The sequence below is a fragment of the Thalia democratica genome, chromosome 4 (genome assembly GCF_965202585.1).
Source record: "Thalia democratica chromosome 4, ktThaDemo2.hap1.1, whole genome shotgun sequence".
In the NCBI taxonomy this organism is placed as follows: domain Eukaryota; kingdom Metazoa; phylum Chordata; class Thaliacea; order Salpida; family Salpidae; genus Thalia; species Thalia democratica.
The window spans coordinates 22920414-22992502 of NC_139168.1; the positions used below are offsets into that span (position 1 = coordinate 22920414).

The window sequence follows — 72089 nt, forward strand, 5'->3', positions numbered from 1 at the left end:
GGATTGATTAGGAATTAGAAAGATGATTGATCTAGCATCTAAATATAGATGCCCATTTCGTTTCTGCTCAACATAAGACTTTTTAGTGAGTCTATGAATATAGAGTGAATCAAACAAATGAAATTTTTTCAAAATACAGGTAAAGACTTTTCTTTAAAGTTGTGAACAAAAAGATAAAAATACACATGATTTTCATAATAAACTAGAAGACTGTTGATTAAAGACAATTTTTCAACAAACAGGTAAACACCTTTCTGTGGAGTTGTGAACAAAAACGAAAAAAAAAACATGATTATCACAATAAACTAGAAGTCTTTTGATTTAAGACAGTTTTTCAACATACAGGTAAACACTTTTCTGTGGAGTTGTGACAAAAAAAAAAAAAAAACATGATTATCACAATAGAGTAGAAGTCTGTTGATTTAAGACAATTTTTCAACATACAGGTAAAAACTTTTCTGTGGAGTTGTGAACAAAAAGATAATTAATACCCTTGATTATCATAATGAAGTTGAAGACTTTTGATTTAAATAACTTTGACAACATGCAGATGATGTAGATTTGTTTTGTTTTATTTTTATTCAAACATAAACAGTTCAAGTTTTAAATTTTATTGATTTTTTTCATACTATGTCATTGGTTTGGAATTGTATGTGCTTGTACTTTAAGTACCTTTTATTACTTGAAGAAACATATAAAAGGTAAACTCTAAAAATACATATGTAAAGAAAGTTAAAGTAAAAATTTGATGACCTACCACTTCCAAGAAAACTGTTCTAAAATGAATTGCAATTTTTTAGAAATTTCTGCAAACAGATTTTTTGTATAATTACGTAATAAATAAAAACTTTGTGCAAAAAATACACTTGGTGACATTCACGAGGCCTCTCTTCTCTCGCTTTGACAGTTTTAAGCTAATTTTAAACTTTTAGCTCTAACTTTTTCAAAGCTTGTTTTTTTCAAAAATAAATTTTACCATCATGTCGAGCACCGAATTCTGCTTCAAAAAACACCAAACACTTTATAAAAAGGATAAAAAATAAGCATAACAGAGCTTTAAAACTTCAAATCTTTAAATGTACACTATTTTGTAGCTTTAAATACCTTTGCAAACTTGTATCTGTTTGCATGATCTGAGTTTTAAACAATTAGCAGGCATTAGTACTCCAAATATGTTCAAAACAAATATCTCTGCTATATTTTAAATTTAACTTTAAACTTTTGTTACAGCTAAAGGTTTATATTTGTAACTGTTCATTAACTGCTTTAAAAAATCTGTATAAGTGAATATAAATATTTCAATTTAAACTTTGGTTTAATATAATAATCATAAACTTGAGATTAATAGTTTAGTTTATGTAACTTGCTGTACAAACTTATTGATTTGTTTATTTATTTTCAAAATAATGCTTCACTATAATTTCAATGAGATAATTAGTAATAAACACCTTAACAAACATTTAAAAAGACATTAGCTTAACTTTACACACTATGTTTAAAACATAACAAAAAACTAATGAATCTATTAAGGAACGTTAAATACATTAAAAAAATTTAAGAACAAATTATATTGATATATTCTACAAACAAAAGTAGCTTTTATCTAAAAACCATACCAAATGGAGTCATGATAATTATAATTGGTTTTGTATGACCTAGTTTGACACTTACATTTCATACTTCAAAGTTAATACTAATGCAGTTGAGTAACAAATTTTTGTTTTAAACATTGATTTATTAAACCATAAGTTTTTCAATACTTTCATTTTGTTTTACTTATGTATGTTTTATCTTTTTATACTTAGGTTTATTTTTGTTAACCTCCACTAATTTAAATATTCAACTCTATAAGCATTTTTACTTTTAGTCAAATTTTTTTATAATAAAAACAGCAAGTTTACCTTAGTGATATAAACAAGCTAAAGTAGTTTTTATCTGAAAACTAGACAGAACTGTAAATATGAAAATTTATGCAAATTTTCAAGCAACAAAATTCAATGAAAATGAACAAGTAAGTTTTATTTTGAAATTTTATTTATCTTTTTTTTAAACCTTGTTTTTTTTCAAAAATAAACTTTACCATCATGTCGAGCAACGAATTCTGCTTAAAAAAAATAACTAATGTTGCCAAAACAAAATTGTTCTATGTAATATTAAACGATTATTGTTTACGTTTTAGAAATCGTTCGATAATAAATATAAGCTTTAAAAATGTGTATTATCAGTAAAAGTAATGATAGATAAGTGTTTTATTTTAAATGCTTTTACTTGTGCAAATAACACGAATACCTTGTGTAATAATTAAAAACTTTCAAATATTTTTTCACATTTCCTTCAACAGTTACTTAAAAAGTTAACGGACTACATTTAATACATTTTATAAAAAAAAACTACCATTTATTGTCTTCAACTGAAACTATTTAACATGTTTGCCCACTATGAAAGAACCCGATTTAAAAAAAGTTAAGAGTTTTCAAACATAAAAAAGTATAGGTTTTAATAATTAGTTTATAAATCTATAAGTTTAAGACTATCTGCTCAAAAAAATTAACTAAAGGTAACTAAAAGCAAATTTTTCTAATTATTAAATAACGTTAGATAATAAATTTAGGTTTTAAAATTTTGCATCACCATAAAACACAATAATTGATATAAGTTTTATTATTATAAGCTAACGATAACAAGTATCAACAACTAATAGAGTAAATATTTTTTGTAATACTGGTTTTTAATCTAAATAGTATAAGATATTGAGAAGGTAATTCTATCATTTTTAATCAGCAGCACCTAATAAAAAGTTTAAACATTTATGAGTTTAATTTGTATTAAGTCAAGAATTTTTTTTTAATATAGATACAGTTAAGTTTTACGTCACTATAATTAGTAAAGCTTGTTATAGAATATAAAATGTCTAAATTAACTTATTTATTATATTATACAGCTTATAAGACAAGTCATGACTTTATAATTGAAGCTAATTTTAGAACTTAAAAAAATTGTGTAAGCTTTTAATTTAAATGCTTTGTCAACACTAAATAAGTAAAAACGTTTAAAAATGTTTGTTCTTTTATTAATTTCCGTCGTTTTAGTATTGAGATTTAAAAGTTATAAAACCATTTAGTTATGAAAATGTAGAACACGATTTTTTTTACGAATTTAACTATGCTTTTAATGTAATTCTTTATTTTATATAACAAGTTTTATATAATTTTATATAATTTTTATATAATTTTTTTAGATTTAATTTAATACAGCTGCAATATTAACTCATGTAATTGTTATTTATAAATTTATTAGCATAAAATAGTTTGTAGCTGCCAAGATTCAATTTACAAACTTGTTCCAAATACTCACTGCTCTTAGTAGCAGCTTCTTTTTAGTATCAATTTTTTTATTTAAAGAAAAAAAAACTCATAGGTCATTATAGCATCATGAAAAAAATATTTTCAAGTAGAAACAATATTAATTTAAGACAATCTTAATTTATCATTTAAGCTACTAAAAATATTTATAAAACAAGTAAACTGTTAAAATAAAATACTATATATTTCATACAGAAAGTTCACAGTTATATATTAATCTGTTTATAACTATAAAAACTATAAAAAAGACTACATTGAAATACTTAATAATTTTAACTCTGTACAATAAGGATTGTTTGAATATATTTTGCTGTTTTTATTTTGTCACAACATTGTAGCAAATATGTCTTATGTTGTTTAAATACTTTTAAAGTAAGTTATCCCTAGTTACATTTTATGTACCTTAACTTGATATTTTAAACACTATAGTCAAGTATTCTGAATTACAGGTTTGATTTAAGTAAGTTCTTCAAGATTCTTTTTTTAGACTTTAGTTTTAGTTTTCCATGATACCTATTAATCTTTTTATGATAATGTAAACAATAATCATTCTTATCTTTTCAAAATAGCTTCTTTAAATTTATAAAATTCGTACTAAGTCTTTAATTTTACTTGAAAAGATCCATTAAAAAGAAGTTCTACGGGAATTTCAAGAAATAAAAACTTTAGTACAAAAAAATAGTGTTTATTCAAGTTTGAAGACACTAAAAGCTCTTTGAGCTTATTATAGATTTAAATACTTTAACAGACTTTTGAAATGTCCTTGAATTGTATTGTACTGTTTAGTAGTTAGCTAGATTTTCAAGATATATTGAATGTATTTGCATAAAAAAAAAAATAATTACTGCATCTATGTTGCTTATACTTATAAATTTTACAAAAGAAATCATTTAATTAATGGTTGCAGAACTATAAGGCAAATTTGATTTTAATAGTTATATGCTTTTGATGAGAAATAGTTTCAATTAAACTACACCCTTAGTTATTAAATTTTTCTTTTTGTTAGCACATCAATAATTAACTTAGTTTCAAAATAGTTGTAAGTTTTTTTTTAGTACTATGAAAAACTTTTATTTTAGTATCAAACCTGGTTTTTGTTACATACAATAAACTAAAAAAATTGTTTTCATTTATTCTATTACTAACTAAAGTTTAAAGTTTTTGAACTTAATCTGATCTACTTATGTTTAATTATCACAAATCGAGTAATATTTTAATTTATTTTAATATTTAATCAACCATACAGCTTTTTTTAACACCTCGCCTAATTAAATGCATTTGTTAATAGAGATATAAACAAATAATACATTTCTACTTATCAATAATAAATAGTAAAAAATAACTTAATTTATTTATATTTGAACCCATAAAAATCATTTGTTGTTATACTTATTAGCTCTGAATGAACCCTAAATTACTACAAGTAGTGTTACAAGCTTATTTATTTTAAATCATGTTTATTGAATTATAATTTTTTACTTTAATCTTTACTTTTCAGTAATCTATTTACGTGTTGTTAAGATACAAATGAACGGTTACGACTCCGATCACACCGATGAAACCGGCGTTGAAAGCAACCTGAGGTGCCGGGATTTCGAGCGCGGAATCAGGAGGGTCGTCAGGAGGTACTTCGGCTTCCTGCTCAGAATCGCCGACCACGTCAACCTGAACTCGATCGGGAGCTCGGAGCTGGGAGCACGGAAGTTCGAGGAGGTCCGGGAGCAGTTGTACGAGTTCGCGCTGATACACCGGGAGCGCGTGACGTTGAGAGGAGCGAAACTTGTGGCGGACGGTTCTTCTAAAAAAATAAACTTTCGCGTTCGCCACACGGGATGCGCTTCGAAGTTTCTCGGCTTTTTCGTGAGGTCGCAGAAGCGCATGCGCAGGTGGCGCCTCGATCTTGAAACTTTTACAGTTGCTTACAGGTTCGTTTCGAACAGAAATGAAACAGCAAGGCTGCTCGATAACGCGACGGTTTTGGACGCCATGATGGTAAATTTTTCGAACAAATATTTTCTCGAAAGGCTAAACGTTCAAAGGGCGGTTTCTCACAACCAGCTGGAAAAAATGGTGGGCGAAAGTGAAGTTGTTTACGCGAGAAAACGCGCGCTTTTAAAACACGTCTCGGACGTGGTGCGGAGCTACATTTTCTTCCTAGAAGAGCTACAAAGTATGCTTGAAAAGCATGAGCGACGAAAAAGAAAACAACGTCAGAAAGTTCAAAGAAGTTCAAAGGGAGCTCTTTGAGTTTCTGCTGGACGAAAAGTGTTTCGTGAGAATGAAGAGAATTTACATCAAAATACTCAACAAGGAGAAAGCAAACAAGACCAACCTGAAGTTTTGCTACTCGAAGGGCGAGCTCCTCGGCTTCGACGACTTTTTGGTTTTATCGAAAACGTGCTTGTGCTTGCGCGCGACCAACCAAAAGCACATCCTGCACTTCAGCTTCGAGTTTCCGGATGACGTCACGAACTTGCGAAACGGCAGCGAAACAAAACGCGTCGTGCGCGATCCGCAGCTGTTCGAAAACAAACGCTCCTCGCACGACCGACTGCTCGGGCGGGTCAAGCAAAGAGCGGAGGACTTTGCGGCGGGCCGGGTTTCAAAGTGGCGGCTGGGCTCGATGTGCTTCAGGTACAGCGAGCGGCGGAAACACGGGAACCTGAACCTGGAGTGCCCGATCGGCATGGAGGGTTTCAGGAGGGGGGACGCGGTGTGCCGGCTGCCTTGCGGGCACCTGTTCCTCAAAGAGGAGATCGAGAAGTGGTTCGGAGTTGGCGGGGAGGGAGGTGAGGAAAATCAGGCGGGGAGTGAGGAGAAGAGGAACAGGTGCGCGGTGTGTAGGCACGACTGCAGCTGATGCATGGTTACGTCAATATAAATAAACATTGTACAATTTTCAACTGCTGCTGCTTATCAGTGTTTATTTACCATAGGCAATTTGTTTAGGAAATTGTGTATTTGTATTATTATTATTTTGTGATCATTGCATTTGGTCTAATTACGATTTAATATTTTAGAGAGTACAAGTTTTATCAACTCAAAAACCTCTGCACAGCAAAAAGTCCGGAAAAAGATGTGTGTTTACTAGAATATTAAGATAATTTTTATTTTGTACAAAACTTTACCACTCTTATAGTTTAATTGTAGCTCACATGGTATAGTGTTTGATAAATTATTAAAAAGTATCATAAAACAAAAGAATCTGAAATTTATTTTATACATATTTTTTATTTATAATTCAAGCTAAAGTACATCCACAGTTAATTACTTTTAGCTCATTGTTTTTATTGCTTAAACAGTTGTAACTTATTAAAAATACGTAGTTTTTAGATAATTTTGTTTAAGTAAGTTGTATGTAATATAACTATAAAAAGCATCAATATGAGTAAATTAATGTAAGTTTTATGTTTATATTTATAACTTCTTCTCTATCTTAATGCTTTTAGTGGTATTTAAAAATTTGTATTTTTATTTTAAATTTAAATTATTCTAAATTGTATAAATGATACAGTTTTTATATTATTTTATTTTAGTAAGTTGTATGTAGACATCTAACAAAAGTATGATTACGAGTAAATTAATATAAGATTTTTTTAAATGTTAATATTTAATAACTTCTTCTCTATCTCAATGATTTTAGTGGCTTTTTTACATTTGACTTTTTTTTACCCAAAAACATTGAGCAGTATTATTATTATAATTTTGTGTTAAAACTCAGGCAATTATGTTTTAGTTTTTTAAATAATGCTAATATTTTTATTTAATTTATATAGTTTTTTTTATTAATTACATCTTAAAACGATTATAATTTGCTTTCGTTTGTGCTCTAATAACAGAAAATTAAATAAATCAAAGTCGATATCTGAAAAGATGTGTTCAAACACAAAGAAACTGCAATTTTTAACCTGATAAATCAACCAACAATATTGATACTCGAACATTATACTTACAAGCCTGGTTTGTTAAACGTAATTGTGATAAAAGTTCCCGTAAGCAAGATCTACATGCTATTGTCTCGGTTCGCCTTCACATTTGGTGTTCATTAGCTTTTGCATGAATTTAAGACATTTTTGTTTATTTTAAATATCTTTTGAAGAAATAATTCGTTTGCATGACCTATTATTGACAATATACATGAGCATAATTGTCGTTTTATATTGTTTCTTTTTGGTGAACCCTTTTTTTTAATTGTTGCGAAGTACTTGCATATATTCTGTTCCTGTTTACATATTAAGTACCAACTAAGCATGCTTTTATTTATATAGTAGTCAAAAAGAGTTTATAAAACCACTTCACCAACACGTTTATATTAAGACATGAACACAGACACAGTGTAGTAAATATTTCGTCTTAGGTTTCATAAATTTATGTAATATAAATAACTAAAGGGGTATTAATATTAACTCTCTAAATTAAAATAAACAACAAGTTAAAAATACTTAAATCAAATTAATGAGCTAGGTTTTGTACAAAATCATTTAGTGTTTAAACAAGAGTCTATAACTTTGGTGAAACATTGATTGATAATATTAAAGTCCAGAGAAAGCTATTAATGTTAGTGTGCTTATATATGACATATATGTCCATTTTCCATTCTATTTAAAACTTAAAAATAGTAATATAAAGCAAATAGCTTAAAAAATTAAAGTCAGTACATACATTTAAAAATGTAAAAAAGTTAATACAAATAAACTTCTGTTTGATGCTTAGTATATTATTAATAAAAAGAAACTACCAAATTTATAAATTGAAAAATAATATAGATTCTAAGTTTGCCAATAAAGCATAAAAATGAGAGATAACGGATTGAAATGTACTAATTGAAATATCAAGCAAAACTGAACAAAATTTGAATAGACAAAAATTCAGAAAACTTAAAAAAAAGTTTAGTCCAATCCGTAAAAATACTTGAGTTCTGTTTTCCACAATCCACTTTTTCTAACATCATCAGCTAAAGTCATAAACAAATTAACTTTATCGAAGATTTTTTCAATCTGAATTTCATAATTATTTAGCAGATTGTTATGATAGCTTATTTTTTCTCTTATCTCTTTTAATCTTTTTTCGTATTTGTTCATAATTTCTCTATTTCTACTAAGATACCTTTTGTATGAGTTTCCTCTTTTCGAATATACAAATTTAAACTTGTTTTTATCAAATCCAAACTGTAGCCTACCTAAACTCTTTTCAAGTTTTTTTTGTACTTTTGCACAACTTTATATTTTTCAACTGCCTTTGTCTTAAGTCTTTCCGTTTTAGTTTCATGCTTTGAAAGTATTTTGAATTTAAGAACTTGCTACATTCCGGACATTTCGGCAAGTAGGTGAGGTCCAAAGGTTCGCACCAGTCTTGATACTCGGTGATATTTTTACTGTAGAAGTTATCCGGGTCGTCTGGTCTTTGAAAGTAGAACACTTTTGTCTCGTACAAACCGTTTTCTCCCTCGCACAACTTACCACCGTTTTTTGGTCGCAAAGTTAAGAACAGTATAGAGAGCGGTTTTAATTAGATGGTTTACTAAATACTATCATTCAAGTTAAACTATTTCCCTCTACTAACGTCAATTTTAATTTTAAACAAAAACTTTAGAAAAATATACAGTTTTTATTTATTGTAAAGTTCATTTTATTTTTAAAAGTGATTTTTTTATAGTTAAACTAAAATACTTTGTTAGTAAAGTAAAGTCAAAATAAAACAAGGAAATACTTATAACCTTTATTATTATGATAATTTTATTAAAACTATAAAAATTAAAGTATAAAAATATTATAGTAGCTATAATGTTCTTTTTTTCAAAGATAACTCAACTAACAAATCGTCGTTGCAAAATCGAATCCTGAACTGCGCCACGTAAAAATCCGAAGTCCTGTTATTGTTGGCCTGCTCCATTTCTTCAACGGTCAACCAATCGCTGGGCACTGTCCGGTTCTCCGGTTTCCGCCAGCTCTCTACCGCCTCCCAGCTGCCGACCCACTTCTTGTAGTCGTCGCCGAACTCGTGGTAGTCGCGTCCTCCGGTGAAGTTCCTTTCGTCCCTGAACGTCGTCGCGTCGACCTTCCTCCGAGTTCAGCAGCAGGCAGTGGGTCGCGGGCACCCAATGGCCCCAATTTCCGTCGTAACTTTTCGGGTTTCTGCGTTCGTCGGCGCGGGACTTTTCGGCCAAGCGCATAAGTTTGTTCCTGTGCTTCCTCTAAATCGATTCTTTCTGTTACGTTTTAATTTTTTGTTTAGCTGTAGTGAAAATAAATTAACTTTTTTTTTAATGAATAAGCAATAAGTTTATTTCCATGTTATACCAACTATGTGTACATACTTTTTTTAACTTGAATATAGATAAAATTTGGAAAACTGTTAACATAAGAAACAAGGAGTAGTATCTCAAAATTAAAAAAACAAGTAATTGTAAAACAGTATTTATCAATCAGCAATTTCTTTGTTTACATGTACTAAAAACAAATTGCTTATAAATTTTGAGTTAATATAGTACTTAAAATATTCAAATAAAAAGCACGCGTTATAATTATAGGCGTAAAAACTAAATTTAACTTCTAATCAACTACAATAAATATAGTAAAACACATTGCTAGACTAATTAATTGAATAATTTTTTTACTAATTTTTTGTTGTGTTAATCAATGAACCCAAAGTAGTTTTAATAATATTATAACGTTGTTTTCAAATTAAGTTTTAATATTATCAATCTGAAACAGATACACTGTTATATACAAGTTACTTTAGTCTAATCTAAAAACTCAAAAACAGTTATTATAAAAAATACTAAACTAGTTAAAACGTTTAAGACATGTCAAAATTATAGACTTTGAAATACAACTGTAATAACTTATTTTTTTACTGTTCACCTTAACTAATTATTATATACAAACAGTACAAAAAAAAGTTACACGCTAACTATAAAACAGACTTTTAAATTTAACTAAAAGTTCAGTTTTGATAAGTTTTGTGCAACTAATATCCGCTTTCCACAAACAAATGTACAATTTTAGAAAACGAGGCACTTATCGCAAAACCGGTGAACTTGCCACGGTGTAGTTGGACCTTCCACGGTGTAGTTGGACCGGGGCGTCCTTTCACGAGGCCGTCCAGCATGAAACCTACAAACTGCTTGGGCTTCGCCTGCCGCAACCGCCTCGCCGTAGCTCGCTTCGCGCCGCTCGTTCGTTTCGAGGCCGGTCACGTGGAACTTGAAACTGACCCGTTCGAGTTTTGGCGCGGATCTGCAGCCCACTCGGCTCAGGGCGACGAGCAGCAGAAACGGTAAGGTTTTCGTCATTCTTGTTTAGGTTAGCTGCGATGACAAAAAATCAGTAAAAATTTTGCTACTACGCAGTTTTACTTTTTGAAACGTTTTGTATGTCTTTAAGAACTATATTCATTTCTGTATTTAGCTTGAAAATTTGAAATGAAGCTGAAGGAAAGTATTTTAAGTTAAGTTTAAGGTAAGGATGAAACTAAACTTTTAGCTATGACATATCAATAAGCAATTATATCTGATATACACATGAGTTTATTAGGTATTCAGTGTAAACAAAAACTTATATAAGCGTTCATAGCACATAAGGTTTTTTTGTTAGTATTTCTTTAGAAAGATAATAAAATAAATCAGTTTACAAAATTGTTGTCCAGAAAAAAAATTAATACAAATTTATTTATGTTTTGATTAGTTTATGTTATAGTTTATTTTTTGGATCAATATAATTTAGATTAGAACTTAGATTGTTGTAATTTAGATAAAAGTTATTCAGAATATAGTTAAAAATACTAAAAATCTAATCACTTTATACACTATTTAAAAGTATAACTTTACTTTAATTTTTATTTAAAAGTTTAACTTATTTTACTTTAAGTAAAACAATTTAAAAAATAAAAATTTAAATTCGTATTAAAATAATCTAAACCTATTGATTTAGGCAAACACCAAAAACTAAGAAGTCCACTTACAAACTTGTTAAAGACTTGAACTCAAAGTAAAAATAAGCTATAAGTAAACAATTGCTTGGTAAGTAAACAGATTTAAAAAAAATATTCAAACAATAAGGCGCTGTATTAAAACCTCAATTGTAAACATAAAAGTAGATAAAATAAATGAACAAACCACCTTTAAAAACTTTAAAACAATTTTTAAGAGATATTGAGTAAAATAAGAACAGTGTAGTAATTAAATATGTGCTTAATGAGTCTAATTTCTTAATTGCAAGTTTATAGCTTTATTTCTAGTTTAGTGGTAACTATTTTCAATTTTTACTTAGAATTATCTGAAGAAAAACTTTAAGTTTTTTAAAGGATTTTTTGAAGTCTTGCAAAAATTTTTTCATTTTTTACATAACTATTTATATAAAAAAAAACTATATTACTAATAAACTAGCAGTTTAAAAAGCCCATGTATTATTTCTAAAATATATATTTTCCATTGTTTTTTATCCCTTTTTTAATAACATTTATTGTGTTTTCACTGTCAGCTAAGAGAAAACTTTAAAGAGTAAACTCAAATAAGTTCAAAAATGTTAATGTTTTAAATATAACCAAATAGACTAGAATAGGTCATATATTACAAAGTTCACACACTAACAATCAAAAATATATACAACTAAACTTTTAAACAAAAAGTAAACTTAAAACAAGTTATTTATTCGACTGATGACAATTTTTTTGTTAGAATTTGAATAAAAATACAGTATAAATTTCTTAACAATTTTTATTTTTGCTGTGGTTCTTGATATAACTGCTGGGACTTGTAAAACATCTATGCTTTCAGTTTATTTTATCGCCTGAAAAAATTATTAAATTTCATCGACTTTAAGTACTTTTGTTAATCTTATAAAACAATTTAAGCCTTTTTAAGCCAATGTAAAAAAAAAACTAAAGATAAAATTGATTAGAAATGGCAATTTTATATAAACTTAAACTTATACCTTTTAACTTTCATAGCTGTACTGATTTAAAAATTGACAATAAAGTTGTAAAAGTAAAATAGTAAATATCATTGTACTCTGACGTATTAATAAAAACTATTACAACCAGTACGAGATTTTTTTGTTCAAAAACAATACTTACCTGCGTTACGATCAGTAAAAAATAATCTCAAAAATAAAAACAGAATAAACAACCGAATCTAAAAAAAAAAGATAAAACTATTTGAATAAACTCAGACTTGTAGCATTCTGTTCCACAGTGACGTTTAAGGCGTTGCCAACGCTCAAACCGCCGGAGTGTTTTTTCCCGCCAAAATAAAAAAACCCCACAGCCGCAACACCGACCAGCAGAAACGCGATGAGAATTGGCGCTACGCAGTGCTTCATCGACCACACCTTGACAATTTTTCTCCTTCTGTCACGCGACATTTCTCCCGTTGACATTTCTCCTGGTGTTTGTTGTCCTAATGACGTTTCTTCTTGCGTTTGTTGTGCTGGTAACATTTCTCCTCGTGTTTGTTGTCCTTGTGACATTTCTCCTGGTACTTGTCTTGCCGCTGTTGACTGTTGCGCCTGCGGCTAGAAATGTCGTTAGGCAAAATTTGCTAAAGGTTTTTACTAAATTGATATGCTGTATTAATATTTCACTATTTGCTCATTAATAACAATACGTGTAGTAATACAAGTGTTAAGATTAGTCTACATGCCAAATTAGTAATCTATCGAATACATATCTAGTATATCACTTTATTTGGCATTTTTTACCCTAAAACAGATATGAATCTAGTATTTTTGAAACCGACAAAAATAATTTTTTAGTTTAAAAATGCCTTTATGCAAAGAAAAATTCACACAAAATTATAACGAATCGTTTTTGAAAAAACACCAGTAAACTATCGATTAAAGAAAATTCACAGTTTCAGTGCATAGCATATTAGCAAGTATTGAAGACGATCATAGGTAGAAGTTGGCAAAGCATCTGTACTTACTAAATGGTTAATAAAGCGGAAGTGATTTATTTTTTATTAAAAAGCTTAGTTCAAGGACTTGGTCCACCACGTAGAAATATCTGACCTGATAATTACTTTTTAGCTCGAAAACATTTGCGCAAAACAACTAAGAAAAAGCTTTTTATAACAAATCTGCACTTCAAACATGCAACCAATTTCTTTTTGCTTCCCGGGTACTTAATGTTTATTTTGATGCATTTTTGCGATTAAGAACATAAAAAAATTACTATTTTTTGAAGTTATGATGCCCACTAAAATTATTTTTAATATATCCAGCCCGCAAAATGCTTATATTGCAAGTCTCTTTATCGACTAGAAAAGTTTCTAACCCCTAAGATAAATAAAAATATGTCAAACTTTGGGAAAAATACTTAATTCAAAGTGTAAGACAGTGAAACGTTTCAGAGACTTAAGCTAAGTGGACTCGGATCCGGCTGAACTCTTATTTTGTGTATTTGGTAGATCACTATTTAAAATTTTAAAACAGCTTTAATGACAACATATAATAAGTAAAATGTTTTATTTGTTAAAAAGCCTATATACAGCTTGCAAAGGAAGTTAGTGTAAGTTATAATTTTAATACTACTGAATTATGTTTAAAACATGTACACTATATGGTAACAGGTTGAAATTGCACAAAGACAAAGTTGCACGAAGACGTATGGTAATTATGATAAACATAAATATGATACCCTTACGAAAAATAAACATTTTAAAAAGTAGTTTTACAAATTGAAACTTTTGAGAGAATTTAGTTAAGTGGATTTGGATTCGGCTGAACTGTAGTTTTGTGGATTAGGTAGATCACTGGGTTAGATATAAAATAAACTTTAATAACAAAGTTTTAATAAAAGAATCTTACTTTTGTTTACTGTAAAACGACTATATAAATCTTGTAAAAGATAATTTATGTAAATGTTTATCCTAACACAACTTAATAATGTTTGAAAAAATTCAAAAACCTGTTTTTTATTTTGATCTGGAAATTGCTTGGTACCTTGAGTCTTATGAATATTTTTGAAAAATTAAAACTATCTATCAACAAAAGCATATAAGCATTTTTAAAGAAACTACTTTATTATGAATACGAACGTCCATATTTCAAGACAAACACTAACGATTAATATAAATCAGTGTTTCCCAAAGTAACTTATCTTTAAGACAATTTTGGCTACCAGGGAATAATGAGTATGGTGGCATAAAAGTAAGTTTGGCTAGACTGATAAAGGGGGGTTATTGTAGTTATAATTTATCAAACAACCAAAAAGACGCTAAAAATATTTGATCCTAAGACCTGGTGCACGAAAAAGAACCTTTCGGTTATCGAATCACACACCACTTAGCTACCGTTTAACGTCTTGTCCATAAAAGCATCTATTAATAGTGTTATTTTTTTAATTCAAACAAATTACTGGTTATGAAAATGAGCTTTGTAAACACTAGTTTAAGGTAAACTGTATCTTCTTAAAACTCTTAACTGCGATGATTAATTTACTGATGCATTTATATTTACAAGCAAAACAACCTGCGGTCGCTGCCGGTTAGCTTTATTTTTGGCGCCATTTTTATTTTCCCGCCACCCTTTGACGAACCATCGCTTGACTTCTGTTACGTACTCGTAAGTGTAAAAATCGTCGCTTCGATCGTTTGAAGGAACCTTTTTCAAACCTTTTTGGTTTTTACCCATTTTTCGTGTCGAAATTTTACATCAGTCGTTTTTTATACAGTTTTCGGTGTTATGACGTATTTGAATACTCTTTTTGGGTTTTTGTATGAATTTCTGTTGCATTTGTACTTATATACAACTTTACTTTTGTAATGATTTAGGGTAGACAGTATTTTAAAGTGCTTTTTAGATTACAAGTATAGGTATTATGTTGTTTCAAAAAAAACTTAGTTTTAGTTTAAACATAAATATTGTATTGAAGTATTTTTTCATCTAGTTTTGTTTTGTCTGCTTTTCAAAGCTTTAAAATTATTTGATGAAATCTATTGAAAACATTGAACTATTATATTTTTGAACTTTGCTATTGAAATTTATTTTATAGCTTAAGTTAGTCAATTATATGAAATAAATTTAATGATGAATAATACTATTTACTTCTTTTCTTTATTTTAAAACTACATATAGAGAGTTAATTAGACTTATAATAACAAACTCGACAATTTTTTTTAAATTCAATATTTATTGCTACACTTAAAATATTTACGATGTTTAAAGCAAAAACTAATAGTATATATTACAAAAGACATTTTCTATCAAACTAAATCATTTGAAAAACTGAAAAGTTAATCAGAAAAAAAAATTAAATTGAAAAACTAATTGCAATCTACTTACAAGTTGTAAACATTTATTTTAAACAAGCTAATTACAAATACTACATAATTTACAATTGTAGTAAAACTATTTAATGGAAAACAAGTATGTATTCAATTAAACATATACGAAATCAATGTTATAAAAGTTTGCAAAAAGGTACTTTACATAAAGTAAAAAGATTAAAACTGTTTAAAAGTTTAAAAGGCGCACAAATAAAAATATTAGTTTTTTCTCTTCACCATCATAACTGAAGTTTTGAGGGAATGCTCTCCATTGAAATGGTTCCACCTCAATCCTTTTGAATCATTCTTACTCGGGTCTTGATATTCCCCGTTTAAGTTTGAATAATGGCAACCTTTAAACCACCATCCTCCACCTCCAAAGAAGGTGGCGCAATTTCCTTTAAAATATTTTGAATAAAGGAAAGGGTTTCATTGAAATGTTTTAAAGTAGAAAATATTTAAAAAAAAAGTAAATAGTATAAAAGTTTTCTTTTAAAGTAATTGTCTTTTGTTTTTAAAAACTTTAAAACGTAAACGGTGGCACGATTTCATTTAAAAATGTTTAAGCAAATGAAGGAGTTTAGTAACATGGTTTCAATTAAAATGTTATTTAAAGTAAAAATCAGTAAATGGTTTATTAGTTAAATCAAATTGTTTATTGTTTAATCTGAAAACCCCAATAACTTTATGAGTTTAAATACAATAGAATTTGAGTATATTGAATTGTTATTTCACAACTACGCAATATAATACTTACCTGAATGCTGGTCATTGTCCTGATCTTCGGTGGAAAATCTCATTCCATTGTGGTAAGCCAGCGAATCGCCTGTTGTATAAAAATAAAATAATTTTCTTAAATAATTATTCTTATAATCATAGTTTACCAATTCAACTTTATATTGGAAAACAGCCTTACAATAAAATGTTAAAAAAAATTGTTTTTGATAATAACATTATCAAAAATATTCATCTTATAAAGAAACGTAAAAAAAAACTTTGTTGATAAACCATACTTTAAACTATAGAACAAAAATTGCTTTGAGTTGTACGAAAAATTAAAAACAAATAAAAATGTTTACCAGCAGTTCCTGAGTACTGGCCAACATATAAAGTAAATTTCTCAGATTCGCTTCCCAGGTAAAACTCACTACAAAAAATAAAAATGTTAAAACGGAATGTTATGCAATTTGTTAGAACTTAACTAATATTTTATTCCTTAGTTAATGGTATAAGTTACTAAGTTAAGTAGAATCAAACGAATAAGATGCTTTAAATTGTAAAATTCAGTACTGGTGCAATACTATGTAAGATTATTAAATATACGAGACGAAAATAAATATTTTGAAGTATATTCAAGTTATAGCAAAAATAACTTTTAGTTGTATCAATGAAGTATAACAAATAATTATTTTTAACATTTATGTTTGTAAATTTTATTTTGTGTAAACTTTCTATAAAATTTTTAGTATAATCCAGTTTTAAAAATAAGTACTAATTTATATTTATAAAGTTTAACAACCTAGTTTGTTTCAATTTATATTTTTTATCTGTGTTTAAAATTCAAAAAAATTCTAACTCATATTCGGCGTATGCAGTTTCTCCATTAAGTTTTTCAAGCTCAATTCTAAGCACGAAGTCTCTTTCTTTCAGAAGTGCGTACATGTTCTCTAACCCTTTTAATTAAATTATAATTGTATTGTACAACATTAATATTATTTAAAATATTTACTTGTATATATTGAAACTTAAATTACTTAATAGAATTTAATTTTAATCAACTACACGTTTATCATCAAATACAGTTTTGTTGCAACAATTTACAAACGAGATATATTTATATCAAAGTAAACCAATAAACAAACTGTCTAACTTTATCATGTGTAACAAACAGTTATATTGTAGTAATTTACAAACGAAATACACTCATGTTAAACAAACCGAGCCAGTAATTTCCTGTTTTCTCACCGAACCCCGTGACGTAATCCGACCAATTTCTTTTGAAGCTCGTTGACGAGTCTGTCCTTTTTTGTAAGACCTGGAAACAAGGACACATGATAAACGTTTTTTAAAATGGTGTACAACGTTATGTAACGAGTTGATACTGATTGTAAAGTGGTATACAATTTGTACAATGTAACGAATTGCTGACTGTATACAAGTGTTAAAACTGTGCTTTAACATGGCTAAACTAAAAAGGTTTAAAAGTAACGCAGTTGAGTTTAAATTTCAGTTTAGAGGAAGAAAAGTTTTCTGTTGGTTAGAATATAAACATAAAATATAAAGTTAGGAAAATAGTAGTATACTTTTAACGTTATCGTATCTTAAAGTTTAAAAACACTAACTGTCCATCCATTGTTATCATAGTCGAATTGACAAAAAGCATCTATATTGTGTGCTTCTATATCATCATTATCAGGATTTAGAGTAAAAACACCATTTTGAGCGTTAGTATACTTCTTTTTGACCTCATTACAATCACGTACAGTTAAATCTGTGATTTAAAATTTTTTGAAAACAAAATTACAAACCATATGAAATAAGTTCAAGCTCAGTTTATTAAATTGGTGAGAGATTTTTTGGTTTGATGTAAGTTGTTGTTCTTCAAAAGTTATTAAACTCAAACTATCATACATACATTTTAAATTAGATAAAAACAAGGTAACAAAAGTTAGTAAACACTACGTGTGCTTAATGAACTATAGCCCTCTAACTAAGCAACAAAGCAATTCCTTTTACTTTATTGTCAATATTGCGTAAGATAACAATCATAAAATAACTGTTGAGGTAAGTACATCACATAAAAAATTATAATAACTAAATAACAACTGCGAGCATTTTTCATACAACAAGTTTAAAGTTAACAGAATGTTTTGTAAAACATCAAGCTGGTATAGCTAAGTAACGTATAGGTTTTTTTTTTGTTTACTTGATATACTTTTTTTATTCTTTCAAACTTATGTGTTTTTTAAACTTCAAGTTTTAAAGTACATAATTAAAAAAACTACAAACGTTTGCATATATCTATAACTTTGCTTGTTGTTGAAAATGTTCCGTCTTGGCAAACTGGATTTTCTTCTACAAGGTGATAACCAGGGTCGCAAACGACAGATATTTTAGTTCCGGTTGGGATAAGACTTCCTATAATGTCACCTATACTTCCATTCTTGATTTCAAAGTCTTCCACATCACAAGGCTTTCCTAAAGATGAAAATGTTTCAATATCATTTATTTACAGCTTAAAATTTCAATTAATAAATATATATGTGTATATATATTTGTAATTTAAAAAACAAATAATTTTCGAATCGTTTACCTAGTTTTAATGTTTAACACATATATTCAGAACGAAATAAAGTACAAAGCAAAAATTTTAAAGAATCACACAAAAAACACATTGAGAAGTTTCAAACAAAATTGAATAATTTTAGTTAGCCTTTTCTATAAACAATTTATGTAGAAGTCAACTTATTTTTTGTTTTGTTTGTTTTTGGTTGTCTTTTATTGCTTTTTTTGTTATTTATTAGTGGCTTTTGTTCTTTTAAAATACATGTTTTGATTATGGAGGCAGGGTTGCTGCCTTTCTATTATTCAATGATAAATCTTTTATAATTATTTCAATATCGTACTTTTCCAAGCAACATAAATGGCACGTTTTGTTGTTATTCAGTTTTGTTTTGTTTCTGCAGAGTGTTTCCCATTTTAAATTATATTTTTTGTTTGCGTCTTTTAACTCCCAAATATAGTTCGATAATTCGGTATTGTACCTTTTTAATTTGTTAGTAAAGTTTGCTTTATGGTTGCTATATCTGTTTTAAATGTTGTACTAGTGGAACCCATGTTAAACTTTGTTAATTGTCTGTTTTTATAGTAGCTCGGTAGATTATATTTTTTGATAGGCAGTTATTGTTTAAAGGGTATTTTTCTTTCCTGCAGTTGCAGGTTGTTTTTTGTTGTTTGAAGTTTAGGTTGTTTAATATTTTGTTATTCTGTTTAAAAAATTTTGTTTTAATATTTTCCAACAGTTGTGTATATATATATTGTATAACTAGTAGTAAAACAACTTTTACACTTTTTAAAAGTTTGTTTCGTTTAATACTTGTATACATTCTATAAAAAAGTAAACAAAATAAAACCACATAAGGTATGAAATTTTTCTTATTTTCAATTATGGCTATAGATGCAACTACTAAACATTGAAAACAACCTCCCATATATGTGTACATAAGATTTTTCAAATTGTCCTGGTTTTCTTTCAGTATCTTATGGCCATGAGTCAAATTTTGGTGGTTGCTTTTCAATTGCTGATAGTCCACAGTCAAATTTTGGTGCTCTTCTTTAAGCTGTTTCAATTCACGCTCTAAATGTTCTGTGTGGTTACTAAAAGTATGAAATTTCTTTTTTATTTTCTTGTTTTCGTGTTTCAGGTGTTCTATTTCGGTAATGTTGAAGTCTACACCAGGCTCACCTGTGAAAAAAGATTGCTAAAACTTTGACGAATTTATAAATCTTTGTATTTATGATGAGTCTTTTAAGCTAAATAACATAACAAAATAGAACATAGTGTAAAGTTTTAAAAATAAAGAAAGTACTAACTAATCATAACTCTTATTATAGATTTTAAAGTGTATTTAAATTATTTGTTATTTATTACTTAATTAAATTATATTTAATAAGCTAAGTAATTTTTATTTTTAGTTTAATTATAATAAACTATTTAAGAAAATATATAACATATATATACCCTTTAAATCAAAACGTAATAAAGAACAAAATGGACTTAAAAGATATTTAGAATATAAAACATAAGTTTAAAAACACAAGACTATCAAAATACATTTATGTAAAAAACAATATTTGAGAACATACATAAAACTACATCTTTCTATCTATCTATATGATGTAATATCGTCTTAATCAAAACGTAATAAAGAAAAAATAGGCTTCAACTACTTATAGAAATATGTTAAAGAAATGTTTAGAAAACTATCAAATACACGTTAATGTTAAATAAATCATAATAAACAAACTTTTAAACTGGCTAAAGCTGAAACAAATTTTCAACCGACCTTTCACGCCCTGCTTGCCGGTTTCTCCGGTGAATCCCCTCTGCCCGTCCGCTCCGCTCTCTCCTTTCTGCCCGCGCTTTCCGGGCAGACCGCGGGAAGGGAGACCGCCGCTTGTTGGGGTTTCATCCCCGCCGCAGTGGAAGGTGGTCCGCATTTGGCACTCGCCCAAGTTGGAAAGCTGCCCGTCGCATTGGGATGGGCGAGAAGTGAGAACAGTAAAAAGACTAATTTCATTTTAAATGACTGCGAAATTGAGTTAGTAAACATTTATCTTTATAAATAGGTGGTCAATTTCGACGCCTTACTTCATTTAAACGGCGGTGAATTTAAACTAGTAAAAATGTTTTCTTACAAGTAAATAATATTTAAAATGACTTACTTTATTTCAACTAGCTGTGTAACTATAAATAGTAAAAGTGTTTTATTACTAGTAGGTTGTCATTTTAAACCACTAATTTAACTTTAAAAGGCTTCGAAATTGAACTAGTAAAGATATTTCCCACAATCTGTGGAAGTTGGGTCTGGTTGTAATACATACTGCCATTCTTTGTTTACATACAACAAAAAATACAACAACTCTTTAACAAAAATAACATATATTGATATTTTGCGAGCAAGTAAAAGACAACTTTCAAAATAATTTTTAGTGTATAATTTTAATTTGGAACAAATTACACAAACATGATATTTTAGGCCGTTTCAATAAACTTTTTGATCTGATCTCGTATCTTGGGCTCCCGGTCTAAGACACTTTTGTTATATTTAAACTAAACTCTTGCGGTTTACAGCTATTTGAGTTTTGCCATAAGAAAAGTTTCTGTACTCCAATTTGATTTTTATAAACTAAACAGATGCTTTTAATTATTAAAAGCACCCAAGTAGCACAAGTGATAAAAGTCTACGTGAAACTAGGAAGACTTTTCAAAGAACTACAATAAAACACACTACATAATTTTTGTTATAAGGTAGTTTTCAAATTAAAAGAGGCTGAGCAAAGTCTTTATATGGTGTATTTAGAAAATAAGATCATCAAAAAAAAAGCAAAAATCTTTGTAGTTTTAAACCGTTGAAATCCTATACCATTATAATGAATATCTAGGTATATGGGTTGAACACTATTTTATCTTTTCTTTAATGAACAGAACATTTTTACTTTTGATGCACTTAATACACGAATAGTCTGCCAACGATTGATATAAACCAAGCTAACTACTAACTAACTACTGAAAAACATTAAACTATAAAACTGCTGAAAATTGTTACTGAAACGGCTCCTTTAAAAGCAAGAGGCAATGTTGTAATACCAGCCGACCTGATACTCCTTTGCAAGTTTTGCTTATCACCTCATCTGCATGATATTTAGTCAGATGTTCGATGAAGTTAAGTTTTTTAATGGTTTTCTTTATTTACTGCAGAAACTATCTGAAAGATTTTGTGCCGAATTTCAATGTAAATTCAGATCTAATACTGCTGATGTTGATTTCTCTGTACGACAACTACAAGACAAATGCAATTTTTTTGTACAACACTTTATCGAAACTACTAAGCTTTTGATGTATATTGGTTAAAAGGACTGCTAGCGTCATTTTTATTGGCTCGGTGTCCTCCAGGTTTTTTCAAATTGTTAAGTATTATTAAACAAACACAACAGCAACCATCCAACAGTACAGTATTTTTTTCTGAAATCAGTTGTAATTGAAAAATGATGTGAAGTGTGGTCTGCTCAACTCATTAAAAATTATCTTTCAAATTCCAGTGGAGCGTGCGTTCAGGTTGTCGGGTATGGGATTAAAGCCAGAACTGATGGTCGCCTGAGATGGCGCATCTAAGAGGTGAAGAAGTTCGCACCACGTGACCTCCTGTTTGCTAATAATGCTTCACTTGTAAGTCACTATGAAAAAAAAATCATCTACTGAGTTCAGTTGGTTCGGCAAGTGCATCATTGCAAACAGAAAGCAGTTGCTGTTTTGTCAAAGCTTCAGGCATGTTCGCCTGCCTAACAACAGAAGCTTCGGAGAATCAAAAACTAAGAGTTCGCGCAAAGATTAACATTCATTGTGTTTGTGTACGAAGTACTTTGAAATAAAGTCCTTAAATAGTGAACTCGTGTCGAGTGTGCAGGAGAAAAAAAACAGGAGAAAATTTCATTTTACGTTACCTTATTCGTATCCTTAGAATTACATGGAAACAAATCAAGGAGAAAAGTGACGAGACGAGCTGGTCTCACCACTATGTTTACTCTCAGCCAGCGCAGGCTTCTCTGTCTCGGTCATTTTATGAAAGTTGGCAACAATTCCGAGAGACTCTGTTGTACAGCGAGAGTTGGCAGGCGCATAAGCTGGCAAAAGTTGTGTGTTCAAGCATGATCTAAGCTGCTCGAGTGTCAGCACTAATAAATTGGAAGAACTTGCTAATAGCCTCAACAAAAGTCAGTCATCTACCTACAAAAGGCTTAAAAAAAAAGCAGTGGTTATAAATGTCGGCAGATAAATAAAACAAGCTTTTTTTATGTTTTTTCAATTATTTTGTTTACACCACACTGATCGCCTTTGATTTCAATATAGTGTATTTTGAACATAAGTAATTTTTGAGCACTACATGCATAGCCGATTTAGGCTGATTTCATTGTATAAACAAAGTTTATATGATTTGATTGTGTAGTCTTAATGTAAAAACAAACTTACAACTAAAAAGTATAAAAAATAATTTTAAGAGTGCTTAACTATTTTGTCAAGATGTATTTTTGAACTAAAAGATGTTAACTAAATTCAGTAAGGTACAAAAAGATTACTTTAATTACTTTTACTTCATTTTTAGAAAGTTCTATACTTCGTAAAGTATTTTCAAATAATATTATAATGTTTTTACAAAAAGTGTAGGTATTTATTTTGTATCTAGATAATATTTTAGTCTGTATAATTTGCTTTAGTGACAAATGTTGTTGAATTTAATATACTTTAAGAACTTTTCTTCTACCTAAACACTTTTATTTTTTAATATATTTTAAAACTAAAATTTGAATAATTTAATGAATTTTTGTGTTTACGGAAAATTGATAGTTAAATTTTATACCTATGTCATGTTAAATTTTTAATTTAAATTTTTTTTCGACTAAATTACTTTAGCAACGACCCTTAACAAGCCTTTTGAGTAATAAATATATAATATTATTTGCTTTAAACGTAAAAGTTTAAGTTAAAGCTAATTTGAATAAGCCGTTTTTAAATTAAATATATTGTTTAAAAAAAATGATAAATCTGATTTTAAAACATTTAAAAATAAAGTTAGTTTCTAGGAAAATGTAAGTTGATTTAGTTATATTTTAGAAAAATGTTAAGTTTTAACAACTTTAGGCTGTATTCAAATTAAAAATTTGCAATAAATAAGTTAACTAGTAGATTATTTACAACCTTCTGATAGTTTAAAACTTAAATACTGTACTTTTAAACTCAACATTATCTTCAATAAGGATTTTAATAAGTAAATGCAGACATTTGCGAACAACTGTGCAAACAGGTGTGTTCCTTTAAACAAAAACTTGAACTTTTTCTGCTTATAACTGAAGCTGACTAAGCTAACTAAGCACAAAACAAATAAAAACGAAAAACATCCTCTTGTTAATTAAAGCTTAGTTTTAAATCTTATTTGTTATTTCTACAAAAAAAACAAATACTTTACTTATTAAAAACGGTTTAAGTAATATTTTTATTATTCTGTTACAAAAACTAAATTTTGTTACGGTTAATTTTAGATATAATGTAATCTCATTGTTTTACTCTTACCTTACATTAATATTTTTGTGAATTTATATTTTAGTATACGTTTAAATTGTTGTACATAATTGTTTAATTTCTATTGAAAGTTGTATATAAAATATTTATTTAGAACAAAGTAAAAACAATACGCACAGATCGAAAACTGTTTTTTTTTATAATAAACGATTATAATGTACTATATTGCAATATATCATATAACTATAAAAGTATTTATTTTTAAATGCTTTAATGAATTGATTAATTTATTTGATTTATAACAGACATTTTACAACTTTAAAAACCATTGTAAGAATAAGTTTTATAAAAAAAACTACTTTTAAATTAAGTTTATATTTTTAAAATAATTAATGGTTACCAATGAATATGTAATAGTTTTCTAAATGAATATTTAAAACATAAAACTATCTAATAGTTTAGACTTTAAGTCTTAAAAAGTGTAATTATAGTTGAAATTTTGAAGTTTAGTGATTAATAATATTTAAAGGTTTCACCTACAAACTCATGACTTATCTAAACAACTAGTATTCAAGTATTTTATAAATATTTATTTTATTTCCCTAGTTTTTTTTATCTTATAGTTTACTTAATGAACTTAAAATATTTTTTTTAAATTGGTACAAAATTTGACATTTTATATAGTTAAGCAATTTTTTTTAGTAGTACTATATCAGTTTTAAATTGCTCATTAGTCGATAAAGTATATATCAGTTTAAATTCATCATATTGAAGTAAATACTTGTTTATAAAAAAAGAAAAATTAAATGCAATATCTAAAAAACAAAAAAGTTATGAAAAAATACTTACTACGTTAGAGTATTTTAAAATTTCCTAGCCCTAACTTTATTAACCAATTTATTTTAAAGTACTTTTTCAACTAAAACACTCATTTAATTTTTTTTTTCTTTTTTAAGATGAAAATTAAGTTTTATTTAATAACAATTCTTTCAGTAAACATGTTAAATTAAAAAAAAAAAATTATTAACAAAATTTCAAAAACTACTTTTTATTCAAAATAAAATAAGTTATTGTTTACCAATTCTATTTAAACAATTATGAACTATGTTATATACATTGCTTTAACTTATAAATATTTTTTAAAAATTCATTAATAAAAATATTGTGCTACAAATTGTAAACATGATTGTAAGCAATATGTAAATTATTTTACTAATGTTTTTAAATATAATAAATTAATTTTTCATTATATCTAATTAATTATAAAAAAAATAATTTCTACTAATGCGTACTTTTATTATCAACCTAACTTTCTAGTAACATAAGTTGAAGTTATAAACTTGAAATATTTAAATATTTTAGTGTACGATACACAGCTAACGATAATAAAACTAAATTTATTAAACTGAACTACCTATTAGTTTGTAGAAGTAACAAACAAAAAAAAGCTTATGCCTTTAGAATAGTACAATATTATTATATTTTCTATCCTATCTTGCTACAAATCAGAGTTATAAATATGAATAAAATTATAATTTTATTCATAAGTGAACTAGCAGCTGATTTTATGATGTCCATTCTTTTGTAAATTCTAGCTTTTATAGGAAATTTTAAGCCACCTAACCTTGAAGTTCTAGAAATGACGAAGCGTTTTAGGAATTTAAACAAGTTTTTGTTATAATTCTTTGTGAAACATTACAAAGAATTTTAAAATGCTGCAAACAATTTAGCAAATTAATGCTGCAATCATTGCTCAGTTTTGTAAAAGTTTTCTATTGTGCAAATAACGCGAATACTTACGCGAATTTCATTGTAGAGCTGTATTTTTTTGTAACAGTAAATATATTTCTATTTCAAAAGTTAAAACTTGTAAAACTTTTAAACTAAATTCAAGAAAACTTTAATTAAACTACTTATTTAAAAAACATTGAATTCAAACTAATTATACAAATTTGTTAAAAGCGTTTTTAATGCACAGGATAAATTTTTTAATATTTATTAAAATTAGTTTACTAAAATAACTCCTTGTTAGGCTTGTTATGGTTTTTATTTTGATAAAATAAATAATTTTACCTTACATTTTTTTCTAAAAAACAAGCTTTTTCAGTTTGTTAATATTGATTTAAAGAACTTATTTTCACTTTTTAACAACTATTTAAGTAAAACTGTTTTGTAGTTTATCTAGACAAAATTTTTTTAAATATTTCATATTTATCAAAAAACATGGTTTTCTAAATAAGGGATATTTTCTTGTGGAATTCATATACAGTTTTACTCTGATACAATTTTTTATTCTATTTTTTTAAAAACTTTTGAATTCATACCTCATAGATATTAACAAATGTGACACAAACTTGTATGCAGTAACATTTAAACATTGTATACTTTTATAATTTTAGTTTTTGTTTAATGGTATTAGCATAAAGCGTTTGAAAAACATCAGTAAACTTTTGTATTATAAGAATTAACAATGATAAAAGTTGAAACTAAACTAAAAAATTTAGCCGTTAAAAACAATTTTCACGACAGACAATTTAAAATTTTGTCTGTTGAAATAACTTTGCTGATTGTTATACTTAATTGATATAAATTTATTAAAATTTTTTTTTTGTTGTTTTTTGTTATTTTATTTGGAAAAAATAACTGGTTAAAAACAATACGTTTTTATGCCGTATTAGAAGTATGGTTTGTTGTTTACTTTTTGTTTTGTTATATTTCAACTTAAATTCATAACCTTGGTATTAAAAAAAATTTTAGAAATTTACGTTTTTTATAGACGTATGCTTTTGGTAAATTTTGTAACAAAATTTAAACCGCTGCAATCACCGCTGCAATTCTTGCAGAAATTCTCGAACGTTTTAATTGTGCAAACAAACCATTGTTAAGCAAAACATTGAATTTTTACAAATGTTTCAAATTTATTTGAAATTGGTTTGACCTTTAAAAATTGAAAGCAAAAGTAGTTAAATCAGTTAATTCTATTAAGTAAAAAAAAAAATATACAATTCAAGTTCTAAACCATCTAAACTACAGTAATCTTCAGCTTGAGTTTGCACTTTTTAAGTACGCTTTTCTTGTTTAAAACGCAACTTTTTTTTTTACTAAAATTAAAGCATTTTAAATGAAAACTATCTGCGATGTCGTATTTTATTGTGAATTTTGTAATAAAACGATTTTTCGAGAGAAGTATTGCCTGGTAATATTTAAATTTAGAGCCTGTTTTCAAGCTTTTATAAGCAAGTGCTACAATAAATTAACCAGTAACAATGTGGTAGAATATTAGAACTGAAATATGTTTAAGACCTCAATTATAACGGCTTTCGGTATTAACTTTTGTATAACATATTTATTCTAAAGTACACTTAAAATGTAGTTTATAAGATTAAATGATCAATACTTTACTCAAAAGTTTTAACGACAAACGTTTTGAAAATAAGGGAGATAATTTTAATCTTTTTATAATACTTAATTTTATTCTAAATAATAAACTTACGTACTAAAGTTTTATTTTATCCTTGGTGATTAATTTTTCAACATCAAAAGTTAAAATAGTTTGTCAAAAATAAATTTAATGCAACATGAAAAAACAAGTTAAGCGGTGTATCATTTATATATATTTTAATACTGATTGTTATGTAAAAGAGACACCTTTGAACATTTAAATACTCTAGAGTCTAGACTACCATATATACCTGCTAACACTTGAAAAACAATAGTTTTATTTAAATAATACAACTGGTTTAATATTACGGTTAAAAAAATTAAAAGATCTACCTTAAAATTGTTTTATTTAGGTTGTTTGGTTTTTATGTATGCATTTGATAAAAAAGTGTCTAACAACTAACTTAGGCCGTTTTAAAGTTTCAGCTTAGATAGTTATTAAAAACAATATAAAAGCTTTATAGATGATGATATTTTAAAGATTTAAATAAATCTTCTGTTTAATTTTTTGTTAAACATTACAAGGAATTTCAAAATGCTGCAAACAACTTAGCAAACTTTGCTGCAATCATTGCTCAGTTTTTTAAATGCTTTTCCTTGTGCAAATAACACGAATACTTTGTGTAATAACTGAAAACTTTTAGATGTTTTCATTACAAATTTCTTTTAACAGTTACATAATAAGTCTACTTTGCAGACTACATGTAATACTTTTTATAAAAAAAACTACAATTTATTGTCTTTAACTGAAACTATTTAACATGTTTGCCCACTATGAAAGAACCCTATTTTTTAGAAAATTAAGAGTTTTAAGTTTTAATTTTATGTTCACAAAAATTTAATTTTAACTCTAACTGCTTAAAAAATTAACTAATGTTGCCAAAACAAAATTGTTCTATGTAATATAAAACGATTATTTTTTACGTTTTAGAAATCGTTCGATAATAAATATAGGCTTTAAAAATGTGTATTATCAGTAAAAGTAATGATAGATAAGTGTTTTATTTTAAATGCTTATACTTGTGCAAATAACACGAATAACTTGTGTAATAATTAAAAACTTTCAAATATTTTTTCACATTTCTTTCAACAGTTACTTAAAAAGTTAATTTTACAGACTACATTTAATACTTTTTATAAAAAAACTACCATTTATTGTCTTCAACTGAAACTATTTAACATGTTTGCCCACTATGAAAGAACCCGATTTTTTAAAAAAATTAAGAGTTTTCAAACATAAAAAAATATAGGTTTTAATAATTTTTTATAAATCTATAAGTTTAAGACTATCTGCACAAAAAAATTAACTAAAGGTAATTAAAAGCAAATTTTTCTAATTATTAAATAACGTTAGATAATAAATTTAGGTTTTAAAATTTTGTATTACCATTAAACACAATAATTGATATAAGTTTTATTATTATAAGCTAACGATAACAAGTATCAGCAACTAATAGAGTAAATATTTTTTGTAATACTGCTTTTTAATCTAAATAGTATAAGATATTGAGAAGGTAATTCTATCATTTTTAATCAGCAGCACCTAATAAAAAGTTTAAACATTCATGAGTTTAATTTGTATTAAGTCAAGAATTTTTTTTAATATAGATACAGTTAAGTTTTACGTCACTATAATTAGTAAAGCTTGTTATAGAATATAAAATGTCTAAATTAAGTTATTTATTATATTATACAGCTTATAAGACAAGTCATGACTTTATAATTGAAGCTAATTTTAGAACTAAAAAAAATTATGTAAGCTTTTAATTTAAATGCTTTGTCAACACTAAATAAGTAAAAGCGTTTAAAAATGTTTGTTCTTTTATTAATTTCCGTCGTTTTAGTATTGAGATTTAAAAGTTATAAAACCATTTAGTTATGAAAATGTAGAACACGATTTTTTTTACGAATTTAAATATGCTTTTAATGTAATTCTTTATTTTATATAACAAGGAATTTTAAAATGCTGCAAACAATTTAGCAAATATTGCTGCAATATTTGCTCAATTTTGTAAACTCTTTCGATTTTGCTGAAAACGGCAAAAGTTTTTGTTTTATAGTTGAATACTTCTGAATACTTTTTTTGCTGTTACAGTTGCTAAACATATCTAAATTTAAAACTAAATTAACTATTTTTTTATTAAATAAAACTACATATAGTTTAATTTTGATTAATTATGATATTAAATAAAAGTTTGAGGTTTATCTACTTTTAATATACCAGTCTTTATAAGTATTAAATGAGTACTTATTACAACAATAATTATGATTTTGAAACAAACTTTTTACTCTCCTGATTAAAAATTTCTTTCTAGTTTGTTTATTTAGAGCCGCCACAAACTCTTTTACAATGATGTTTTCAACTGCAAATGTTTAATATGTTTGCCTAATTTTATAGAAACTTTTATCTAGAAAGTTTAGAGTTTTTAAACGAATAAAAATAAAGGTTTTAATTTTTTCTTGATAAAAATAACAGTTTAACTTTAACTGCCTAATAACTTAACTTAAGTTTGTTTGAAAACGATTTTTTTGTAATTATAGTAAATACCTTTTTAATAAATGTCTGGTAATAAATAAAGGATTTAAAGTTTGTTACAGAAGTAGAAATCTAACTTAATAAAATTTTTATAGATAAAACTAAATCCTACCAAACATCCAAAACTAATAGATACAATTAACTTTTTTAATATAATATAATTGATATAAATATAATATTTACAGGATATTTTATTAAATTTAATCAACTCTACCTGATTTTCTTAAAAAAACTAAAACGTTTATAAGTTAAATTTGTTTTAAGTCAACATATATTTTATCATATAACTCGTTAGATTGTAGGTGTTACCAATTGTTATGTCACTATAACTAGTAAAGTTTGTTATAAAATTTACGCAGTAAAAACCTGAAGGTATCAGTTATTCTATACAGCTTTTAAATCTTGACGTTATAATTGTAGAAATATTTTAAAACTAAAAAACTCTATAAGCTGCTAATAAAAATCCTTCGTTAACAATAAAAGATTAAGAATAAATATTTTTTTAATTTTTGTAGTTTTAAGCTTGAGCTTATAAAAGTATATTACCATATAATCTTGAAATTTTATAAATTTTTGCGCATTTAGGAATGTGAACAAACTTTTAATGTAACTTTTTGTTAAACATTATAAGGAAATTAAAAACGCTGCAATTATTGCTCAGCTTTGTAAATGATATATATGTGGAAATAATGCAAATATTTTGTTTCCTAATTGAATAATTTATCATTTTCCATATTTGCTTAAAGAATTATTTAAAATGTCCAATTTCAAACTACCTGTACTATTTTTTCAATATTAACAAAAATATTTTAAGTTTAAGGTTTAACTACTTTTATTATACAAGAAAAATATTAAGTGATAACTAATTACACTCTATAGTTTTGGTTTTGATACACAACTCTATATATAAAAAATATCAAATTAAAAGCCGGTTATTAATGCGTCGTTAAAAGTGTTTGTAGGTCTTTTAATCTTTTATTAGGTCCTGAAACATCGTACTAAGGACAAATGTTTAATGCAACAACAATTAATAAGCAATGCTATATTCACAATTAATACTTTAGGGCATTTATAAATATTTGTTATAACAAATTTAAATTTGCTTATTTGTTTATTCTTTGATAAATACTTTTTGTACAGTTTGCCCGATCATGGTTGAAAAAAAAAGTACGTTTTACATTTAATGTATAATGTTTTTTATAGTTTTGTTCAAATATATTGTAAGTTTATTTTATTGTAAAAAGGTAGAAAAAATTTGACAGCCTTTGTAAATGGTTTAGTTTAAAGTAAACTAGTTATTAAGATATATATTTCAAACTACGGTATTTTACTATGTCTTTATATAACAAATACGACCTGTTTGAGTATTTTTGTTATTAAACTTTTGTAACATAAAACACAATTTTTTACGTTTTATGTAATTTTAATTAGCCTAATATTAAGTTTTCCTTTAGTATTTACAGAGTAAGTTAAACTGTTTAGTTATTATGTTAAATAATTTAGAATACTTAAACGTGATAATTCTATAAAATTTTATTAACATAATTTATTTTTATTAAGATCAAAATTTTGATAACTATTTGGACTTTAAGGTAGAGATACGGTGCTTCTACTTAACTAAAAAGAAAGTGTTAGAACAAGGGTCGGCAGTCTTTTGTAATTCGCGGGCCAATTTTCTCAGAAAAATTTGCTTGCGGACCGCAATTTTTTAGAAACAAGTCGTCCAGGGCTGCAATTATTTAACAACAAATATATAATTAGTAGAAAAATACTATTTTAAACCAAAAATACAAAAAAAAAAAAGCAGTAGAATAGCACTTTAGAAAATATTAATCAAATTAAGAGCCTAGTTTTAAGTTTTTATTGCAAAACCGTTTATTTTTATGTTAAAATATTTTTATGTTATATTTTTTATGTTTATGTTTTAATGTTAATTAAAAAAAGTATTTTTAGGCTAAAAAGTTCCTCGCGGGCCGCAGACTATTAAAGGCCCCATTTGGCCCGCAGTTTACCGACTCCTGTCGTATAAATAGAAACCTTTACAAACGTTTTAATATTGTTTTTGACGAAAAAAAACAGAAAGTGTAAGTTTGATTTTCAAAATAAAAAACACTCACTGTTTTAAAGTTTACACAAAAACTTTGAGCTAGACTCTATCACTAAAAAACATGTTTTTATTTTTTTGTTTTATATTGAACCTAAATAGGAAGTCTGAGTACTAAATTATATTTACTAATAGTTTAACATATTTAATCAATATTTTTAGAGAACTTGTAAGTGTATCTGACTTTAATAAAGTATATTTCTTTGATAAAAAGTAATTGATCAAAAGTTTAGCTTGACTTTAGGATTTAAAAGTTCAGGTTTTTAATTTTGATATAAATAGAAAGTTTTATAACTAAAGAAAAGAATGGTTTAACACTGTTTTTAAATTGCAATGCAATTGTAAGAACGGTTGACCGATTTGAAAATATAAAAATTGTAAAATGTTTTTCCAATCTTTAAATATCTGCGCAACTTCACCTACTCAAACTAGTTGAACAAAAATTAACTTTTATAGGTACTTTTTATTGGATTCGTTATTTTTAAAGTACATTTTTAATTTTTGACTGATATAAAATTAGTGTTCGTTTGAAAAGTATTTTAATAATTACAGCTAAATTCACCATTCAACAAAAATAGTTATTGTTTTAATCAAGTTAGTAGAAAACAGTTTTGAAGCTAATTATAGCATGATCCAACGAAAAAAAGAGAATTAGTATTCTTTTTCGGATAAAAATTGTTGGTTTGCCAGAGATAAGATTAGGTTACGAAAGAAAATATAGTGTGACGTTTATTTTACTGGCGGTACTGTAATTGAAAACTGTTTTATGCTAAAAACTTGTAAAAAAAAGGAAAACATTTACTAGTTGAGATTTACTGCTTTTAGTTTAATAAACTTTAAAAAAAATTGTTAAGTTTTGTGATGTTTTATTTTTATTTTTTACAACCATATCACAGCTATTATTAGTTTTGTTGATGAGTGATGACCGAAACGTCTTTTTATGCATCAAATTCTATAATTGTCGAATTATATTTCAAGTTCATAAAACTATAAACCGTTTTTGCAGAGGCGTGTATATATTTTTTTCAAAGGGGGTTCACAATTTTTTTTTTCTTAATTTCCCGCTTAAGTACGCATTTCTTAGGTATGCACTGCCAGTTAAGTACGCAATATTTAGCTGAATTTTAGATAATTTAAAACTAAAAGAGCCGGAAAAAATATATTTTTAATAAAAACATTTTTCAAGTTATTTAATCTATAAAAATTTAAATTTCACTAAAAAAATGGGTAATTGCCTAGGATGATGTCTCACCAATATCAAGCGATAATAATAATAAATTCAATGTTGTCATTTTTTTCTAAGTAATCTCTTTTACCATAGTTATAGGCTAAAAAAATGAATTATATATATACATAATTAGAACTTATATATCATAAACCAATAAAACTTAAATATTTAATTGCTTTTATTTTTAGAACAACGCAAATGATACAATAACTTATATACATTACTATACTGTAAAATAAAATTAATTAAGTATTTTAGTTTATAACAAATGAGTTTAATTCTAACTATGTATTTATATAGCTTGTTTAAAACAAAGTATAATTTTAGATCAATCATACAAGGCATAAAACATTGATTTTAAGCCTAAAATTATGGTTCAAAAAGATATTAAGCACAATATAATTTCAGCTTGATATTGGTGCGACATCAACCTAGGTAATTACCAAAAATGTTTAGACTATATTGAAAAATCTTTAAATTATAGTTAAATGTTTGCCTGATGGTGCAGGAATTCTAATAATGATTCTGAAATCTCTCTGAGTTAAAAACTTTAAAAAATTAAGAATTAACTTTGTGGCCAACAGATATACAAAATAAAACAACTTAAACAAAAAAAATTAAATTACTATTAAATGATACAAGAATAAATTGAACTTTTCAAAGTTTAAACCCAGGTGGTTGACACAAAAAACAAAAATATAAATTTTAAATTACAAAAGCTTAACACAACATTATTATACACAACCAAATTAGTAAAATAAAATTTAAGTGATTATATTAGACATTTTTTAATTAAAATTGTACTTACTAGTTCAAAAACAATACTGTATCAAAAGTTATTTACACTAATTAACAACTTTTAGATGGAACTAACAGCATCTTAGTAAAAATTTTCCTAGATAGAAAATTCTACTTTAAAACTTTTACCTATTATGACGTCACAACTGAATTTAAAATCTATTTCAGCTTGGCAAAAAAAGAGCATTTTTTGTTAAGAAAACTTTTTAATGTTTCTGTTTTATAAATTCAACATTCATTATTCAAAGTTTATTTAATAATCAAAACAAAGTCAATACACAACGTTTTTAGTGATATTCTAAGAATCTTTTTTTCTTTTTTCTTTTTTTTTTCAGGGAGTTCCTAGGAAACAGGAAACCAGTCAAAACACGCCCCTGCTTTTTTGATATGTTTATCTGTAAAACTTACAGTACAATGAACTAGTTTTGTTGAGTTTCAAAGATGTTAAACAAATGCAAGCTTCGCTAAAAGATTAAAGCATATTGCTTGAATAAATCAAGAAACTCCAAACAGTTTGTAAGTATTTTCTTCGAATCTACAACCAAACAATTATTATGTTTATTGAAAATTAATATAGAACCAGCGGATAACTAGATGCAGATTAGTAAACCTAATGTTTGTATTTAATTAGGTAATTATTTATAAGTATTTTTGATCTCAATTTTTTTTTGGTAGTAGCCTATAATTGATGTCGCATCAGTATCAAAAAATATTTAGCCTCGTATGATTAGTCTAAAAAGATACTTTGTTCTATTTACATAACAAGCTATAAATACACGTATACGTATACAAAATTAAGGTTAAGTTTATTTATCACAAACTAATAAAACTTAAGTGCTTAAACGCTTTTATTTTACAATATAAAGCGTTTTTATCGCTTTGAGTTTTATGTAATAAGCTTTTTCTTACGACAGTTTAACTACATAATACAATTGTAGTACAAATTACTACAGCGTTGAAATTTTATTAGATTATCATTTATAAATTTGGCCTTTTTTATATATTTATATAACTTGTTTTAAAAAAAAGTATCTTTTAACACTAGACATATAAGCCAAAAAAATTGAGTTTTTGTCTTAGATTATGATTAAAAAACACATTGAAGATAAAAATGAATATAATGCTAACTTTATAACTTTAGCTCGATATTGGGCGATATCATGCTAGGTAATTACCATAGCAGCTTAGTATCAGTTTTTCAGTTGCCTCGTTGATGTTTAACTTCTTTAAAATCCAAAATATTTTTTTCTCGGAAAGTTTGTGGCTTGTTTTTACCCTTTTTGAATGGCTTTGATGTCGATTTTTGTTCAACACAAGCCTGGACATCCATATTTGTTTCAACCTAAGGTGTTTGGTCAACCTAAGTTCTCTCCTCACAACATCATAAACAAGGTTTGTTAAAAATGTGCAATTTTTACTGACATTCCTTGATTTAAATCAATTTAAACTGATGTTTTCCTTAAACTTTGTTGGTTGCCCAGATTTGCTTACAATAAGACGAAACGATGTAATCTATTAAATAAGTCATATGGATTTTTTTTTGCGAAAATAGATTTTTTTTTAGTTTTATTTTGGTTAGTTTAACTTTAATTCTAAAAGGGTAGGTACAATTTAATTTTTTTTTATAGTTGTAGAGAGGTTAGTAATACTGAAGTTTTTCTATTTTAAAAGAGATAAAGGTTGTAATTGTGTATCCTATTAATATTAAAACTTTTTAGAAAATTTTTAATTTTTTTATTTAAAATTCTTAAATTAGATAAGGCTTCTGGAAAGTATCAAAAAGTTTTAGTTTCTAAAACTTTCATAAGTACAAATATTTAAACTTTGTTCGGACATTACCCTCTAGGTACAGTGCTTATTCACTTATCCAGACAGTTTCTGTCGAGAAAGTAATTGGGAAATTTTCAACATTAAATGCAATCTTGTGTGATACAAATATTTTAACTTTTATACTGTTAAAAAATTTCAAGCGATTTTAATAATTCTTTAGAATTGAAGTACAAATACAGTATAAGTTTCTTAATAATTTTCTTTTTTGCTGTGGTTCTTGATATAACTGTAGGAACTTGTAAAACGTCGACGCTTTCAGTTTATTTCATCGCCTGAAATAATAATTATATTTTGTCTGACTTTAAGTACTTTTGTTAATCTTATTAAACAGTTTAAGCCTCTTTAAGCCAGTGTAAAAAAAAACTAAAGATAAAATCGATTAGAAATGGCAATTTTATATAAACTTAAATTTATACCTTTTAACTTTCATAGCTGTACTGATTTAAAAATTGACAACAAAGTTGTAAAAGTAAAATAGTAAATATCATTGTACTCTGACGTATTAATATAAACTATTACAACCAGTACGAGATTTTCTTATTCAAAAACAAAAATTACCTGCGTTACGATCAGTAAAAAATAATCTCAAAAATAAAAACAGAACAAACAATCGTATCTTAAAATAAAAGATAAAACTATTTGAATAAACTCAGACTTGTAGCATTCTGTTCCACTGTGACGTTTAAGGAGTTGTCAACGCTTAAATCGTCTCAATTGTTTTCCCGCCAAAATAAAAAAAAAACCCGCAGTCGCAACACCGACCAGCAGAAACGCGATGAGAATTGGCGCTACGCAGTGCTTCATCGACCACACCTTGACAATGTTTGTCCTTCTGTCACGCGACATTTCTCCCGTTGACATTTCTCCTGGTGTTTGTTGTCCTGATGACGTTTCTTCTTGCGTTTGTTGTGCTGGTAACATTTCTCCTGGTGTTTGTTGTCCTTGTGACATTTCTCCTGGTGTTCGTTGTCTTTGTGACATTTCTCCTTGTACTTGTCTTGCCGCTGTTGACTGTTGCGCCTGCGGCTAGAAATATCGTTAGGCAAAATTTGCTAAAGGTTTTACGTAAAAAGTTTGCTAAAGGTTTTTACTAAATTGGTATGCTGTATTAGTATTTCACTATTTGTTCATTAATATCAATATGTTCTTGTATTAATACAAGTGTTAAGATTAGTCGACATGCCAAATTAGTATACTACCGAATACATATCTAGTATATCACTTTATTTGGCATTTTTTACCCTAAACAGATCTGAATCCAGTTTTTTGAAACCAACAAAAGTAATTTTTTAGTTTCAAAATGTCTTTATGCAAAGAAAAAATCACACAAAAATATAACTAATCGTTTTCTGAAAAGACACCAGTAAATTATCGATTAAAAAAAATTCACAGTTTCAATACATAGCATATTAGCAAGTATTGAAGACGATCATAGGTAGAAGTTGGCAAAGCATCTGTACTTACTAAATGATCAATAAAGCGAAAGTGATTAAATTTTTTTTATTAAAAAGCTTAGTTCAAGGATTTGGCCCGTTACGTAGAAATATCTGGCCTGATAATTACTTTTTAGCTCGAAAACATTTGCGCAAAACAACTAAGAAAGAGCTTTTTATAACAAATCTGCACTTCAAACATGCAACCAATTTCTTTTTGCTTCCCGGGTACTTAATGTTTATTTTGATGCATTTTTGCGATTAAGAACATAAAAAAATTACTATTTTTTGAAGTTATGATGCCCACTAAAATTATTTTTAATATATCCAGCCCGCAAAATGCTTATATTGCAAGTCTCTTTATCGACTAGAAAAGTTTCTAACCCCTAAGATAAATAAAAATATGTCAAACTTTGGGAAAAATACTTAATTCAAAGTGTAAGACAGTGAAACGTTTCAGAGACTTAAGTTAAGTGGACTCGGATCCGGCTGAACTCTTATTTTGTGTATTTGGTAGATCACTATTTAAGATTTTAAAACAGCTTTAATGACAACATATAATAAGTAAAATGTTTTATTTGTTAAAAAGCCTATATACAGCTTGCAAAGGAGTTAGTGTAAGTTATAATTTTAATACTACTGAATTATGTTTAAAACATGTACACTATATGGTAACAGGTTGAAATTGCACAAAGACAAAGTTGCACGAAGACGTATGGTAATTATGATAAATGTTATATTTATGATAAACATAAACATTATCCCCTTACGAAAAATAAACATTTCAAAAAGTAGTTTTACAAATTGAAACTTTTGAGAGAATTTAGTTAAGTGGATTCGGATTCGGTTGAACTGTAGTTTTGTGGATTAGGTAGATCACTGGGTTAGATATAAAATAAACTTTAATAACAAAGTTTTAATAAAAGAATCTTACTTTTGTTTACTGTAAAACGACTATATAAATCTTGTAAAAGATAATTTATGTAAATGTTTATCCTAACACAACTTAATAATGCTTGAAAAAATTTTAAAACCTGTTTTTTATTTTGATCTGGAAATTGCTTGGTACCTTGAGTCTTATGAATATTTTTGAAAAATTAAAACTATCTATCAACAAAAGCATATAAGTATTTTTAAAGAAACTACTTTATTATGAATACGAACGTCCATATTTCAAGACAAACACTAACGATTAATATAAATCAGTGTTTCCCAAAGTAACTTATCTTTAAGACAATTTTGGCTGCCAGGGAAATAATGAGTATGGTGGCATAAATGTAAGTTTGGCTAGACTGGTAAAGGGAGATATTGTAGTTATAATTTATCGAACAACCAAAAAGACGTTAAAAATATTTGATCCTAAAACCTGGTGCACGAAAAAGAACCTTTCGGTTATCGAGTCAAACACCACTTAGCTACCGTTTAACGTCTTGTCCATAAAAGCATCTATTAATAGTGTTATTTTTTTAATTCAAACAAATTACTGGTTATGAAAATGAGCTTTGTAAACACTAGTTTAAGGTAAACTGTATCTTCTAAAAACTCTTAATTGCGATGATTAATTTACTGATGCATTTATATTTACAAGCAAAACAACCTGCGGTCGCTGCCGGTTAGCTTTATTTTTGGCGCCATTTTTATTTTCCCGCCACCCTTTGACGAACCATCGCTTGACTTCTGTTACGTACTCGTAAGTGTAAAAATCGTCGCTTCGATCGTTTGAAGGAACCTTTTTCAAACCTTTTTGCTTTTTACCCATTTTTCGTGTCGAAATTTTACATCAGTCGTTTTTTATACAGTTTTCGGTGTTATGACGTATTTGAATACTCTTTTTGGGTTTTTGTATGAATTTCTGTTGCATTTGTACTTATATACAACTTTACTTTTGTAATGATTTAGGGTAGACAGTATTTTAAAGTGCTTTTTAGATTACAAGTATAGGTATTATGTTGTTTGAAAAAAACTTAGTTTTAGTTTAAACATAAATATTGTATTGAAGTATTTTTTCATTTAGTTTTGTTTTGTCTGCTTTTCAAAGCTTTAAAATTATTTGATGAAATCTATTGAAAACATTGAACCATTATATTTTTGAACTTTGCTATTGAAATTTATTTTATAGCTTAAGTTAGTCAATTATATGAAATAAATTTAATGATGAATAATACTATTTACTTCTTTTCTTTATTTTAAAACTTCATATAGAGAGTTAATTAGACTTATAATAACAAACTCGACAATTTTTTTAAGTTCAATATTTATTGCTACACTTAAAATATTTACGATGTTTAAAGGAAAAACTAATAGTATATATTACAAAAGACATTTTCTATCAAACTAAATCATTTGAAAAACTGAAAAGTTAATCAGAAAAAAAATTTAAATTGAAAAACTAATTGCAATCTACTTACAAGTTGTAAACATTTATTTTAAACAAGCTAATTACAAATACTACATAATTAACAATTGTAGTAAAACTATTTAATGTAAAACAAGTATGTATTCAATTACACATATACGAAACCAATGTTATAAAAGTTTGCAAAAAGGTATTATTTAAAAGTAAAAATATTTAAACTGTTAAAAAGGCACACAAATAAAAATATTAGTTTTTTCTCTTCACCATCATAACTGAAGTTTTGAGGGAATGCCTTCTATTGAAATGGTGCCACCTCAATCCTTTGTAATCATTCTTACTCGGGTCTTGGTATTCCCCGTTTAAGTTGGAATAATGGCAATTCTTAAACCACCATCCTCCACCTCCATACTTGGTGGCGCAATTTCCTTTAAAATATTTTGAATAAAGGAAAGGTTTGATTTAAATGTTTTAAAGTGGAAAATCTTTAAAAAAAAATCAAATAGTATAAAAGTTTTCTTTTAAAGTGATTGTCTTTTGTTTCTAAAAACTTTAAACCGTAAACGGTGGCACGATTTCATTTAAAAATGTTTAAGCAAATGAAGGAGTTTAGTAACATGGTTTCAATTAAAATGTTATTTAAAGTAAAAATCAGTAAATGGTTTATTAGTTAAATCAAATTGTTTATTGTTTAATCTGAAAACCCCAATAACTTTATGAGTTTAAATACAATAGAATTTGAGTATATTGAATTGTTATTTCATAACTACGCAATTTAATACTTACCTGAACTTCGGTCATTGTCCTGATCTTCGGTGGAAAATCTCATTCCATTGTGGTGAGCCAGCGAATCGCCTGTTGTATAAAAATAAAATAATTTTCTTAAATAATTATTCTTATAATCATAGTTTACCAATTCAACTTTATTTTGAGAAAAAACCCTTATAAAGAAACGTAAAAAAAAACTTTGTTGATAAACCATATTTTAAACTATAGAACAAAAATTGCTTTGAGTTGTACGAAAAATTAAAAACAAATAAAAATGTTTACCGGCAGTTCCTGAGTGCTGGCCAATATGTATAGTAAACTTCTCAGATTCACTTCCCAGGTAAAACTCACTAAAAAAATAAAACCATTAAAACGGAATGTTAAACAATTTTATTAACTCTCCCAATATTTTGTTCCTCATTTAATGCTACAAGTTACCAAGTTAAATAGAATCAAACGAGAAAGCTGATATGAACTGTAAAATTCAGTACTGGTGCAATACTATGTAAGATTATTAAATATACGAGACGAAAATAAATACTTGGAAGAATATTGAATTTATAGCAAAAATAACTTTTAGTTTTATCAATGAAGTACAGCAAATATTAATTTTTAACCCATATATCTGTAAGTTTTGTTTTGTGTAAATTTTATTTTGTTTAAATTTTCTGTAAAATGACATTTTTTAGTATAATCGAATTTTATAAGTAAGTACTAATTTATACTTATAAAGTTTAACAACCTAGTTTTTTTCAATTTATATTTTTTATTTGTGTTTGAAATTAAAAAATTCTAACTCATATTCGGCGTATGCAGTTTCTCCATTAAGTTTTTCAAGCTCAATTCTAAGCACGAAATCTCTTTCTTTCAGAAGTGCGTACATGTTCTCTAACCCTTTTAATTAATTAAACTTTAGTTCTATGGTACAATATTAAAATATATATTTGTATATATATTGAAATTTCAATAACTTAATAAAATTTAATTTTAATCAACTACACGTTCATCATCAAATACAGTTTTGTTGTAACAATATACAAATGAAATTTATATATATTAAAGTAAACCAATAAACAAACTGCTCAACTTTATTTTATGTAACAAACAGTTAAATTGTGGTAATTTACAGACGAAATACACTAATGATAAACAAACCGAGCCAGTAATTTCCTGTTTTCTCACCGAACCCCGTGACGTAATCCGACCAATTTCTTTTGAAGCTCGTTGACGAGTCTGACCTTTTTTGTAAGACCTGGGAACAAGGTAACATGATAAACGTTTTAAAAATAGTGTACAAAGTTATGTAATGAGTTGCTACTGTTTGTTTACAAGTGTACAAAATTATACAAAGAATTAACATTAATTTTATATTCTTATACAAATGTAATAATGTTCAACGCTTAAAAAAAAACTAGGCAGTTACGCAGTTTAGTGTAATTTTCAATAAATAAAATTGAAATGAGATTTTCAAATGGTTCGGTTTTATTTTTAGTAAAAAAAAAGGTTGAATCATAAAAAATAGTACACTTAAAAGTGATTTTCTAGAAAACTGACTGTCCACCCATTGTTATCAGAGTCGAACTGACAAAAAGCTTCTAAGTTTTGTGTAACATCTTCAAAGGGTTTTATAGTATAAACACCATTTTGAGCGTCGGAGTTGGATTTCTTGACGTCATTACAATCACGTACAGCTGAAAATCAAATAAAAAAAGTAATAAATTGTTTATCAATATTTTCTTGTTAAGTCAAGTAAATTTATGAGTGTTGTTAATTGATATATTTAGTTGTTTTTGAAAATGATAAAACGTTTTTATGTCTTTAAATGCTTCTATAACGAAATTAAATGTTAGGTTTAAAAACATTAAAAAAAATTAATTTGGAAAATAATTACAGCCCTCTAACTAGAAATTACTTTTGTATACTTAAATGCTGAGAATGAGTAAAAATTTTTTGAACATAAGTGACCAGCAATTATACAATAAATATACACAAGACACAAAATTTAAATAAAATCATATATAATTCTGTTTATATAAAATAGAAATACTTATGTTTTTCAAAAACGAAATATTATATACCGGTCAAGGTTTTAAATGCATCTAATCGTTTATCCATTGCAGAACAATTGGTTAATAATTCAATATGAGCAAACAGTTATAATCTGAATAGATTTAAGATTATTATTACTTGTAGTAATGTTTTTGATTTGACCAAATTAGAAACTACTTGTAATTTGTTAAGGAAACCCGTTTTATGTAATCAAAAAATTTTTGACTCTACTGTTTCTTTATTTTCGTAACATTTTATAAGAATTTTTCATTTTATTTATGTTTGTTTTACTGTAGATTAATTATAATGTAAGTAAACCTAAATGATTTTATTCGTTACTAACTGATTTTGTTATTTATTAAACTCTTGATTACTTTATGATTTTTTGATTACTTGGTTACTATATAAGTTTTTAAAATCTTATCTATTGCTAGCTTTGTACTCAACGGATGAGAATTGCTCGAAATATATCTAGTTTTGTTTAAATTGTGTGTCTGATATATCTTATTGTATAAAATGTATTTTACAAAAAAACTGTTTTTATCAATTTGAAACTTACGAGTCTCTAGTAACTAAAAAATATTAACAAGTTTTGAAAAGTATGTCTATCTTTAAATTTGTTAGAAATTTTAACTTAAAGTAAACCAACTTTACAAAACCTAGCTTATGTAGCCAAGTTGATTACTATTTAGTTTTTAATTTTTTGGTATAGATCTTTCGTTTGTAAATCTGTGTTAATAAAAAATTTATCAAAATTCTTATAGTTGTTTAAACCTAAAACAATAAAGTTACGAACGTTCGCAAATATCTATAACTTTGCTTGTTTTTGAAAATGTTCCGTCTTGGCAAACTGGATTTTCTTCTCCAAGTCGGTAACCAGGGTCGCAAACGACAGATATTTTTGTACCGGTTGGGATAAGATTGCCTATAATGTCACTTAAACTTCCATTCTTGATTTCAATGTCATCTACAGCACAAGGCTTTCCTAGAGATGAGAATGTTTCAATATCTTTTTTTTACAACTTAAAATTTTGATTAGTATACATATATATAATCAAAATATGTGTATATATATTACATATAACTAGTAGTAAAGTAACTTTCATTCTTTTAAAAGGTTTGTTTAGTTTCATAATTGTATACATAGTGTAAAAAATGTTTAACAAAATAAAACCTTATAAAAAATGACAACTTTCTAACTTTCAATTATGATTATGGATGTGAATGCTAAACATTTAAAACAACCTCCCATATATGTATAAATAAGATTCTTCAATTGGTTGTGGTTTTTATACAGTATTTTATGGTCATGAGTCAAATTTTGCTGCTCTTCTTTTAGCTGTTTCAATTCACGCTCTAAATGTTCTGTGTGGTTACTAAAAACATGCAACTTCTTTTTTATTTTCTTGTTTTCGTGTTTTAGATGTTCTATTTCGGTAATGTTGTAGTCTACACCAGGCTCACCTAAAAACAAAAAAAATTCTAAAATTATCAACAACTTATTTGTCTTTGTATTTATGATCAGGCTAAATGACATCATAACAAAGTAGAGTATAGTGTAAAGGTTTACAAATAAAGATAGACCTAACTAATCATAATTCTTCTTAGAGATTTGAAAATGTATTTAAATAATAAATTATTTTACTTAACTAAATTTTAATAACTTAATTAAATAATCTTTATTCCTGATTTAGTTATAATATATTATTTAAAATCATATATTTTATATATACTTTTAAATCGAAGCGTAATAAAGAACAAAAAAGGCTTAAAAGCTATTTAGAATACAACACATTAGTTTAAAAACACAAGACTACCAAGTATACATTAATATAAAAAAACAATATTAGAGAACAAACATTAAACTATATCGTATTAACCAAAACTTAAAAAATATCAAAAAAAATTTTAAGTTCTTAGAATATAAAAGTAAGTTGAAAACATATCTGTAAAATATCAAATACACATGTGTGTAAAAAAATACTTTTAAACTGGCTAAAACTAAAACAAATTTCAACCGACCTTTCACGCCCTGCTTGCCGGTTTCTCCGGTGATTCCCCTCTCCCCGTCTGCTCCGTTCTCTCCTTTCTGGCCGCGCTTTCCGGGCAGACCGCGGGAAGGGAGACCGCCGCTTGTTGGGGTTTCATCCCCGCCGCAGTGGAAGGTGGTCCGCATTTGGCACTCGCCCAAGTTGGAAAGCTGACCGTCGCATAGGAGGTGGGCGAGAAGTGAGAACAGTAAAAAGACTAATTTCATTTTAAATGACTGAGAAATTGAGTTAGTAAACATCTATCTTTATAAATAGGTAGTCAATTTTAACGCCTTACTTCATTTAAATGGCGGTGAATTTAAACTAGTATTGCAACTAAATAATATTTAAAATGAATGACTTTATTTTAACTAGCCGTGTAGTTATAATTAGTAGAAATATTTTATTACAAATAGGCAGTAATTTTAAACCTCTAATTTTATTTTAAATGGCTGTGAAATTATTAATAGTAAAAGTAATTTATTACTAGTAGTTGTCATTTTAAGCCACTAATTTCATTTTAAAAGACTGTGAAATTATGTATATTAAATACATTTCCAAGCTTTTTCATAAGTATTACTATTTTTCTCAAAAATGCATAACTGATTTCACTGAACTATTTCGTAAATATTATTCTAATAGGAGTTAGAACTGATGCGGCACTAGCTCTGCAAAACCTTCGCCCATCACAAATACTTTTGTTCATGATTTCGGCCAATTGAAAGCTTTGGGAATTTAAAGGAACCTTTATGAAAAATTAAATAAAAAGATGAGTTTTAAACACTTGGATAGATTTGTGATGCAATGTATCTTGATAATAAGTAGTTTCATGATTGTCGAAATGAAACTGAACGGTCAATCATTAATCAACAAACTTGCTAATTGCAAGTCACTTGTAATTAAATATAAAATGCATTGTTGCTGACGTTGTTTTTAAGGTAGAAAAAAATCTAATAACTTGCTTGCAGTCAGTTCACTGCTTATTGGAACACAGGTTGTATACTTGACTCTGAGTAATTGAAGAAGTTCATTTGTAGCTGGTTCGTATTTGAATTTACTGCTTATTGGAACAAAGGTTGTATGTTTGGCTTTGAGTACTTAATTTGAACCCAGCAGTTATTTTTTTTCAGTTTGAACAAAGAAAAATTTTAACTGTTGTTATATACAAATTAATTAAGGCTTATATTAATTTTAATTACTTAACTGCTAAGTTTTTTGTTTGGTTAATTTGTCAATTGTCTAGATTTGTTTTTATTTGTATTGGTTTTATAACTGAATAAATTTGAATGAATAACTACCATGGACCCTGATTATAAACCCCCCTGCAGTCTATATGGTGCTAAACTACTTTCTAGTAAACCTCCACCGCAGTTCACCATAGCCACTAATGTGACCAATACTGCGTGGCATTACCCGCGCAAATTTCAGGTTGAATTTCTTAAACCCGTAATCCGGTTGTTCCTGCAAATCTCAGATCAGAAAATTGTTATTTCGCAGGCAGTCTTGTGCTGCTCAGTTACGCTGTTGTTTGTTCAAACAGCAACGATGATGCCACTCATACCGCAAGTCATTGTAAATAGTGAGATCCTTCTGCATCAGCAACAACTACAACTTCACCTTGTTACATGTCTTGTTTCACCTTGGAATTCAAACTTTATTCAAATATCGGAGAAAAGGTATGGTGCCACTACTCGAGCATAGTGCTAAGAAAGGTCATTTTCATAAAGAACTGTTTTCTTTAAATTGCAACAACCACACAGAAGTTTGCCTTCTTAGCTAAACTTTTTCTTGTTTTTATATTTTGTTTACTGGAGAATCTAGCTGAAAGAATACATGCCGAATTGCAATTTGAATTCAGGTTTAAACGTTATACCGCTGGTGTTGATTTCTCTGTACGACAACTACAAGACAAATGCAATTTTTTGTACAACACTTTATCGAAACTACTAAGCTTTTGATGTATATTGTTAAAAAGTACTGCAGATCTCATTTTAAAGACTGAGCGTCCTCCAAGTTTTTTCAAATTGTTAAATATTTTCAAACAAACACAACAACGACAACCATCCAATACAAAGGAAGCTTTTCTGACTCATTTCAAATTAAAAATTATTTAAAGCATAGTTTGCTCAACTCATTAAGAAAATTTCTTTTAAGTTTCAGTTAAAAGCGCATTCAGGTTGCCGGGTATGGGATTAAAGCTCCACACCAGAACTGATGGTCGCCTGAGATGGCGCATCTAAGAGGTGAAGAAGTTTCGCACCACGTGACCTCCTGTTTGCTAACAATGCTTCACTTGTAACTCACTATGAAAAAATACTATCCACTGAGTTCAGTTGGTTCGGCAATTGCATCGTTGCAAACAGAAAGCAGTTGTTGCTTTGTCAAAGCTTCAGGCATGTTCGCCTTCCTAACAACAGAAGCTTCGGACAATCGAAAACTAAGAGTTCGCGCAAAGATTTACATTCATTGTATTTGTGTACGAAGTACTTTGAAATAAAGTCCTTAAATAGTTACCTCGTGTCGAGTGTGCAGGAGAAAAAAACAGGAGAAAGTTTCATTTTACGTTACCTTATTTATATCCTTAGAATTACATGGAAACAAATCAAGGAGAAAAAAGTCGAGACGAGCTGGTCTCACCACTATGTTTACTCTCAGCCAGCGCAGGCTTCTCTGGCTCGGTCATTTTATGATAGTTGGCAACGATTCCGAGAGCCTCTGTTGTACAGCGAGAGTTGACAGGCGCATAAGCTGGCAAAAGTTGTGTGTTTAAGCATGATCTAAGCTGCTTGAATGTCAGCACTAATAAGTCGGAAGAGCTTGCTAATAGCCACAACAAAAGTCAGCCATCTATCTACAAAAGATTTAAAAAATAAAGCAACAGTGGATTGAAACGTAGGAAGATAAAAAACCAGGTTTTTTAAAAGGTTTATTCGATTGTTTTGTTTACACCACACTGATTGCCTTTGATTTCAATATAGTGTACTTTGAACATAAGTAATTTTTGAGCACAACATGCACAGCCGAATTCATAGTATAAACAAAGTTTACATGGTCTGATTGTGTAGTCTTAATATAACAACAAACTTACAACGAACAAATATAAAAAACAATTTGAAGAGTGCTTAACAATTTTGTCAAGTTTTATTTTTTAACTAAAAATGTTAACTAAATTCTGTAAGGTATAAAAAGTTTTATTAAATTACTTTTGCTTCGATATAAAAAAATATATGCTTTGTAAAGTATTTTTTAATAATATTATATTGGTATACAAAAAATCTTTGTATGTATGTTGTATCTAGATAATATTTTATTCTGTATAATTTGCTTTAATGACAATTGTTATTGAATTTATTACACTTTTTAGAAATTTTCTTCTTACTAAACACTTTTACATTTTTATTTATTTTAAGACTAAAACTTGAACAATTAAGCCTTTTTTTGTGTTTACGAAAAATTGATAGTTGAACCTTATACCAATCCTATGTTAAATTTTTAATTATTATATTTTTATTTATAAATTACTTTAGCAACGAAGCTTAACAAGCCTTTTGAGTTTTAAATATATAATATTATTTGCTTTAAGGGTAAAAGCTTAAGTTAAAGCTAATTTGAATAAGCCGTTTTTAAATTAAATATATTGTTTAAAAAAAATGATAAATCTGATTTTAAAACATTTAAAAATAAAGTTAGTTTCGAGGAAAATGTAAGTTGATTTAGTTATATTTTAGAAAAATGTTAAGTTTTAACAACTTTAGGCTGTATTCAAATTAAAAATTTGCAATAAATAAGTTGACTAGTAGATTATTTACAACCTTCCGATAGTTTAAAACTTAAGTACTGTACTTTTAAATTCAACATTATCTTCAATAAGGATTTTAATAAGTAAATGCAGACATTTGCGAACAACTGTGCAAACAGGTGTGTTCCTTTAAACAAAAACTTGAACTTTTTCTGCTTATAACTGAAGCTGAGAATGCTAATGAATATTAGCCTAAGCACAAAACAAATAAAAACGAAAAACATCCTCTTGTTAATTAAAGCTTAGTTTTAAATCTTATTTGTTATTTCTACAAAAAAAACAAATACTTTACTTATTAAAAACGGTTTAAGTAATATTTTTATTATTCTGTTACAAAAACTAAATTTTGTTACGGTTAATTTTAGATATAATGTAATCTCATTGTTTTACTCTTACCTTACATTAATATTTTTGTAAATTTATATTTTAGTATACGTTTAAATTGTTGTACACTTGTTTAATTTCTATTGAAAGTTGTATATAAAATATTTATTTAGAACAAAGTAAAAACAATACGCACAGATCGAAAACTGTTTTTTTTATAATAAACGATTATAATGTACTATATTGCAATATATCATATAACTATAAAAGTATTTATTTTTAATTGCTTTAATGAATTGATTAATTTATTTGATTTATAACAGACATTTTACAACTTTAAAAACCATTGTAAGAATAAGTTTTATAAAAAAAACTACTCTTAAATTAAGTTTATATTTTTAAAATAATTAATGGTTACCAATGAATATGTAATAGTTTTCTAAATGAATATTTAAAACATAAAACTATCTAATAGTTTAGACTTTAAGTCTTAAAAAGTGTAATTATAGTTGAAATTTTGAAGTTTAGTGATTAATAATATTTAAACGTTTCACCTACAAACTCATGACTTATCTAAACAACTAGTATTCAAGTATTTTATAAATATTTATTTTATTTCCCTAGTTTTTTTTATCTTATAGTTTACTTAATGAACTTAAAATATTTTTTTTAAATTGGTACAAAAATTGACATTTTATATAGTTAAGCAATTTTTTTTAGTAGTACTATATCAGTTTTAAATTGCTCATTAGTCGATAAAGTATATATCAGTTTAAATTCATCATATTGAAGTACATACTTGTTTATAAAAAAAGAAAAATCAAATGCAATATCTTAAAAAACAAAAAAGTTATGAAAAAATACTTACTACGTTAGAGTATTTTAAAATTTCCTAGCCCTAACTTTATTAACCAATTTATTTTAAAGTACTTTTTCAACTAAAACACTCATTTAATTTTTTTTTCTTTTTTAAGATGAAATTTAAGTTTTATATAATAACAATTCTTTCAGTAAACATGTTAAATTAAAAAAAAAAATATTAACAAAATTTCAAAAACTACTTTTTATTCAAAATAAAATAAGTTATTGTTTACAAATAGAGTGCTATAGTTTATTTTGTTTAACAACAGCTGTTTCGAAAGACAGGTAGTCAATCTCTTCAGGCTTCAACAAAATAAGAATAAGCACGTTTTAGGCAACTATTAATAAATACAAAATAACTATTCATGCGTAAAAAGAAAGTAAATGAAAGTAAAAAGAGAGAGAAAAAAGAGAGAGAGAAAGTAGAAATGCTTTTTGTTAATTATTTTGATTAGATTAAGTTAGCAATTAGATAAATATATTGTATTGTAATTATAATAATAATAATATCAGAATGTTTGATTATAGTTAAAGGTTTTGGCAAAAGGATTGGCTTTAATTCTTAATATACTTCGAAAAAAAACAAAACATTAAAAAGCAACATATTAACTAGTAATGGTTAAACACAATGCATGAACTTAAGTTGAAACGGAATATTTAACATTTAACGAAACAAAATAATAAAAAACAACAAATAAAACTCAAAATTCAAAACCCTAATTTGAACATTTGTTATGCTAGCTAATTGCTTGCTTCCAATTCATCAACAGAAATTTGTTCCTATGTCTGCAACTGCCCATAAGTTCGGATTTTTTGTTGATACAGTTGTTACTTGCTTGTAATATCTTGAGGGCTTCTTTCAAGCAAAGCTTGCATGTTGTTTTTCCTGGTTGGTGTTTGTTTACTTTTTCTAGGATCTTTTAATTTATTTTGTAATGCTCTCCTTCGTTTTTTAATTTGTGAATTAGTTTTGATAGTTCTGTTGAATTAACGTATTTATTGTAGTTTCTGTTATCAGGTTTGCAATTGATTGTTGTATTGTGCGTTGAAATTCTTTTCTTTAATTGATTTGCTGTTATTCCAATATATGTTTTGGTTTCGTTTTTTGCGCTTACTGAAGCTTCATGTATGACGTTTTCAGTTCTACAATTGCCACCTTTCAGGGGGCATTTATTTTTGTCCCTGCAATTGCACGTCTCATCTGTGATTTTTTCTTTATTCAACAGTTTTTTGTTGTGGCTTTTGATTGTCATTTCGATATTTGGCATACAGCTGTAACTTAGCTTTATGCAGTTGCTGTTGACATATTTATTTAGTTTGCTTTCTTTGCTAAAATGCTTCTTTATTATTTTTAAGAATTTGTTTCCCACATTTGTTTTCACTGAACAGCAAAACGGTGGGTTGAACCATATACATTTTCTTTTTCTTTTTCTCTTTTTCACAGTTGTTTCATTGGTTATTTTTGTATAATTTATGTCATGACTGTATCCATTTAGTTTTAACGCTTCATTATATTCTTTTTTTATACTGTCAAATAGTTTTTTGCTGCTTGAATTTTTGGCTAATCTATTTTCCATCATCTTTGGGATTTGTTTGATAATTGCTGGTGGATGGTTAGAATTTGCATTTACATAATTGATTCTGTTGTTTGGTTTTCTGTATGGGAAGAAGCTGTGTTTTTTTAGATTTAAGTTTAGGTCCAGGAAGTTTATTTGAAACGCTGGGTTTTCGATGATTATTTTTATTTTTATTGATTTAGCAAATTTATGTACTTCTTTTTTTATTTTTTCTATTTCAACATTGCTTGTTGATTTGTCTAAAGCTATTAGTCCATCATCTCTATAGATTCCTATTATTTTATCAGGTAGTGTTTGCTTTAGACCTTGGAGTATATAAAGTCCAACTAGTTCACTTATTTCAGCTCCATGTCTGCTCCCCATTGTTATGTCAAACAGCTCATTATCTTTCTCACTTATGCTTATGTAAGTTATTGTTTACCAATTCTATTTAAACAATTATGAACTATGTTATATACATTGCTTTAACATATATAAATTTTTAAATTCATTAATAAAAATATTGTGCTACAAATTGTAAACATGATTGTAAGCAATATGTAAATTATTTTACTAATGTTTTTAAATATAATAAATAATTTTCCATTATATTTAATTAATTATAAAAAATTAATTTCTACTAATGCGTACTTTTATTATCAACCTAACTTTCTAGTAACATAAGTTGAAATTATAAACTTGAAATATTTAAATATTTTAGTATACGATACACAGCTAACGATAATAAAACTAAGTTTATTAAACTGAACTACCTTTTAGTTTGTAGAAGTAACAAACAAAAAAAAGCTTATGCCTTTAGAATAGTACAATATTATTATATTTTCTATCCTATCTTGCTACAAATTAGAGTTATAAATATGAATAAAATTAAAATTTTATTTATAAGTGAACTAGCAGCTGATTTTATGATGTCCATTCTTTTGTAAATTCCAGCTTTTATAGGAATTTTTAAGCCACCTAACCTTGAAGTTCTAGAAATGACGAAGCGTTTTAGGAATTTAAACAAGTTTTTGTTATAATTCTTTGTAAAACATTACAAAGAATTTTAAAATGCTGCAAACAATTTAGCAAATTATTGCTGCAATCATTGCTCAGTTTTGTAAAAGTTTTCTATTGTTCAAATAACGCGAATACTTACGCGAATTTCATTGTAGAGCTGTATTTTTTTGTAACAGTAAATATATTTCTATTTCAAAAGTTAAAACTTGTAAAACTTTTAAACTAAATTCAAGAAAACTTTAATTAAAATACTTTTTTAAAAAACATTGAATTCAAACTAATTATACAAATTTGTTAAAAGCGTTTTTAATGCACAGGATAAATTTTTTAATATTTATTAAAATTAGTTTACTAAAATAACTCCTTGTTAGGCTTGTTATGGTTTTTATTTTGATAAAATGAATAATTTTACCTTACATTTTTTTCTTAAAAACAAGCTTTTTGAGTTTGTTAATATTGATTTAAAGAACTTATTTTAACTTTTTCACAACTATTTAAGTAAAACTGTTTTGTAGTTTATCTAGACAAAAAAATTTTAAATATTTCAAATTTATCAAAAAACATGGTTTTCTAAATAAGGGATATTTTCTTGTGGAATTCATATACAGTTTTACTCCGATACAATTTTTCATTCTATTTTTTTAAAAACTTTTGAATTCATACCTCATAGATATTAACAAAATGTGATACAAACTTGTATGCAGTAACATTTAAACATTGTATAATTTTATAATTTTAGTTTTTGTTCAACGGTATTAGCATAAAGTGTTTGAAAAACATCAGTAAACTTTTATGTTTGGAAAACTTTTGTAACAAGAAAATTAATAATGATTAATGTTAAAACTAAACTAAAAACTTTAGCCGTAAAATATTAACCGTAAAAAAAATTTTCACGACAGACAACTTAAAACTTATCTGTTGATTTATTTTACTGATTGTTTTATTTAATTGCTATAATTTTATTAAAAGTTTTCACGTTGTTTTTTATTATTTTTTTAGACAAAATAACTTGCTAAAAACAATTCGTTTTTATGTCGTATAAGAAGTATATTTTGTTGTTTACGTTTTGTTTTGTTTTATTTCAACTTAAATTCATGACCTTGGTACTAAACAAAGTTTTAGAAATCAACGTTTTGATGACGTATGCTTTTGGTAAATTTTGCAACAAAATTTAAACCGCTGCAATCACCGCTGCAATTCTTGCAGAAATTCTCGAACGTTTTAATTGTGCAAACAAACCATTGTTAAGCAAAACATGGAATTTTTACAAATATTTCAAATTTATTTGAAATTGGTTTGACCTTTAAAAATTGAAAGCAAAAGTAGTTAAATCAGTTAATTCTATTAAGTAAAAAAATATATAATTCAAGTTCTAAACCATCTAAACTACAGTAATCTTCAGCTTGAGTTTGCTCTTTTTAAGTACGATTTTCTTGTTTAATACGCAACTAATTTTTTTACTAAAATTAAAGCATTTTAAATGAAATCTATCTGCGATGTCGTATTTTATTGTGAATTTTGTAATAAAACGATTTTGCGAGAGAAGTATTGCCTGGTAATATTTAAATTTAGAGCCTGTTTTCAAGCTTTTATAAGCTGGTGCTACAATAAATTAACCTTTAATAATCTGTTAGAATATTAGAATATTAGAATTGGAGTTTGTTTAAGACCTCAATTATAACGGCTTTCGGTACTAACTTTTGTATAGCATATTTATTCTAAAGTACACTTAAAATGTAGTTTATAAGATTAATTGATCAATACTTTACTCAAAAGTTTTAACGACAAACTTATTGAAAATAAGGGAGACAATTTCAATCTTTTTATAATACTTAATTTTATTCTAAATAATAAACTTGCGTACTAAAGTTTTATTTTATCCTTGGTGATTAATTTTTCAACATCAAAAGTTAAATTAGTTTGTCAAAAATAAATTTAATGCAATATGAAAAAAACAAGTTAAGCGGTGTATCATTTATATATTTTTTAATACTGATTGGTATGTAAAAGAGACACCTTTGAACATTTAAATACTCTAGAGTCTAGACTACCATATATACCTGCTAACACTTGAAAACCAATAGTTTTATTTAAATAATACGAATTGGTTTAATATTACGGTTAAAAAAATTAAAAGCTCTACCTTAAAATTGTTTTATTTAGGTTGTTTGTTTTATCATGTATGCATTTGATAAAAAAAGTGTCTAACAACTAACTTAGGCCGTTTTGAAGTTTCAGCTTAGATAGTTATTAAAAACAATATAAAAGCTTTATAAATGATGATTTTTTTAAGGATTTAAATAGATCTTCTGTTTAATTTTTTGTTAAATTTAAATGCTACTAACAACTTAGCAAACTTTGCTGCAATTATTGCTCAGATTTTTAAATGCTTTTCCTTGTGCAAATACCACGAATACTTTGTGTAATAACTGAAAACTTTTAGATATTTTCATAACAAATTTCTTTTAACAGTTACTTAAAAAGTCTATTTACAGACTACATGTAATACTTTTTACACAAAAAACTATAATTTATTGTCTTTAACTGAAACTATTTAACATGTTTGCCCACTATGAAAGAACCCTATTTTTTAGAAAATTAAGAGTTTTTAAACATTAAAAAGTATAAGTTTTTATTTTTTGTTCCCAAAAATTTAATTTTAACTCTAACTGCTTAAAAAAATAACTAATGTTGCCAAAACAAAATTGTTCTATGTAATATAAAACGATTATTTTTTACGTTTTAGAAATCGTTCGATAATAAATATAGGCTTTAAAAATGTGTATTATCAATAAAAGTAATGATAGATAAGTGTTTTATTTTAAATGTTTTTACTTGTGCAAATAACACGAATACTTTGTGGAATAACTGAAAACTTTTAGATATTTTCATTACAAATTTCTTTTAACAGTTACTTAAAAAGTTAATTTTACAGACTACATGTAATACTTTTTATAAAAAAACTACCATTTATTGTCTTCAACTGAAACTATTTAAAATGTTTGCCCACTATGAAAGAACCCGATTTTTAAAAAAATTAAGAGTTTTCAAACATAAAAAAGTATAGGTTTTAATAACTATTTTATAAATCTATAAGTTTAAGACTATCTGCTCAAAAAAATTAACTAAAGGTAACTAAAATCAAATTTTTCTAATTATTAAATAACGTTAGATAATAAATTTAAGTTTTAAAATTTTGTATCACCATTAAACACAATAATTGATATAAGTTTTATTATTATAAGCTAACGATAACAAGTATCAACAACAATAGAGTAAATATTTTTTGTAATACTGCTTTTAGTCTAAATAGTATAAGATATTGAGAAGGTAATTCTATCATTTTTAATCAGCAGCACCTAATAAAAAGTTTAAACATTCATGAGTTTAATTTGTATTAAGTCAACAATTTTTTTTTTTGATACAGATACAATTAAGTTTTACGTCACTATAATTAGTGAAATTTGTTATAGAATATAAAATGTGTAAATTAAGTTATTTATTATATTTTACAGCTTATAAGACAAGTCATGACTTTATAGTTGAAGCTATTTTTAGAACTTAAAAAAATTATGTAAGCTTTTAATTTAAATGCTTTGTCAACACTAAATAAGTAAAAACGTTTAAAAACGTTTGTTCTTTTATTAATTTCCGTCGTTTTAGTATTGAGATTTAAAAGTTATAAAACCATTTAATTATAAAAATGTAGAACACGATTTTTTTTAGGAATTTAAATATGCTTTTAATGTAATTCTTTATTTTATATAACAAGGAATTTTAAAATGCTGCAAACAATTTAGCAAATATTGCTGCAACTATTGCTCAGTTTTGTAAATTCTTTCGATTTTCCTAAAAACGGCAATACCTTGTTTTATAGTTGAACACTTCTGAATACTTTTTTTGCTGTTACAGTTGCTAAACATATCTAAATTTAAAACTACATTAACTATTTTTTTATTAAATAAAACTACATATAGTTTAATTTTGATAAATTATGATATTAAATAAAAGTTTGAGGTTTATCTACTTTTAATATACCAGTCTTTATAAGTATTAAATGAGTACTTATCACAACAATAGTTATGATTTTGAAACAAACTATTTACTCTCCTGATTAAAAATTTCTTTCTAGTTTGTTTATTTTGAGCCGCCACAAACTCTTTTACAATATTGATTTCAACTGCAAATGTTTAATATGTTTGCCTAATTTTATAGAAACTTTTATTTAGAAAGTTTAGAGTTTTTAAACGAATAAAAATAAAGGTTTTAATTTTTTCTTGATAAAAATAACAGTTTAACTTTAACTGCCTAATAACTTAACTTAAGTTTGTTTGAAAACATTTTTTTTGTAATTATAGTAAATACCTTTTTAATAAATGTCTAGTAATAAAAAAAAGATTTAAAGTTTGTGACAGAAGTAGAAATCTTATTTAATAAAATTTTTATAGATAAAACTAAATCCTACCAAACATCCAAAACAAATAGATACAATTAACTTTTTTAATATGATATAATTGATATAAATATGATATTTACAGGATATTTTATTAAATTTAATCAACTCTACTTGATTTTCTTAAAAAATCTAAAACGTTTATAAGTTAAATTTGTTTTAAGTCAACATATATTTTATCATATAACTCGTTAGATTGTAGATGTTACCAATTGTTATGTCACTATAACTAGTAAAGTTTGTTATAAAATTTACGCAGTAAAAACCTGAAGGAATCAGTTATTCTATACAGCTTTTAAATCATGACGTTATAATTGTAGAAATATTTTAAAACTGAAAAACTCTATAAGCTACTAATAAAAATCCTTCGTTAACAATAAAAGATTAAGAATAAATATTTTTTTAATTTTTGTAGTTTTAAGCTTGAGCTTATAAAAGTATATTACCATATAATCTTGAAATTTTATAAATTATTGCGCATTTAGGAATGTGAACAAACTTTTAATGTAACTTTTTGTTAAACATTATAAGGAAATTAAAAACGCTGCAATTATTGCTCAGCTTTGTAAATGATATATATGTGGAAATAATGCAAATATTTTGTTTCCTAATTGAATAATTTATCATTTTCCATATTTGCTTAAAGAATTATTTAAAATGTCCAATTTCAAACTACCTGTACTATTTTTTCAATATTAACAAAAATGTTTTAAGTTTAAGGTTTAACTACTTTTATTATTATAACTAATTACACTCTATAGTTTTGGTTTTGATACACAACTCTATATATAAAAAAATATCAAATTAAAAGCCGGTTATTAATGCGTCGTTAAAAGTGTTTGTAGGTCTTTTAATTTTTTAAAACATCGTACTAAGGACAAATGTTTAATGCAACAACAATTAATAAGCAATGCTATATTCACAATTAATACTTTAGGGCATTTATAAATATTTGTTATAAAAAATTTAAATTTGCTTATTTGTTTATTCTTTGATAAATACTTTTTGTACAGTTTGCCCGATCATGGTTGAAAAAAAAAACACGTTTTACATTTAATGTATAATGTTTTTTATAGTTTTGTTCAAATATATTGTAAGTTTATTTTATTGTAAAAAGGTGGAAAAAATTTGACAGCCTTTGGAAAATTTTAAAAGTTAAAATGGTTTAGTTTAAAGTAAACTAGTTATTAAGATATATATTTCAAATTACGGTATTTACTATGTCTTTATATAACAAATACGACCTGTTTGAGTATTTTTGTTATTAAACTTTTGTAACATAAAACACAATTTTTTACGTTTTATGTAATTTTAGTTAGCCTAATATTAAGTTTTTCTTTAGTATTTACAGAGTAAGTTAAACTGTTTAGTTATTATGTTAAATAATTTAGAATACTTAAACGTTATAATTCTATAAAATTTTATTAACATAATTTATATTTATTAATAACAAAATTTTGATAACTATTTGGACTTTAAGGTAGAGATACGGTGCTTCTACTTAACTAAAAAGAAAGTGTTAGAACAAGGGTCGGCAGCCTTTTGTAATTCGCGGGCCAATTTTCTCAGAAAAATTTGCTTGCGGACCGCAATTTTTTAGAAACAAGTCGTCCAGGGCTGCAATTATTTAATAACAAATATATAATTAGTAGAAAATTACTATTTTAAACCAAAAATACAAAAAAAAAAGCAGTAGAATAGCACTTTAGAAAATATTAATCAAATTAAGAGCCTAGTTTTAAGTTTTTATTGCAAAACCGTTTATTTTTATGTTAACATGTTTTTATGTTATATTTTTTATGTTTATGTTTTAATGTTAATTAAAAAAAGTATTTTTGGCTAAAAAGTTCCTCGCGGGCCGCAGACTATTAAAGGCCCCATTTGGCCCGCAGTTTACCGAATCCTGTCGTAGAAATAGAAACCTTTACAAACGTTTTAATATTGTTTTTGACGAAAAAAACAGAAAGTGTAAGTTTGATTTTCAAAATAAAAAACACTCACTGTTTTAAAGTTTACACAAAAAACTTTGAGCTAGACTCTATCACTAAAAAACATGTTTTTATTTCTTTGTTTTATATTGAACCTAAATAGGAAGTCTGAGTACTAAATTATATTCACTAATAGTTTAACATATTTAATCAATATTTTTAGAGAATTTGTAAGTGTATCTGACTTCAATAAAGTATATTTACTTTGATAAATAGTAATTGATCAAAAGTTTAGCTTGACGTTAGGATTTAAAAGTTCAGGTTTTTAATTTTGATAAATATAGAAAGTTTTATAACTAAAAAAAGAATTGTTTAAGACTATTTATAAATTGCAATGCAATTGTAAAAACGGTTGACCGATTTGAAAATATAAAAATTGTAAAATGTTTTTCCAATCTTTAAATATCTGCGCAACTTCACCTACTCAAACTAGTTGAACAAAAATTAACTTTTATAGGTACTTTTTATTGGATTCGTTATTTTTAAAGTACATTTTTAATTTTTGACTGATATAAAATTAGTGTTCATTTGTAAAGTGTTTTAAAAATTACAGTTTAAATTCACCATTCAACAAAAAAAGTTATTGTTTTAATCGAATATGTAGAAAACAGTTTTGAAGCTAATTATAGCATGACCCAACGAAAAAAAGAGAATTAGTATTCTTTTTCGGATAAAAGTTGTTGGTTTGCCAGAGATAAGATTAGTTTAGGAAAGAAAATATAGTGTGACGTTTATTTTACTGGCGGTACTGTAATTGAAAAGTGTTTTATGCTAAAAACTTGTAAAAAAAATGAAAACATTTACTAGTTGAGATTTACTGCTTTTAGTTTAATAAACTTTAAAAAAAATTGTTAAGTTTTGTGATGTTTTATTTTTATTTTTTAACAACCATATCACAGCTATTATTAGTTTTGTTGATGAGTGATGACCGAAACGTCTTTTTATGCATCAAATTCTATAATTGTCGAATTATATTTCAAGTTCATAAAACTATAAACCTTTTTGCAGAGGCGTGTCTAGATTTTTTTCAAAGGGGGTTCACAATTTTTTTGTTCTTAATTTCCCGCTTAAGTACGCATTTCTTAGGTATGCACTGCCAGTTAAGTACGCAATATTTAGCTGAATTTTAGATAATTTAAAACTAAAAGAGCCGGAAAAAATATATTTTTAATAAAAACATTTTTCAAGTTATTTAATCTATAAAAATTTAAATTTCACTAAAAAAATGGGTAATTGCCTAGGATGATGTCTCACCAATATCAAGCGATAATAATAATAAATTCAATGTTGTCATTTTTTTCTAAGTAATCTCTTTTACCATAGTTATAGGCTAAAAAAATGAATTATATATATACATAATTAGAACTTATATATCATAAACCAATAAAACTTAAATATTTAATTGCTTTTATTTTTAGAACAACGCAAATGATACAATAACTTATATACATTACTATACTGTAAAATAAAATTAATTAAGTATTTTAGTATATAACAAATGAGTTTAATTCTAATTATGTATTTATATAGCTTGTTTAAAACAAAGTATAATTTTAGATCAATCATACAAGGCATAAAACATTGATTTTAAGCCTAAAATTATGGTTCAAAAAGATATTAAGCACAATATAATTTCAGCTTGATATTGGTGCGACATCAACCTAGGTAATTACCAAAAATGTTTAGACTATATTGAAAAATCTTTAAATTATAGTTAAATGTTTGCCTGATGGTGCAGGAATTCTAATAATGATTCTGAAATCTCTCTGAGTTAAAAACTTCAAAAAATTAAGAATTAACTTTGTGGCCAACAGATATACAAAATAAAACAACTTAAACAAAAAAAATTAAATTACTATTAAATGATACAAGAATAAATTGAACTTTTCAAAGTTTAAACCCAGGTGGTTGACACAAAAAACAAAAATATAAATTTTAAATTACAAAAGCTTAACACAACATTATTATACACAACCAAATTAGTAAAATAAAATTTAAGTGATTATATTAGACATTTTTTAATTAAAATTGTACTTACTAGTTCAAAAACAATACTGTATCAAAAGTTATTTACACTAATTAACAACTTTTAGATGGAACTAACAGCATCTTAGTAAAAATTTTCCTAGATAGAAAATTCTACTTTAAAACTTTTACCTATTATGACGTCACAACTGAATTTAAAATCTATTTCAGCTTGGCAAAAAAAGAGCATTTTTTGTTAAGAAAACTTTTTAATGTTTCTGTTTTATAAATTCAACATTCATTATTCAAAGTTTATTAATTAATCAAAACAAAGTCAATAAACAACGTTTTTAGTGATATTCTAAGAATCTTTTTTTCTTTTTTCTTTTTTTTTTCAGGGAGTTCCTAGGAAACAGGAAACCAGTCAAAACACGCCCCTGCTTTTTTGATATGTTTATCTGTAAAACTTACAGTACAATGAACTAGTTTTGTTGAGTTTCAAAGATGTTAAACAAATGCAAGCTTCGCTAAAAGATTAAAGCATATTGCTTGAATAAATCAAGAAACTCCAAACAGTTTGTAAGTATTTTCTTCGAATCTACAACCAAACAATTATTATGTTTATTGAAAATTAATATAGAACCAGCGGATAACTAGATGCAGATTAGTAAACCTAATGTTTGTATTTAATTAGGTAATTATTTATAAGTATTTTTGATCTCAATTTTTTTTTGGTAGTAGCCTATAATTGATGTCGCATCAGTATCAAAAAATATTTAGCCTCGTATGATTAGTCTAAAAAGATACTTTGTTCTATTTACATAACAAGCTATAAATACACGTATACGTATACAAAATTAAGGTTAAGTTTATTTTCACAAACTAATAAAACTTAAGTGCTTAAACGCTTTTATTTTACAATATAAAGCGTTTTTATCGCTTTGAGTTTTATGTAATAAGCTTTTTCTTACGACAGTTTAACTACATAATACAATTGTAGTACAAATTACTACAGCGTTGAAATTTTATTAGATTATCATTTATAAATTTGGCCTTTTTTATATATTTATATAACTTGTTTTAAAAAAAAGTATCTTTTAACACTAGACATATAAGCCAAAAAAATTGAGTTTTTGTCTTAGATTATGATTAAAAAACACATTGAAGATAAAAATGAATATAATGCTAACTTTATAACTTTAGCTCGATATTGGGCGATATCATGCTAGGTAATTACCATAGCAGCTTAGTATCAGTTTTTCAGTTGCCTCGTTGATGTTTAACTTCTTTAAAATCCAAAATATTTTTTTCTCGGAAAGTTTGTGGCTTGTTTTTACCCTTTTTGAATGGCTTTGATGTCGATTTTTGTTCAACACAAGCCTGGACATCCATATTTGTTTCAACCTAAGGTGTTTGGTCAACCTAAGTTCTCTCCTCACAACATCATAAACAAGGTTTGTTAAAAATGTGCAATTTTTACTGACATTCCTTGATTTAAATCAATTTAAACTGATGTTTTCCTTAAACTTTGTTGGTTGCCCAGATTTGCTTACAATAAGACGAAACGATGTAATCTATTAAATAAGTCATATGGATTTTTTTTTGCGAAAATAGATTTTTTTTTAGTTTTATTTTGGTTAGTTTAACTTTAATTCTAAAAGGGTAGGTACAATTTAATTTTTTTTTATAGTTGTAGAGAGGTTAGTAATACTGAAGTTTTTCTATTTTAAAAGAGATAAAGGTTGTAATTGTGTATCCTATTAATATTAAAACTTTTTAGAAAATTTTTAATTTTTTTATTTAAAATTCTTAAATTAGATAAGGCTTCTGGAAAGTATCAAAAAGTTTTAGTTTCTAAAACTTTCATAAGTACAAATATTTAAACTTTGTTCGGACATTACCCTCTAGGTACAGTGCTTATTCACTTATCCAGACAGTTTCTGTCGAGAAAGTAATTGGGAAATTTTCAACATTAAATGCAATCTTGTGTGATACAAATATTTTAACTTTTATACTGTTAAAAAATTTCAAGCGATTTTAATAATTCTTTAGAATTGAAGTACAAATACAGTATAAGTTTCTTAATAATTTTCTTTTTTGCTGTGGTTCTTGATATAACTGTAGGAACTTGTAAAACGTCGACGCTTTCAGTTTATTTCATCGCCTGAAATAATAATTATATTTTGTCTGACTTTAAGTACTTTTGTTAATCTTATTAAACAGTTTAAGCCTCTTTAAGCCAGTGTAAAAAAAAACTAAAGATAAAATCGATTAGAAATGGCAATTTTATATAAACTTAAATTTATACCTTTTAACTTTCATAGCTGTACTGATTTAAAAATTGACAACAAAGTTGTAAAAGTAAAATAGTAAATATCATTGTACTCTGACGTATTAATATAAACTATTACAACCAGTACGAGATTTTCTTGTTCAAAAACAAAAATTACCTGCGTTACGATCAGTAAAAAATAATCTCAAAAATAAAAACAGAACAAACAATCGTATCTTAAAATAAAAGATAAAACTATTTGAATAAACTCAGACTTGTAGCATTCTGTTCCACTGTGACGTTTAAGGAGTTGTCAACGCTTAAATCGTCTCAATTGTTTTCCCGCCAAAATAAAAAAAAAACCCGCAGTCGCAACACCGACCAGCAGAAACGCGATGAGAATTGGCGCTACGCAGTGCTTCATCGACCACACCTTGACAATGTTTGTCCTTCTGTCACGCGACATTTCTCCCGTTGACATTTCTCCTGGTGTTTGTTGTCCTGATGACGTTTCTTCTTGCGTTTGTTGTGCTGGTAACATTTCTCCTGGTGTTTGTTGTCCTTGTGACATTTCTCCTGGTGTTCGTTGTCTTTGTGACATTTCTCCTTGTACTTGTCTTGCCGCTGTTGACTGTTGCGCCTGCGGCTAGAAATATCGTTAGGCAAAATTTGCTAAAGGTTTTACGTAAAAAGTTTGCTAAAGGTTTTTACTAAATTGGTATGCTGTATTAGTATTTCACTATTTGCTCATTAATATCAATATGTTCTTGTATTAATACAAGTGTTAAGATTAGTCGACATGCCAAATTAGTATACTACCGAATACATATCTAGTATATCACTTTATTTGGCATTTTTTACCCTAAACAGATCTGAATCCAGTTTTTTGAAACCAACAAAAGTAATTTTTTAGTTTCAAAATGTCTTTATGCAAAGAAAAAATCACACAAAAATATAACTAATCGTTTTCTGAAAAGACACCAGTAAATTATCGATTAAAAAAAATTCACAGTTTCAATACATAGCATATTAGCAAGTATTGAAGACGATCATAGGTAGAAGTTGGCAAAGCATCTGTACTTACTAAATGATCAATAAAGCGAAAGTGATTAAATTTTTTTTATTAAAAAGCTTAGTTCAAGGATTTGGCCCGTTACGTAGAAATATCTGGCCTGATAATTACTTTTTAGCTCGAAAACATTTGCGCAAAACAACTAAGAAAGAGCTTTTTATAACAAATCTGCACTTCAAACATGCAACCAATTTCTTTTTGCTTCCCGGGTACTTAATGTTTATTTTGATGCATTTTTGCGATTAAGAACATAAAAAAATTACTATTTTTTGAAGTTATGATGCCCACTAAAATTATTTTTAATATATCCAGCCCGCAAAATGCTTATATTGCAAGTCTCTTTATCGACTAGAAAAGTTTCTAACCCCTAAGATAAATAAAAATATGTCAAACTTTGGGAAAAATACTTAATTCAAAGTGTAAGACAGTGAAACGTTTCAGAGACTTAAGTTAAGTGGACTCGGATCCGGCTGAACTCTTATTTTGTGTATTTGGTAGATCACTATTTAAGATTTTAAAACAGCTTTAATGACAACATATAATAAGTAAAATGTTTTATTTGTTAAAAAGCCTATATACAGCTTGCAAAGGAGTTAGTGTAAGTTATAATTTTAATACTACTGAATTATGTTTAAAACATGTACACTATATGGTAACAGGTTGAAATTGCACAAAGACAAAGTTGCACGAAGACGTATGGTAATTATGATAAATGTTATATTTATGATAAACATAAACATTATCCCCTTACGAAAAATAAACATTTCAAAAAGTAGTTTTACAAATTGAAACTTTTGAGAGAATTTAGTTAAGTGGATTCGGATTCGGTTGAACTGTAGTTTTGTGGATTAGGTAGATCACTGGGTTAGATATAAAATAAACTTTAATAACAAAGTTTTAATAAAAGAATCTTATTTTTGTTTACTGTAAAACGACTATATAAATCTTGTAAAAGATAATTTATGTAAATGTTTATCCTAACACAACTTAATAATGCTTGAAAAAATTTTAAAACCTGTTTTTTATTTTGATCTGGAAATTGCTTGGTACCTTGAGTCTTATGAATATTTTTGAAAAATTAAAACTATCTATCAACAAAAGCATATAAGCATTTTTAAAGAAACTACTTTATTATGAATACGAACGTCCATATTTCAAGACAAACACTAACGATTAATATAAATCAGTGTTTCCCAAAGTAACTTATCTTTAAGACAATTTTGGCTGCCAGGGAAATAATGAGTATGGTAGCATAAATGTAAGTTTGGCTAGACTGGTAAAGGGAGATATTGTAGTTATAATTTATCGAACAACCAAAAAGACGTTAAAAATATTTGATCCTAAAACCTGGTGCACGAAAAAGAACCTTTCGGTTATCGAGTCAAACACCACTTAGCTACCGTTTAACGTCTTGTCCATAAAAGCATCTATTAATAGTGTTATTTTTTTAATTCAAACAAATTACTGGTTATGAAAATGAGCTTTGTAAACACTAGTTTAAGGTAAACTGTATCTTCTAAAAACTCTTAATTGCGATGATTAATTTACTGATGCATTTATATTTACAAGCAAAACAACCTGCGGTCGCTGCCGGTTAGCTTTATTTTTGGCGCCATTTTTATTTTCCCGCCACCCTTTGACGAACCATCGCTTGACTTCTGTTACGTACTCGTAAGTGTAAAAATCGTCGCTTCGATCGTTTGAAGGAACCTTTTTCAAACCTTTTTGCTTTTTACCCATTTTTCGTGTCGAAATTTTACATCAGTCGTTTTTTATACAGTTTTCGGTGTTATGACGTATTTGAATACTCTTTTTGGGTTTTTGTATGAATTTCTGTTGCATTTGTACTTATATACAACTTTACTTTTGTAATGATTTAGGGTAGACAGTATTTTAAAGTGCTTTTTAGATTACAAGTATAGGTATTATGTTGTTTCAAAAAAAACTTAGTTTTAGTTTAAACATAAATATTGTATTGAAGTATTTTTTCATTTAGTTTTGTTTTGTCTGCTTTTCAAAGCTTTAAAATTATTTGATGAAATCTATTGAAAACATTGAACCATTATATTTTTGAACTTTGCTATTGAAATTTATTTTATAGCTTAAGTTAGTCAATTATATGAAATAAATTTAATGATGAATAATACTATTTACTTCTTTTCTTTATTTTAAAACTTCATATAGAGAGTTAATTAGACTTATAATAACAAACTCGACAATTTTTTTAAGTTCAATATTTATTGCTACACTTAAAATATTTACGATGTTTAAAGGAAAAACTAATAGTATATATTACAAAAGACATTTTCTATCAAACTAAATCATTTGAAAAACTGAAAAGTTAATCAGAAAAAAAATTTAAATTGAAAAACTAATTGCAATCTACTTACAAGTTGTAAACATTTATTTTAAACAAGCTAATTACAAATACTACATAATTAACAATTGTAGTAAAACTATTTAATGTAAAACAAGTATGTATTCAATTACACATATACGAAACCAATGTTATAAAAGTTTGCAAAAAGGTATTATTTAAAAGTAAAAATATTTAAACTGTTAAAAAGGCACACAAATAAAAATATTAGTTTTTTCTCTTCACCATCATAACTGAAGTTTTGAGGGAATGCCTTCTATTGAAATGGTGCCACCTCAATCCTTTGTAATCATTCTTACTCGGGTCTTGGTATTCCCCGTTTAAGTTGGAATAATGGCAATTCTTAAACCACCATCCTCCACCTCCATACTTGGTGGCGCAATTTCCTTTAAAATATTTTGAATAAAGGAAAGGTTTGATTTAAATGTTTTAAAGTGGAAAATCTTTAAAAAAAAATCAAATAGTATAAAAGTTTTCTTTTAAAGTGATTGTCTTTTGTTTCTAAAAACTTTAAACCGTAAACGGTGGCACGATTTCATTTAAAAATGTTTAAGCAAATGAAGGAGTTTAGTAACATGGTTTCAATTAAAATGTTATTTAAAGTAAAAATCAGTAAATGGTTTATTAGTTAAATCAAATTGTTTATTGTTTAATCTGAAAACCCCAATAACTTTATGAGTTTAAATACAATAGAATTTGAGTATATTGAATTGTTATTTCATAACTACGCAATATAATACTTACCTGAACTTCGGTCATTGTCCTGATCTTCGGTGGAAAATCTCATTCCATTGTGGTGAGCCAGCGAATCGCCTGTTGTATAAAAATAAAATAATTTTCTTAAATAATTATTCTTATAATCATAGTTTACCAATTCAACTTTATTTTGAGAAAAAACCCTTATAAAGAAACGTAAAAAAAAACTTTGTTGATAAACCATATTTTAAACTATAGAACAAAAATTGCTTTGAGTTGTACGAAAAATTAAAAACAAATAAAAATGTTTACCGGCAGTTCCTGAGTGCTGGCCAATATGTAAAGTAAACTTCTCAGATTCACTTCCCAGGTAAAACTCACTAAAAAAATAAAACCATTAAAACGGAATGTTAAACAATTTTATTAACTCTCCCAATATTTTGTTCCTCATTTAATGCTACAAGTTACCAAGTTAAATAGAATCAAACGAGAAAGTTGGTATGAACTGTAAAATTCAGTACTGGTGCAATATTATGTAAGATTATTAAATATACGAGACGAAAATAAATACTTGGAAGAATATTGAATTTATAGCAAAAATAACTTTTAGTTTTATCAATGAAGTACAGCAAATATTAATTTTTAACCCATATATCTGTAAGTTTTGTTTTGTGTAAATTTTATTTTGTTTAAATTTTCTGTAAAATGACATTTTTTAGTATAATCGAATTTTATAAGTAAGTACTAATTTATACTTATAAAGTTTAACAACCTAGTTTTTTTCAATTTATATTTTTTATTTGTGTTTGAAATTAAAAAATTCTAACTCATATTCGGCGTATGCAGTTTCTCCATTAAGTTTTTCAAGCTCAATTCTAAGCACGAAATCTCTTTCTTTCAGAAGTGCGTACATGTTCTCTAACCCTTTTAATTAATTAAACTTTAGTTCTATGGTACAATATTAAAATATATATTTGTATATATATTGAAATTTCAATAACTTAATAAAATTTAATTTTAATCAACTACACGTTCATCATCAAATACAGTTTTGTTGTAACAATATACAAATGAAATTTATATATATTAAAGTAAACCAATAAACAAACTGCTCAACTTTATTTTATGTAACAAACAGTTAAATTGTGGTAATTTACAGACGAAATACACTAATGATAAACAAACCGAGCCAGTAATTTCCTGTTTTCTCACCGAACCCCGTGACGTAATCCGACCAATTTCTTTTGAAGCTCGTTGACGAGTCTGACCTTTTTTGTAAGACCTGGGAACAAGGTAACATGATAAACGTTTTAAAAATAGTGTACAAAGTTATGTAATGAGTTGCTACTGTTTGTTTACAAGTGTACAAAATTATACAAAGAATTAACATTAATTTTATATTCTTATACAAAAGTAATAATGTTCAACGCTTAAAAAAAAACTAGGCAGTTACGCAGTTTAGTGTAATTTTCAATAAATAAAATTAAAATGAGATTTTCAAATGGTTCGGTTTTATTTTTAGTAAAAAAAAAGGTTGAATCATAAAAAATAGTACACTTAAAAGTGATTTTCTAGAAAACTGACTGTCCACCCATTGTTATCAGAGTCGAACTGACAAAAAGCTTCTAACTTTTGTGTAACATCTTCAAAGGGTTTTATAGTATAAACACCATTTTGAGCGTCGGAGTTGGATTTCTTGACGTCATTACAATCACGTACAGCTGAAAATCAAATAAAAAAAGTAATAAATTGTTTATCAATATTTTCTTGTTAAGTCAAGTAAATTTATGAGTGTTGTTAATTGATATATTTAGTTGTTTTTGAAAATGATAAAACGTTTTTATGTCTTTAAATGCTTCTATAACGAAATTAAATGTTAGGTTTAAAAACATTAAAAAAAATTAATTTGGAAAATAATTACAGCCCTCTAACTAGAAATTACTTTTGTATACTTAAATGCTGAGAATGAGTAAAAATTTTTTGAACATAAGTGACCAGCAATTATACAATAAATATACACAAGACACAAAATTTAAATAAAATCATATATAATTCTGTTTATATAAAATAGAAATACTTATGTTTTTCAAAAACGAAATATTATATACCGGTCAAGGTTTTAAATGCATCTAATCGTTTATCCATTGCAGAACAATTGGTTAATAATTCAATATGAGCAAACAGTTATAATCTGAATAGATTTAAGATTATTATTACTTGTAGTAATGTTTTTGATTTGACCAAATTAGAAACTACTTGTAATTTGTTAAGGAAACCCGTTTTATGTAATCAAAAAATTTTTGACTCTACTGTTTCTTTATTTTCGTAACATTTTATAAGAATTTTTCATTTTATTTATGTTTGTTTTACTGTAGATTAATTATAATGTAAGTAAACCTAAATGATTTTATTCGTTACTAACTGATTTTGTTATTTATTAAACTCTTGATTACTTTATGATTTTTTGATTACTTGGTTACTATATAAGTTTTTAAAATCTTATCTATTGCTAGCTTTGTACTCAACGGATGAGAATTGCTCGAAATATATCTAGTTTTGTTTAAATTGTGTGTCTGATATATCTTATTGTATAAAATGTATTTTACAAAAAAACTGTTTTTATCAATTTGAAACTTACGAGTCTCTAGTAACTAAAAAATATTAACAAGTTTTGAAAAGTATGTCTATCTTTAAATTTGTTAGAAATTTTAACTTAAAGTAAACCAACTTTACAAAACCTAGCTTATGTAGCCAAGTTGATTACTATTTAGTTTTTAATTTTTTGGTATAGATCTTTCGTTTGTAAATCTGTGTTAATAAAAGATTTATCAAAATTCTTATAGTTGTTTAAACCTAAAACAATAAAGTTACAAACGTTCGCAAATATCTATAACTTTGCTTGTTTTTGAAAATGTTCCGTCTTGGCAAACTGGATTTTCTTCTCCAAGTCGGTAACCAGGGTCGCAAACGACAGATATTTTTGTACCGGTTGGGATAAGATTGCCTATAATGTCACTTAAACTTCCATTCTTGATTTCAATGTCATCTACAGCACAAGGCTTTCCTAGAGATGAGAATGTTTCAATATCTTTTTTTTACAACTTAAAATTTTGATTAGTATACATATATATAATCAAAATATGTGTATATATATTACATATAACTAGTAGTAAAGTAACTTTCATTCTTTTAAAAGGTTTGTTTAGTTTCATAATTGTATACATAGTGTAAAAAATGTTTAACAAAATAAAACCTTATAAAAAATGACAACTTTCTAACTTTCAATTATGATTATGGATGTGAATGCTAAACATTTAAAACAACCTCCCATATATGTATAAATAAGATTCTTCAATTGGTTGTGGTTTTTATACAGTATTTTATGGTCATGAGTCAAATTTTGCTGCTCTTCTTTTAGCTGTTTCAATTCACGCTCTAAATGTTCTGTGTGGTTACTAAAAACATGCAACTTCTTTTTTATTTTCTTGTTTTCGTGTTTTAGATGTTCTATTTCGGTAATGTTGTAGTCTACACCAGGCTCACCTAAAAACAAAAAAAATTCTAAAATTATCAACAACTTATTTGTCTTTGTATTTATGATCAGGCTAAATGACATCATAACAAAGTAGAGTATAGTGTAAAGGTTTACAAATAAAGATAGACCTAACTAATCATAATTCTTCTTAGAGATTTGAAAATGTATTTAAATAATAAATTATTTTACTTAACTAAATTTTAATAACTTAATTAAATAATCTTTATTCCTGATTTAGTTATAATATATTATTTAAAATCATATATTTTATATATACTTTTAAATCGAAGCGTAATAAAGAACAAAAAAGGCTTAAAAGCTATTTAGAATACAACACATTAGTTTAAAAACACAAGACTACCAAGTATACATTAATATAAAAAAACAATATTAGAGAACAAACATTAAACTATATCGTATTAACCAAAACTTAAAAAATATCAAAAAAAATTTTAAGTTCTTAGAATATAAAAGTAAGTTGAAAACATATCTGTAAAATATCAAATACACATGTGTGTAAAAAAATACTTTTAAAATGGCTAAAACTAAAACAAATTTCAACCGACCTTTCACGCCCTGCTTGCCGGTTTCTCCGGTGATTCCCCTCTCCCCGTCTGCTCCGTTCTCTCCTTTCTGGCCGCGCTTTCCGGGCAGACCGCGGGAAGGGAGACCGCCGCTTGTTGGGGTTTCGTCCCCGCCGCAGTGGAAGGTGGTCCGCATTTGGCACTCGCCCAAGTTGGAAAGCTGCCCGTCGCATAGGAGGTGGGCGAGAAGTGAGAACAGTAAAAAGACTAATTTCATTTTAAATGACTGTGAAATTGAGTTAGTAAACAACTATCTTTATAAATAGGTGGTCAATTTTAACGCCTTACTTCATTTAAACGGTGGTGAATTTAAACTAGTATTGCAACTAAATAATATTTAAAATGAATGACTTTATTTTAACTAGCCGTGTAGTTATAATTAGTAGAAATATTTTATTACAAATAGGCAGTAATTTTAAACCTCTAATTTTATTTTAAATGGCTGTGAAATTATTAATAGTAAAAGTAATTTATTACTAGTAGTTGTCATTTTAAGCCACTAATTTCATTTTAAAAGACTGTGAAATTATGTATATTAAATACATTTCCAAGCTTTTTCATAAGTATTACTATTTTTCTCAAAAATGCATAAC

At 26.6% G+C, this 72089-nt stretch overlaps 3 protein-coding genes across 3 annotated transcripts; all 3 read right to left on the minus strand.

Moving 5' to 3' along the window:
- Nucleotides 1–15846: 15846 nt before the first annotated feature.
- On the minus strand, nucleotides 15847–45221 carry LOC145833139 (angiopoietin-1-like). The gene is made up of 9 exons (XM_082940338.1): nucleotides 44987–45221; nucleotides 44210–44428; nucleotides 43761–43949; nucleotides 42470–42606; nucleotides 17566–17662; nucleotides 17204–17300; nucleotides 16707–16774; nucleotides 16385–16453; nucleotides 15847–16025 (listed from the first exon to the last, which is right to left on the minus strand). The coding sequence occupies exons 1-9, from the start codon at nucleotides 45219–45221 to the stop codon at nucleotides 15847–15849; spliced, it is 1290 nt and encodes a 429-aa protein (XP_082796464.1).
- LOC145833994 (fibrinogen-like protein 1) lies at nucleotides 40348–42185 on the minus strand. Its single transcript, XM_082941296.1, has 5 exons — nucleotides 42071–42185; nucleotides 41713–41809; nucleotides 41198–41265; nucleotides 40934–41002; nucleotides 40348–40575 (listed from the first exon to the last, which is right to left on the minus strand). Exons 1-5 carry the CDS (start codon nucleotides 42183–42185, stop codon nucleotides 40397–40399), a joined length of 528 nt encoding a protein of 175 aa, XP_082797422.1. The 3' UTR covers nucleotides 40348–40396.
- Nucleotides 45222–66791: 21570 nt separating the features above from the next.
- LOC145834815 (angiopoietin-1-like) lies at nucleotides 66792–71714 on the minus strand. Its single transcript, XM_082942325.1, has 9 exons — nucleotides 71479–71714; nucleotides 70702–70920; nucleotides 70253–70441; nucleotides 68962–69098; nucleotides 68563–68659; nucleotides 68205–68301; nucleotides 67690–67757; nucleotides 67426–67494; nucleotides 66792–67067 (listed from the first exon to the last, which is right to left on the minus strand). Exons 1-9 carry the CDS (start codon nucleotides 71711–71713, stop codon nucleotides 66889–66891), a joined length of 1290 nt encoding a protein of 429 aa, XP_082798451.1. The 5' UTR covers nucleotide 71714; the 3' UTR covers nucleotides 66792–66888.
- Nucleotides 71715–72089: the final 375 nt, after the last annotated feature.

What these genes read in the sequence shown, in the direction of transcription:
- LOC145833994 (XM_082941296.1), bottom strand. Translation starts at nt 42,185, where the DNA reads ATGTTACCTTGTTCCCAGGTCTTACAAAAAAGGTCAGACTCGTCAACG. An exon ending in AACAGGAAATTACTGGCTCG is followed by an intron (nt 41,810 to 42,070) that starts GTTTGTTTATCA and finishes ATTAATTAAAAG; the next exon opens with GGTTAGAGAACATGTACGCA. An exon ending in ACTGCATACGCCGAATATGA is followed by an intron (nt 41,266 to 41,712) that starts GTTAGAATTTTT and finishes TTATTTTTTTAG; the next exon opens with TGAGTTTTACCTGGGAAGTG.
- LOC145833139 (XM_082940338.1), bottom strand. Translation starts at nt 45,221, where the DNA reads ATGAAATTAGTCTTTTTACTGTTCTCACTTCTCGCCCACCTCCTATGC. An exon ending in ACTGCATACGCCGAATATGA is followed by an intron (nt 16,775 to 17,203) that starts GTTAGAATTTTT and finishes TATTTTTTGTAG; the next exon opens with TGAGTTTTACCTGGGAAGCG. An exon ending in GGACAATGACCAGCATTCAG is followed by an intron (nt 16,026 to 16,384) that starts GTAAGTATTATA and finishes AATATTTTAAAG; the next exon opens with GAAATTGCGCCACCTTCTTT.
- LOC145834815 (XM_082942325.1), bottom strand. Translation starts at nt 71,713, where the DNA reads ATGAAATTAGTCTTTTTACTGTTCTCACTTCTCGCCCACCTCCTATGC. An exon ending in TATTTATACATATATGGGAG is followed by an intron (nt 70,442 to 70,701) that starts GTTGTTTTAAAT and finishes TCTCATCTCTAG; the next exon opens with GAAAGCCTTGTGCTGTAGAT. An exon ending in CTGATAACAATGGGTGGACA is followed by an intron (nt 68,660 to 68,961) that starts GTCAGTTTTCTA and finishes CCTTGTTCCCAG; the next exon opens with GTCTTACAAAAAAGGTCAGA.